The sequence below is a fragment of the Mixophyes fleayi genome, chromosome 2, assembly GCF_038048845.1.
Source record: "Mixophyes fleayi isolate aMixFle1 chromosome 2, aMixFle1.hap1, whole genome shotgun sequence".
NCBI lineage: Eukaryota > Metazoa > Chordata > Amphibia > Anura > Limnodynastidae > Mixophyes > Mixophyes fleayi.
In genome coordinates, this window is record NC_134403.1 from 35,394,349 (window position 1) to 35,464,774 (window position 70,426).

The 70,426-nt window shown below is 42.1% G+C and overlaps 2 protein-coding genes across 2 annotated transcripts; both read right to left on the bottom strand.

Annotated features, from left to right (window-relative positions):
* Positions 1-11,845: 11,845 nt before the first annotated feature.
* On the bottom strand, positions 11,846-48,248 carry LOC142140844 (stromelysin-1-like). The gene is made up of 10 exons (XM_075198793.1): positions 48,019-48,248; positions 44,386-44,615; positions 40,543-40,691; positions 40,337-40,462; positions 38,012-38,182; positions 27,329-27,689; positions 26,664-26,794; positions 16,526-16,685; positions 12,863-12,966; positions 11,846-12,054 (listed from the first exon to the last, which is right to left on the bottom strand). Exons 1-10 carry the CDS (start codon positions 48,175-48,177, stop codon positions 11,951-11,953), a joined length of 1,695 nt encoding a protein of 564 aa, XP_075054894.1. The 5' UTR covers positions 48,178-48,248; the 3' UTR covers positions 11,846-11,950.
* A 4,400-nt stretch (positions 48,249-52,648) lies between these two features.
* Positions 52,649-60,187, bottom strand: LOC142140845 (collagenase 3-like). Its single transcript, XM_075198794.1, has 5 exons — positions 60,031-60,187; positions 56,976-57,196; positions 55,202-55,350; positions 54,822-54,947; positions 52,649-53,382 (listed from the first exon to the last, which is right to left on the bottom strand). The coding sequence occupies exons 1-5, from the start codon at positions 60,154-60,156 to the stop codon at positions 53,204-53,206; spliced, it is 801 nt and encodes a 266-aa protein (XP_075054895.1). The 5' UTR covers positions 60,157-60,187; the 3' UTR covers positions 52,649-53,203.
* Positions 60,188-70,426: the final 10,239 nt, after the last annotated feature.

The window sequence follows — 70,426 nt, forward strand, 5'->3', positions numbered from 1 at the left end:
ATCACATATCACCTTTCATCTAGAATTGTCATGTATATGAGTTGTTTTATTTTTTTATATTATTCCTTTTTGTTGTTTTTTTTACTTTTTATCACATATTGGTTGATTGGTTATATTGCTTAAGCTGGGTACACACTACACTGTTTTCATCCAATAATAGGCTCAAACAGCCGACATACGACCGCTCGTTCAAAAGTCGGGTCAGTGTGTGCAGTGACACGATGGTCGAAAGTCTGCCTAAATGGACGATTATCGCCTCATTTGGTTGGTCGTACCGTTTAATATTTTCGTTCCAATCTCGTTTCCGCTGTGCAGTGTGTATAAACTTCCGACCGATCCACAACAGTGAGTTCAAAATTACTGTCATTGCTCACGACAAAAAGTCGCTAACGGGACGTCTGCTCTTCCCTTTCTCGTCCTCAACAAGGCGAGTGTGTATGCAGTCCATGGACCGAGCGATTGGACCATTGATCGCATGTTAAATTGCTCGGCATAAAAAGTTGGTGGAAATTTCTATAGTGTGTACCCAGCTTTAGAAACGCCCTATCGTAAAATATCTTTCATGTAAAAACATGTCACTTTTACACAAGTGTTACACTGTATAACAAACATATCTGACAATAAAGCAGGAAGGAGCTGGGGGCTGCAGGTGAAGGCTTGGGGGGCCACATTTGGCCCTAGTTTTGCCTATTACCCAACACTGGTAGTACTATATTATAATACATATGAAATATCTTACTAAACTTTTCATTTCACAGTCACTTTAATCCTTTTCATCTATAGTAAATTGTTCTTATCCATCTTCCACAGTTTTGTAATCTTTCATCTCCTTCAGTTTCACATTTTCTCTTTAAAGAAATACAAAATTCTAATTGCTTCCATTCTCCCTAATCATCAATCAATCTCTTTTATTATTATTACTATTGTTATTATTATTAGTTGTTGTTGTTGTAGTATTATACTTTATTATTATACTAATATGATTCCTGTAGTTTCCTTTCACATAATTGCAATTTTGTATCTATATTAATCAATATTTATTTATTTATTTTATTTTTGCTAATTTTATTGAATTTTACAAAACAACAAACGGAAAACATACCAAACAATATACATATGTTTACAAGCATTGAGGACTACTCATAATTGCAGAAGGAGAATAGTTATGTTATCATGACGGAATAAGAATGTTGTTTTTCTTGTTGTTTTGTTTCTTGAGGGGGGGAGACAAACATGGGGAGAGAAAGGTTGGGGGGGGGGGGGAGGAGGGACATAGGGGTTTGCTACTTATTAAACTGTGAATCAAATGAAGGAGACGAGGATAAATAATATGCATAGTTGTGAGAACATGGGTCTAGATCAGTGGTTCCCAAACTTTTGCAGTTCGCGGCACCCTTAGAGTCTCCAAATTGTTTCAAGGCACCCCTCCAAAATAATTATTGAGCAGTCCTGTTTTAGAAGTAGTTGGGTCAAAAAATTGTAATAAGTATTTAGGTCAGGACAGAAATACTTAATTAGTTGTATGCAAAAATGCCCCCTCTGCATCCAGACACTCTGTCCTCAGGCACTCTGCCCCCTCTGCATCCAGACACACTGCCCTCTCTCACACTGCCCCCTCTGCCCTCTGTCACGCTGTCCCCCCTCCTCTGCTCTCTGTCACGCTGTCCCCCCTCCACTGCCCCTCTCACGCTGTGTCCCCCTCCACTGCCCCTCTCACGCTGTGTCCCCCTCCACTGCCCCTCTCATGCTGTGTCCCCCTCCACTGCCCCTCTCACGCTGTGTCCCCCCTCCACTGCCCCTCTCACGCTGTGTCCCCCTCCACTGCCCCTCCTACTCTGTGTCCCCCTCCACTGCCCCTCTCACGCTGTGTCCCACTCCACTGCCCCTCTCATGCTGTGTCCCCCTCCACTGCCCCTCTCACGCTGTGTCCCCCTCCATTGCCCCTCTCACTCTGTGTCCCCCTCCACTGCCCCTCTCACGCTGTGTCCCCCTCCACTGCCCCTCTCACGCTGTGTCCCCCCTCCACTGCCCCTCTCACGCTGTGTCCCCCTCCACTGCCCCTCTCACGCTGTGTCCCCCTCCACTGCCCCTCTCACGCTGTGTCCCCCTCCACTGTCCCTCTCACTCTGTGTCCCCCTCCACTGTCCTTCTCACTCTGTGTCCCCCTCCACTTTCCCTCTCACGCTGTGTCCCCCTCCACTGCCCCTCTCACGCTGTGTCCCCCTCCACTGCCCCTCTCACGCTGTGTCCCCCTCCACTGCCCCTCTCACGCTGTGTCCCCCTCCACTGCCCCTCTCACGCTGTGTCCCCCTCCACTGTCCCTCTCACTCTGTGTCCCCCTCCACTGTCCTTCTCACTCTGTGTCCCCCTCCACTTTCCCTCTCACGCTGTGTCCCCCTCCACTGTCCCTCTCACTCTGTGTCCCCCTCCACTGTCCCAGCATTTCAGCTTGGTCTGCCCAGTGCTCCTCTGCAACAAACAACTAGGATTAATGTTGTCTCTCAACACTGCTCTCTGGTGACTGATTTTGGCATTTTCGTACTTTGGCCTTCACACGTGTGGTAATACTGATATAAAAGGTTGTTGTATTTTTATATATATATATATATATATATATATATATATATATATATATATATATATATATATATATAGTAGATACAAACATCTCCACTAATTTCAATCAGTTTCGAAGTGGACTATTGCAAAATTGTGAGATTTTTCATATGAAAAATATGGGAATGCTTTATATAAGGAGACACGTTACTTAAAACATATAAACTCCACACAGATATGGCCCAGGTCAAAATAGTCTGATAACCGCAACGCTGTGAGGCAGCCCAAGGTGTGAGATAGATATGAGAAGGTAGATATGAGATAAATACATGATAATCAGGATAATTATAAAAATAATATGTTAATGTTATCATAATTAGGAAAATAGAATGTCACTGTTTCCCAAAATATCTGTTTCTTGTCATGTTGTTCATCTGTTTGTTCCCCTGTGATCAGTTGGAGGAGCCTTCAAGTGTAGTTTACAACCTCTCGGACAGGGAAATAGCTTGGTCGAAAAAATGTTTTGTTTTGCGACTTTGGGTCAATCCAAGTTCATCATTTATGCCTTGTGGGAAGTATAATGGATCAGTGAGACCATGGGGTATATTTACTAAACTGCGGGTTTGAAAAAGTGGAGATGTTGCCTATAGCAACCAATGTTATGTGGTGGCCGAGTACTGATGGGATTTCCTTCCCCTAGCTTGTCCTCCAGACACGAGTCAGGGTCTTTTTTATTCGGACATCCGGTGGTCAGGAGATAAATACTTCAATGAAAGGGACAAGGATTGATCAAATAACTTGGGTTTATTAATAATTCGGTAAAGATAATTTTGGTAAGCAACCGCGCCACTGACCCCTTCAACTCAATGGTAATGACAAAATATTAATTTGATCAACATAGAGCACAATAGCATTTAACATATAATAACAATAAATCAATTTTCAGGTAAATCACATAACATTAACATCATCTAAAACATTTGGTGCACCAATATTATCCCTGGTAACGTTATTATATTTTACACTCAGTCCTGGGTTGAACTGTGCACAGGAATTTTATAGAAGTGCTGCTCGTGGTTGGGGCCCATAAATTACTTTTTCACGCCAAATAAACTGATGATCTTCTGTATTACACAGTCTCTCACACTGTTCTCAGTACATAGCTCAGTCTGTTTAGTGTGATGTCACAGATCTCTATACTGCTTATTTGTTTTCAGTACTTTCCTTTTTACTCACACCTCTCTTTGGCTCACTTCTTATCTTCTTCTCTTCTTACACTTACTTCACTTTTAATCTGCTTATATTTCACTTTGTCCGATTTTCATTCTGTCCCTATTTTTCTCTCTCAGTCTATGCAGACACAGGGATCTCTCTCCCTCAGAAGTCTAGAACTTTCCTCTTCCCACTGCCTTCTGGGAGTTCACAGTTATTACCAAACTCAGTGGACTTGTTGCTATGACACACACTCCTTCCTGTTACTCCCGGCAACCACCAACCACTCCCAACTGTCACTTCTTCCTAAAGAAAATATATATATATTTTTTTTAAATCTTTATAAACACTTTTAACAATTAACAAATTAAAAACATATAGATACACCCCAGGGTACTCAGATTTTGGGGCACCACATTCACCCCTGCTTTTTCAGGTGCGTGTCCTCACGCATTAAGACATAAAGGTGGTTGTTCTTTATCAACTCAAATCACACATCTACAACATTTATAATAGCAAACATTTTCAATGACAACAGTTTTAATATACATTATATACATTATATACAACAGTTTCAGTGAGAAAGATCTCTAATCCTGATACTGCCAATAGTAGCTCGAAAGGGTCGGTGGGCAGCTGAGGCAAAGTCCCTTTTCTATCATCTGGTTCTTCGTCCCAGTCATCCCTTGATGTTTCTTCTTGAGGACGATGCTTCCTTCTGACAGCCGATAGGCCTGCGCATCCCAGTTGTAGTCTTTCTGCTGCCGTTTGTAGAAGAACGGAGGAGGGCGTCTGCGCTGGACAGGTCTCTGCTGAGAGGACACTTCTTCTGCTCTCTCTCCCTCGCTCACTTGCTCTGTACTTACTTCCCCACCAAATTCTGCAGCATTCTCTCCTCTTGGCCGGTAGAAACGTCTGCGGAACCTTCGTCGGTAGGGTGCAAATCTGCTTCCTTTTACTGGTACACCACCAGGGCCAGTCACGTTTGCTGCCTCGGCACCCTTCTCTCCGTCCACAACATCAAATTCCACAGTCTCCCCGTCTCCAACACTGCACAGAAACGTCCGTGGGTTATTTCGCTTTATTGCTGTCTGGTGGACAAAGACATCTTCTTTGGTGTCATTTCTGTTGATGAAGCCATATCCATTCCGCACATTAAACCACTAGACAGTGCCCGAAACCTTTACATGGGAATCAGCGGACTTTTGGTAACCTTGTTGGAGCCGAACAGTATGTTGAAAGGCCTGATGACCGGGGGAGGCCGCTTGGGTTAATTTACCCTTCAAAGTCGCCACTAGCTCATCCGGGCATCTTTGCAGCACATTCATCCCCAGGATGATGGGGGCTAGGTTCCCTTTACAGGGGGCGGTGACAAGACAGCCTTGTCTTGGCAACAAGGTCGCTCCGATCTGGATGTCCGCTTCCCAATACCCTTCACACGCAATCTCGAGGCCGTTACTGGCGGTCAGCTGCAGCCAGGTTGGGGGTGGTGATAACAGCTACTCTTTGCCCCAATACTTGTGGAATGTAGGGAGCCGGATGGTCGTAGTCTGCGACCCCGTGTCAAGCATAGCCAGGGTCTCCACTCCATTAATTGTAACGGGTAACGTGGGACATTGTCCGATGAACTGGGGCCTCCAGTTTTCTGGATCCGGATCTATTCCCGGGGCTCGCCCCCAGATTCGGCCCTCAATCTCGGGGTGTCGGAGTTTAAATGTTCGTTTTGGTCGCAGTTTTGTTCTATGTGTCCTATCCCATGGCATCGGCGACATATCGGGCGCCCTTGACTATCGAATTGGTTGGGCGATCGCCGTACATACTCGCGAGGTGGTTCCCGCCTGCCTCGGGCTGGTCTTTGTCTTTCGGGCCTCCATTCTGGTTCCCCGTAGGTGGGTGCCGGTGGCCTCGCCATTTGGCGCATCTCTCGCTGGATTTCTGCCATTCCGACAGCCAGCTCCTCCATTTGCTCTTTGATCGTTTGCATTGGGTCTCCGGTGGGATACTGACCGCTCTGTATTACTGATTCTTGGGCCCGTGTTGATTTTCCTGTGCTGCTTGCAATGGCTCCCGTCGAGCTTGCGCTTTCTCTGAAGCCTACCAATTCTGGGTATTCTTCCTCCTTTCCCCGTTGGTTACCGACAATGGCGATGGCGGTATCTTTAAACTCTCGGAAGGTTTTGCCTGGCATCTGTGCTTTCATCAGTCGTAGCTGAATCTTAACGCTTTCTTGGGCGACTCCTTCTACGAACTGTACGGTTAGGGCTTCGTCCGCGTTTCGTACTTCCTCTTTGTCCACTGCCTGAATGGCTCTTAACATCTCTTGTAGGCTCAGGGCATAGTCCCGCAGTGTCTCGTTCGGTTGTTGCTTACGAGCATATAGTTTCATCTTCAACTCCGGAAGAGTTCTTGTCTCAAACGTTGTGGAAATTTTTTTTAAAACTTGTGCCGCTTCTTTCTTGTCGTCCATCGGCCATGAGATTACTCCTCTGAGCGCCGACCCTGTGAGTTGCCCTATTAAGATCTCCACTTTCTGCTGTTCATTCAACGGGTATAGTCGGAACATGGATTCTAATTTGTTCTCGAATTCTGTGAATGAAGTATTCTGTAGCTTGTCGTCGTCCCCGCTGTACTTCGGGAGCCATGGGGCCCCGAAATAGTATGTTAGGGTTATGGGCCCTGCCGGTTGCTGATCCATTTTTCACTGAGGGTATAACTCTCCTGATGCACTCGGATCCTGTTCAGTTTGACGCCAAAGTTATGTGGTGGTCGAGTACTGATGGGAATTCCTTCCCTTACCTTGTCCTCCAGACACGATTCAGGTTCTTTTTTATTCGGACATCCGGTGGTCAGGAGATAAATACTTCAATGAAAGGGACAAGGATTGGTCAAATAACTTGGGTTTATTAATAATTCGGTAAAGATAATTTTGGTAAGCAACCGTGCCACTGACCCCTTCAACTCAATGGTAATGACAAAATATTAATTTGATCAACATAGAGCACAATAGCATTTAACATATAATAACAATAAATCAATTTTCAGGTAAATCACATAACATTAACATCATCTAAAACATTTGGTGCACCAATAATATCTCTGGTAACGTTACCATATTTTACACTCAGTCCTGGGTTGAACTGTGCACAGGAATTTAGTAGAAGTGCTGCACGTGGTTGGGGCCCATAAATTACTTTTTCACGCCAAATAAACTGATGATCTTCTGTATTACACAGTCTCTCTATTTTCTCTCCTCTCACACTGTTCTCAGTACATAGCTCAGTCTGTTTAGTGTGATGTCACAGATCTCTATACTGCTTATTTGTTTTCAGTACTTTCCTTTTTACTCACACCTCTCTTTGGCTCACTTCTTATCTTCTTCTCTTCTTACACTTACTTCACTTTTAATCTGCTTATATATCACTTTGTCCGATTTTCATTCTGTCCCTATTTTTCTCTCTCAGTCTATGCAGACACAGGGATCTCTCTCCCTCAGAAGTCTAGAACTTTCCTCTTCCCACTGCCTTCTGGGAGTTCACAGTTATTACCAAACTCAGTGGACTTGTTGCTATGACACACACTCCTCCTTCCTGTTACTCCTGGCAACCACCAACCACTCCCAACTGTCACTTCTCCCTAAAGAAAATATATATATATTTTTTTTAAATCTTTATAAACACTTTTAACAATTAACAAATTAAAAACATATAGATACACCCCAGGGTACTCAGATTTTGGGGCACCACACATATTCTAGCTGTCATTTTGTAGAGTGCACTAAATAAATGATAGCTAGAATCTGATTGGTTACTATAGGCATCATCTCCACTTTTTCAAACTTGCAGTTTAGTAAATCTAGCCCCATGTGTTACTTTGTAATTAGATAATCTCGTCCAATCATAATGCAGCCATTCTTAACAGCCGGACAGCCTAGAAATATCAAGGCCATCAAAGTAAATTACACTGTATGTATGGTTTCCATTTAATCAGACCTAACATATTGATTCCATTTACAGATTATCTTATGTTCTGGTATGTTTTGGAGCTATGAATAGAAATTTTCTTAGAAAAAAAGGGCTATAAATTGTTTTTTTTAAAACAATTAGCATGTCAGCACACCTCTATTAGTGATATAATAGAGTAGCCAGGGGGCTGGGTCAGGGGGCATCTCTCTCCCAGGCCTGTCCCGTATTGGACCAGGTCAGTTACTTTTCATGAATGTTCCTAATAGCACGGTCACATCATTTGTGCGCTCTGGAACTTTGAACTCCCAACGTATTGTCCCCATTCCACTGAACAATGGCCTCCATCCTCCCTATTGTCATATAGAGGCAGTATGCGGCCAATCTTTTTACATAGGGGACGCTGCCTCTTCCTGTGCACACTCCCGCATCGCACCTTCACTCCTCCACCACTAGGTGTGCAGTTCCTGAGCAACTCTCCTCCTACCCCTGCTTCCTGCCTTGTCCTGCCTTCCTCCCCCCCATCCATGTGTTTGCCGATCGGAAGCAACATGGCTAAACGGAGGAACCATGTCCTGCGTTACTTAACTGTTGTAGCATGGCAGGTAAGCACAAACTTTTGATTTTATTGTTTTTTTCTGAGCTACTGAATAGTAACATTTTTGTAAATTATGTTTCCTATTTATCAAGCGCAAAACCCCATGAGCACATGCGCTAATGAATTTTGGAGACACTGCCCGCCAGGGATTCCTGAACGCATGAAGAGATTTATCAAACGGTGAAAAGCTCTGTTATCGTCGAAAACAATGTTTTTCTCCAGTAATAGGGATACATCAAAGATTTACCACCAGAAACAATTTTTTAAAAATAAACGTAATCTTTATTTTAACTATTTTAAAAAATGTTTCCACTTTAGTGGAACTGAAAGCCCACGGGCCTGATTCATTAAGGATCTTAACTTGAGAAACTTCTTATTTCAGTCTCCTGGACAAAACCATGTTACAATGCAAGGGGTGCAAATTAGCATTCTGTTTTGCACATAAGTTAAATACTGACTGTTTTTTCATGTAGCACACAAATATCAACTTTAAATTTCAGTGTACAAATAAGCTATCAAGTATTTGTGTGCTACATGAAAAAACAGTCAGTATTTAACTTATGTGCAAAATAAAAAAATAATTTGCACCCCTTGCATTGTAATATGGTTTTGTCCAGGAGACTGAAATAAGAAGCTTCTCAAGTTAAGATCCTTAATGAATCAGGCCCCAGGTTCTGACAAGCCGGCCCACACAGGCGCCCATCTGCAAAGACTGGCTTGCTGAAGCGGTAATTATGGCTTCCCGCTCCCAGGCAGTATCGCTGAGGCAGGTGAGTATCACTGAGCCGCCCGATGATATTGTTTCAATACATTTTGCGAATAAGGGATTTCTCTATCGCTGTAAAAAAAAAAAATAGATTGTTTTGGATTTTTTGCTTTTTCGCAAGTATTGGTAGCAGTTTGCTGAATTGCATTATTGCGTTCATTACCACTGACATGCGCTGACGGTGAAGTGTGAACACACTGACACTTTTTCTCTGATATACTTAATTTTTTGGGCTGTATTAATGACTGAAGTTTATGTGTTTCTTGGCAATACACAAGCATTAACTCCTATTCAAATGCAGCCACAAATGTGTCCTTTTTCTGTTTGTAGTTTGTTAACAAATACCTCAGTTGATATCACAATGAATTGTCTGGGTATTTGCACATAGCTAATGGCGCTAATGATAAGAACAGAAATAACAATGCGTTTTGTGCCAGACAGTGCATTTAACCAATACACCAGATAATAGGACAATGAGTCGTCTGTGCATTTTTATGTCTCGTTATGTAACGGCACTAATGACAAGTACAGAAAACATTTGTTGTTTACACTGGCCAGTGTGTTGTATTGATGGTTTAAACAAGAAATAAACAGGATAACATAAACAAGCAGGTAATGCCCCAGGACTGTTTACATAGCTATGTAGCATATGCAGTGTGCACACAATTGTACAATTGTCTGGGCTACTAATAGTCACAGTCACACAGAGCATCCGCATATGTTAAGAACAATTCAAGAAGAATGAGTGTTCCAATGGCTGTAAGCTCCATTTATAAGGCTTTAGACATGTGACATTGATGATGGTTTCTGATTGGCTCCTTAACATTCCATCCAATGTGTTTGGCCTGATTCTCCAGATGAATTGTTTTGCCCATCTTTTCATCCTACTTTATATATATATTCCACATCTGCTCTCTGTTTGTTAATTCTTAATTTACATCAGAATGTAATTCATGTGGGTTTAACAATTTCAATCCCTATAAAAGTCAAATTGTTAAGATTACTATTGTAATGCTTTGTAAATGCAATGATGGATTTTTATTTTCTTTTAAAATCCATTCAGCCTGCAGTATACTATTATAATGCTCGAAAAATCTTGCTTATAGCTAATAGTTTTATCAATATATTGTTCATTACAAGTGCACTGTAGCAAGTCAAAATGTACTCAGCTTCCTAATACCATTTTTATAATAAAAAAAAATAAGTGGGACAAAAATTGTGTTTCTTAAATGTGATGGTTTCATATGCACAATGGAAAGTTTATTTGGCATAAGCTGTTTAAGAATCGGATGATGGATTATATACTCCAGTGTTTTTCAGATCATTTATCTTTTTATATGTCAATTTAAATTTAGCTAAAAATAATACTGAATCCTTTTTTTAAACTTTTTCCTTACTCTTGTTTGATTTATATTTCAACAGATTTTTCCTTTCAATCCTCACTATCTTTTTTTTCTTTTGACTGCTCAGCTACTTCCAGAAACAAATTCTGTAAATCTAAGACACCCACTTGTTCAGAGACACTCTGGGCCTCAGTCATTAAGGAGAGCAAAGCATAAAAAGCAGTAACATTGGGCATGTTGCATTGTGCATTGGAGGGGGAGGTAAATTTAAAATGTGGGGACATAATTATAGTCGAGGTAGGACATGTCCTAGATCAACTTTAAATTTCAGTGTAAAAATAAAGCTATCAAGTATTTGTCTGTTAGATGTAAAAACAGCCAGTATTTAACTTATCTGCAAAATAATAAACTAATTTCCACCCCTTGCATTGTAACATGGTTTGTCCCAGCGAACATTTACTAAATGTTCCCTGGGACAAACCATGTTTCAATGCAAGGGGTGCAAATCAGTTTATTATTTTGCACATAAGTTAAATACTGGCTGTTTCTTCATGTAACAGACAAATACTTGGTAGCTTTATTTGTACACTGAAATTTAAAGCTGATCTACGACATGTCCTAACCCAACTATCAATCTGTCCCATTTTAGCTTTACATCCCCCTCCAATTAAAAATGGTTTTGCCAAGGTGCAAAGTTGCTTTCCTTAATGAATCAGGCCCATTTGTTTACTAGCATTTTTAATGGATGTATAATGAAAATGGAACCCATTGTTTCCAATGTCAGCATACCCACTTACATTTACATCGAGGTTACCCAAACACTTCTTGCTCCATTCAAGTCAGTGGCGGATCCAGGGGGGGGCGATTGCCCCCCCTAGCAGACACTTGCTGCCGATGGCTGCACAGTATGTGCAGGTCCGTCCAGCCATGACAGGCAGGGACAGTGTGCTGCCCGGCTGCTCTGACTGTGTTTAAAACACAATCAGAGCAGCCGGGCAGCACACTGTCCCTGCCTGTCATGGCTAGACGGACCTGCACATAGTGTGCAGCCGTCGGCAGCCTAAGATGTTAGAAAGGGGCGGAGCCTAAATGCCCCCCCCCCCTAAATCGCCCCGGGTACAGCATTTTTCTAGATCCGCCCCTGATTCAAGTGCAGTATCTTCCAATATGCTCCTGAATGTAGGTCAAAATGCCAGTTAACAACAGCATTTCAAATGTGTTTTAAAGTGCAAATCAAACACAAGTGGTTATAAGACCTTAGTCAACTCCCTTTAAAATGTCTTGTGCTTTTATATAGTCATAACTATCATTTACAGTAGGGGATACATACTATGTATATTGAAAGGATGGAACCCATGATTAGATAAAAACTACATTTGGTCCTATGCTGTATATCACACATATAAATGTATTTAATAAAATTGAAAATAGTTTTATTTTCTATTTACAAATATGTTTGATTATGTAATAAGCTGGAGTCGTATTCAATATGTCATAATGAATCAGCAGAGGCTCTTCAGACGCAGTTCAACCAGTGATAATTAGGGAGATTGCGAAGAGTTCGTTTCCTCCTGGGGTTATATTCAATCTGGTAGGCTCCATCAGAGAAGTACAGGTAGTCTGAGACATACACAGAGAATTAGAATAATTAATACGATCATTTATATTGCACAATGTTCTTTTAAACCTTGTTTATGATTGTCCCTTTAGCCATCAACAATTTGCTTTAAAATACAAGGACCAGGTAAAAAAATGCTGCGTGAACCTATGGTTGCAGCAAAATGCTTCATTCAAACTCCAACAATATGCTTTGTGGAGCACACAGGGATGTAACATAGTTAACAAGGACATTTCAACTGGCGAGGAGGAGGGACTATGATTGATTGGCTATGGTTCATGACCAATCAAATGTCTTTCTATTTGGCGCGAAGTGCCCCATTACTTCCAAGTGTCTCTCAATCAACCAATAAACACAAAAGACCAACCCTTTTAAAGTAGAACTTAACTGTTTTTATAGTTCTTCATCATCAGCAGCTATTTATATAGCGCCACTAATTCCGCAGCGCTGTATAGAGAACGCACTCACATCTGTCCCTGCCCCATAGGAGCTTACAGTCCAAATTCCCTAACATACTTATACACAGACCGCATGAGACTAAGGTCAATTTAATAGCAGCCAATTAGCCTACTAGTATGTTTTTTTTGCAGTGTGGGAGGAAACCGGAGCACCCGGAGGAAAGCCACGCAAACACGGGGAGAATATACAAACTCCACACAGATAAGACCATGGTCGGGAATTGAGTTTTAAAATAGTATGACCATTGCATGTAAATTATTCACAGTATATATAGATATATCTACAATATTGCATATATAAACCACTATTAGATATTTCCTTACGATTATTTCACAAGTCACACAAACTTACCATCATTCTGGAAAGCTGCCTCTACGTTCCTCCCAATTCCAGGAAAGCCCTTTGTTATCTTTTTTGGTGATTTGGGGTCCATTTTATAACGTACATGATCATTGCTGAATAAGAAATGTAGATATTAAAATATAACATTCTAAATAATTTACAATAGGTTATCAAGTGTGGATATAATCATTGTTTTATAATTTTAATTTTGCTTAGGAACACAAAAGATAGACATGCATGCGTTTATCATGTACAGATACTAAAGGGACCATAAAACATAGATGCCAACTCTCCTGGAATGACTGTAGAATCAGGGCGATACTCTCTTGGAATGACTGGAGAATCAGGGCAATACTCTCTTGGAATGACTGGAGAATCAGGGCGATACTCTCCTGGAATGACTGGAGAATCAGGGCGATACTCTCCTGGAATGACTGGAGAATCATGGCGATACTCTACTGGAATGACTGGAGAATCAGGGTGATACTCTCCTGGAATGACTGGAGAATCAGGGCGATACTCTCCTGGAATGACTGGAGAATCAGGGCAATACTCTCTTGGAATGACTGGAGAATCAGGCCGATACTCTACTGGAATGACTGGAGAATCAGGGCAATACTCTCCTGGAATGACTGGAGAATGATGGCAATACTCTCCTGGAATGACTGGAGAATCAGGGTGATACTCTCCTGGAATGACTGAAGAATCAGGGTGATACTCTCCTGGAATGACTGGAGAATCAGGGCTATACTCTCCTGGAATGACTGGAGAATCAGGGCGATACTCTCCTGGAATGACTGGAGAATCATGGCAATACTCTACTGGAATGACTGGAGAATCGGGGCGATACTCTCCTGGAATGACTGGAGAATCAGGGCGATACTCTCCTGGAATGACTGGAGAATCAGGGCGATACTCTCCTGGAATGACTGGAGAATCAGGGCGATACTCTCCTGGAAGGACTGGAGAATCAGGGCGATACTCTCCTGGAATGACTGGAGAATCAGGGCGATACTCTCATGGAATGACTGGAGAATCATGGCGATACTCTACTGGAATGACTGGAGAATCATAGCGATACTCTACTGGAATGACTGGAGAATCATGGCGATACTCTCCTGGAATGACTGGAGAATCAGGGCGATACTCTCCTGGAATGACTGGAGAATCAGGGCGATACTCTCCTGGAATGACTGGAGAATCAGGGCGATACTCTCCTGGAATGACTGGAGAATCAGGGCGATACTCTCCTGGAATGACTGGAGAATCATGGCGATACTCTCCTGGAATGACTGGCGAATCAGGGTGATACTCTACTGGAATGACTGGAGAATCATGGCGATACTCTCCTGGAGTGACTGGAGAATCATGGCGATACTCTCCTGGAATGACTGGCGAATCAGGGTGATACTCTACTGGAATGACTGGAGAATCATGGTGATACTCTCCTGGAATGACTGGAGAATCAGGGCGATACTCTACTGGAATGACTGGAGAATCAGGGCGATACTCTCCTGGAATGAATGGAGAATCAGGGCGATACTCTCCTGGAATGACTGGAGAATCATGGCGATACTCTACTGGAATGACTGGAGAATCAGGGTGATACTCTCCTCGAATGACTGGCGAATCAGGGTGATACTCTACTGGAATGACTGGAGAATCATGGCGATACTCTCCTGGAATGACTGGAGAATCAGGGCGATACTCTCCTGGAATAACTGGAGAGTCAGGGCGATACTCTACTGGAATGACTGGAGAATCAGGGCGATACTCTACTGGAATGACTGGAGAATCAGGGCGATACTCTACTGGAGTGACTGGAGAATCAGGGCGATACTCTCCTGGAATGACTGGAGAATCATGGCGATACTCTACTGGAATGACTGGAGAATCAGGGTGATACTCTCCTGGAATGACTGGAGAATCAGGGCGATACTCTACTGGAATGACTGGAGAATCAGGGAGATACTCTCCTGGAATGACTGGAGAATCATGGCGATACTCTCCTGGAATGACTGGAGAATCAGGGCGATACTCTCCTGGAATGACTGGAGAATCAGGGAGATACTCTCCTGGAATGACTGGAGAATCAGGGCGATACTCTACTGGAATGACTGGAGAATCATGGCGATACTCTCCTGGAATGACTGGAGAATCATGGCGATACTCTCTTGGAATGACTGGAGAATCATGGCGATACTCTCTTGGAATGACTGGAGAATCAGGGCGAAACTCTCCTGGAATGACTGGAGAATCAGGGCGATACTCTCCTGGAATGACTGGAGAATCAGGGTGATACTCTCCTGGAATGACTGTAGAATTAGGGCGAGACCTCCCAGACTGCTGAGAGATATCAGACATTTACCTGCTTGTGAAGGGGGGGGGGGGTTGCTGTGATTTCACAAATTGCATCTTCAGATCTTGCTCACCTCAGTGAACACCGATCGGCTAGGTGTGTGATAACAGAATTATCATCTCCAAGGGCCTTGTTCCTCCACTTGATTATGCAAATGATGTAATCAGGACATGCTCATCTCTTATTTTCATTTCTCCCCCTTGGAGTGGGGGTATGAAAAAGTAGGCAGGTATGCCATAACTTTATTATTATCTTTATTATTATTATTATTATTATTATTATTATTATTATTATTATTATTATTATTATTATTATTATCTTTATTATCTATTATTATATTTATTATCATTATCTTTATTATTATTATCTCATATTGGCATAAATATCCTTTAACTTAAGTGAATTCTCCTACACCGCTGTTTTTGTTATGCCTACGGTAGTTTGTATGCTCGGACCTCGTCATTCAGTTTCCGGAATTATTGTAAAAAGTTTATATTCAAACAGAGTGTATTATAAAAGACATTGTAATTTTTAACGGTACATTTTGCGGCACCCAATGTCCACTGTCCCAGACAGCCGTCACAGGTTGTGGACACACGTTTGCTGACCTCACTAATAACGGGATGCACAGCTTTCTGGGTTTGACTGGAAGTGTTCATGATGTAAAGAGTAAAAAGTTGCTTTAAAGTCCATCCTAGTACTACCTTATGATGATGATGATGATGATGATGATGATGTAGGGGTGCAAATTAGTTTTTTATTTTGCACATAAGTTAAATACTGTCAGTTTTCTCATGTAGCACACAAATACTTGAGAGCTTATTTGTACACTGAAATTAAAAGTTGATATTTGTGTGCTACATGAAAAAACAGCCAGTACATAACTTATGTGCAAAATAAAAAACTAATTTGCACCCCTTGCATTGTAACATGGTTTTGTCCAGGAGACTACTCAATTTTTTTTTACTTAACTTTCCTTAATGAATCAGGCCCATTAGCCTTATTTATGGTTTAAATGAATAATGAGAGTAAGAGGACTTTGGGGACATTTTGCACTGCTCCAGAAATCTAGGCACACGTGTGCCTACTCCCTAATTTGCAAGGAATGCCCTCACTCCTTACATCTCCTCCCGTTGACGGGTGCGCACTTCTTATCTTTCTCATCTGCCTTTTTTGCAATTCCAAAATGACCTCTTGTGGAGGCAACAGTTTTGTGAGTGATCTAGTATTGATGACAAAACCTATCAATACACAACAAATTAATGAAGTTGCAGAGACATTTTAAGATATTCTATTTGCATAAATCCACTGACCTCCAGTACTTGTCTTTCACAAAGAATATTGCTTTCTTTTCTTCTTTAAGATACACTGCAGCATCTATTTTATTAACAGAACTTGGAAATCCAAAACTGGAGATGTCTCTGGGATATCCCAGGAGCATGCTGAATCCTCTCGTAGCCCAGTACTGTCGGCCTGTACAAGACAAACACAAGCAAATCACAAATTAGTCAAAGGTGAACTCCACTTTCAGAAGAATTGTCTTCCAGGCAGATCTGTTTATTTTCTTTGGCTTTACGCTTATCGCAGCTACCGACCTAATATTACAGTGTGTATGGCCTGAAAATTATCCTGATGCCTGATTAAAATCGATCATTATTGGGCATTTTCATAAATGAAGTTGGAAGATAGTTGCACATAACACCTATTTGCCCTATACACTTGGGGCCTGATTCATTAAGGATCTTAACTTGAGAAATTTCTTATTTCAGTCTCCCCGACAAAACCATGTTACAATGCAAGGGGTGCAAATTAGTATCCTGTTTTGCACATAAGTTAAATACTGACTGTTTTTTCATGTAGCACACAAATATCAACTTTAAATTTCAGTGTACAAATAAACTATCAAGTATTTGTGTGATACATGAAAAAACAGTCAGTGTTTAACTTATGTGCAAAACAGAAAACTAATTTGCACCCCTTGCATTGTAACATGGTTTTGTCCAGGAGACTGAAATAAGAAGTTTCTCAAGTTAAGATCCTTAATGAATCAGGCCCTTGGTCATCTTCTTACTGCACAAACATGTGTGAAAGTGAAATAATTGGGTGAAGTAAATTAAATTAATTAACATTGTTTTACTGTGTGATTGCGATTAGTGCGCCATGTGTAATGACGCAATCGCACGGCTTAATACCACACACATTTACATTCCCACTTACACTTGTAAATAGTACACATTTATTACAATCACACTCCACATTTATTTATTAGTAAAATGTATTAGAGATTATTTATACATAGATAATACTATAGTAAAGGTATTTATGGTTCAGGTCCCCTAAAAGGTAAAGAGATAATGGTCTCATATTAAAGCTTATTTCACCAGCATTAACCCGGTTGGAACAGAGTAGCGATTGCATCTAGCGATCGCAAGTTATGAACAATATAAGATTGATACTCAAAAGTACTTTGTTTATGGTTCAGTTTGAACTGGTTATTCGGGAAGACATTGATATGGATAATCAATTCACAAAAAATGGAAGTTGAATTAAAGCTGTTTATAAAAATAATAGGGTGTGTAAGAGTTAAATAAGCTACAGTGCATATATATATATATATATATATATATATATATATATATATATATATTGACAAATTAAGTTGTTTTTCTGTTATTCACACAGTGTTGCTTAAGGTGTGTGGAGAAACTTGTCTAAAGTATAATGCATAGCGTAATGTTTTTAAAATGAAATGTGCCCTCCGTTGATAATATCAGGGAACAGGGAAGCTGTGGTACAGTAAGTTAACGCCTGATAAGATATGGCAAGGTCTACTTGGATTTATGCCTATATCTGGGGGATGGTGGGAGATGTTGAGAGACCCTGATATATGGAGTGATATTATTGGTCTAAAGTCTTATATGATGCTTTGACTACGTATTAGTTTTGCGCTTGCAAAAGTTATATGAAATGACCATTGTTCTCTTTGAATTGAATGGTCTGTATTGCGCATACATAATAAATTGAGAATATTCTGAAGAGACTTTGTTTTTGGATTATTTCTGAAATGTCCATAACAACATGTAGGCGACAGTTGCCCGCCACCCTTGGAAAAGATCAAATGAACTGATCTATGACCAGCAGACAACTGGAACATCGTTAACCCTGGACCAATAAATGTTAACTGAGTGTTATCTGTGTACATAGTGACATCATCAGTGTTTTTTTGTTAACTGAAACTGCATATAAGCTCCCTGGGCCTGTTAGTTTTTCCTCTCTTCCTGACAACAGATAACATGACTGTCACTCACCAGACTGTGAGTGCTTCTTCCCGTGTGTTTAGGAACTGTGGCCGTCCACCATCCTGAGGGTCTGCGCATGCGCAGCCCTTTCAAAACCTTCAGTACCTGTTCCTTTAACTTAATTGGCTGATCAGGCAACACTCCCTATTTAAAGCACCTGCTGTCCACTCCTCGTTGCCTGATCTTGGAGTCTCATTCCCCATGAGCCTCTGAAGGTGTTCCTGTGTTTCCTCGTGTATTCAGCGCTGCTGATTCCTGTGGTTTCCAGACCACTTCTACTCCTGTGGTTTCCAGACCACTTCAACTCTCCTGTGTTTCATCGTGACTGTTAGCTGATTCCTATCCGCTGCCTCCGTGCACTACAGTCTTCAGACCACTTCAACTCTGCTGTGTTTCATCGTGACTGTTAGCTGATTCCTATCCGCTGCCTCCGTGCACTACAGTCTTCAGACCACTTCAACTCTCCCGTGTTTCATCGTGACTGTTAGCTGATTCCTATCCGCTGCCTCCGTGCACTACAGTCCTCAGACCACTTCAACTCTCCCGTGTTTCATCGTGACTGTTTGGCTGATTCCTATCTGCTGCCCCTGTGCGCTACAGCCTTCAGCTCATCTCAACTCTCCCGTGTTTCCTCGAGACTGCTACTACTGATTCCTATCCGCTGCTCTCCGTGCTCAACAGTTCCAGCTCAGCTCTACTCTCCCGTGTTTCATCGTGGCTGCACCTGCTGGTTGCTATCCGCTACCTCCGTGTACCTGCAGAGTCCTGCTGGCTGCTACTCCTCAGTTCTACTCGTGTCTGCAGCAGCTGATCCGCTCTCCGTGCTTCTCAGTGTTCCTGCTGGTTTCTACTCGCCAGTCTGCATCGGATCTGCGCCTCACTGCTCTCATCTCATCTAGACCATCGCTACTCTTCAGGGTCCTCCAGGAGTCCAGTTCTACATACTACTGCTTCCTGAGTATTTGTTTCCCTGCTGGTCTACCTACCTGTGCGCTGCACCTACTTGATTACCGCTTCACCCTCCAAGGACTTCGCATCCTGCCGGCCTCCAGCCGTTCAGGTATCTCTGCACTCCTGTCTGACAGCCTGCTCCTGAACCACGGTATGCATACTTCTCATTGACTGTGCTGGTGTATTGCATATCTTGCTGGACTGAGTTGTTCTCCTCTGGAGCTTACTATCCGCTGAGACTTTTGCCATCATTGACTGTGTTATCTTTTGCCCGGATAGTTTCTATGACTTTGTATTATTGCAGTGTTGTTCAGTCATTACTATATTGTGCATGTCATTGTGGATCAAGTTCAAGGTGCCCGTGTATACTCTGTATTGCAGTCTCTCCCCGTGCTCCTCCTCACATATATATTCAGTGGTACAACTTGCTAGAGGCAGACCACTGATTCCTGTTTCCAGTGTCACCTGTTCCAGTGTCCTCTCACATAGCAGTGGTACAACTTGCTAACGCAGACCACTGACTTCCCGGATACCTTCACCTGGATCCCATTCCTTCACCTAGACAGCGGTACAACTTGCTAAACGCAGACCGCTGACTCTCATCACCTCCTCGTTTCTGTTGGACATTCCTCCTCACTATAGCAGTGGTACAACTTGCTACCGCAGACCACTGACTACCCTCACGTGTCCTTTGTCCATTCAGTTCCTCGTGTATTACTACATATATATTACCAGTGCTGCTAGTCATAGACTTTCCCGAGCATCTCTATCATCAGCTGTCTCCTGTTCCGTGATCACCCCGCTACCAGAGTACCATATTACCACCTATACTGCTCTGGTAAGCTTATCACCTGGTGATCCCTGGGTAAAGACTCCTAGTGCCCGTGACAGTAAGATCAGGCCATGACAGACCCAGATACGGAACCTACAGCCAAAGAGATGCTGCAGCATCTGGTCACCCGTGTGGAGCAACAGGATGCTCGCCAACAGCTGTTACTTCAATGTTACCAGTCGTTAGCCTCCCAAGGAACATCTGGACAGACCGTTACAGCTAATGTTGAAGCTCCTGTGCTTTCCTTCGTTTCCCCAGTGCCATCCCAGGTGTCTACGGCTTCCACGCTTCACCTGCCTACTCCGTCAAAGTACGATGGAGACCCCAAAACTTGTAGGGGTTTTCTCAACCAATGCTCAGTTCATTTTGAGCTCCAACCTCAAAATTTTTCTACCCATCGTTCCAGAGTGGCCTATCTTATCTCATTGTTTTCTGGACAAGCTCTGGCTTGGGCCTCCCCTCTGTGGGAGAGAAACGATCCTGTATTACAAGATAGTGCCAAATTCATTTCTATGTTCCGAAGAGTGTTCGATGAACCAGGTCGTGTGACCTCCGCTGCTTCCAGCATTCTTCGTTTACGTCAGGGTTCTCATACAGTAGGCCAGTACGTCATTCAATTTAGGATATTAGCCTCTGAACTTCAGATAAAATTAAAGATGCACTGACTACCCAAGAGCTTCCTACGTCATTAGAAGATTTGATCTCTCTTTGCCATCGTGTAGACATGAGGTTTCGTGAAAGAGAATCTGAGAAAACAACTTCAGTGAAAGCACCTCTTCGCTCAACCCCTCAATTTCGTCCAGCTTCACCTTCTGTGATTCCCATGGAGATAGGACGTTCCAAATTAACTTCAGAGGAGAGGAACCGAAGAGTAAAGAATAGACTTTGTATCTATTGTGCTGATTCCACACATATGCTCAGTTCTTGCCCTAAGAAATCGGGAAATGCCAGGCCCTAACTAGTTCTGGAGAGGTGAAGTTAGGGCCCCTGGAGTCCTCTCCATCTTCTACGAAATTAAAAGTCTGCGCTTTTGATGTTACGATTTCCTTTGCTACCAAATCCTTTGAGTCTCAAGCACTGATTGATTCTGGAGCAGCAGGAAATTTCATTTCTAAATCCCTAGTGAATCAATGGTCCCTACCAGTGATTACTTTGAAAACACCGATTACTGTGACTGCTATAGATGGATCACGTCTCATCAATGGTCTCATCACCCAGAGTACGTCTCCAGTAACGCTTCAGATTGGTGTGCTACACCATGAAGAGATTTCGTTTTTAATTCTTCCTGTTACGACAAGTCCGATTGTCTTAGGCCTTCCATGGCTTCAATGTCATTCTCCCCAGATTGACTGGCGCACTCCTCAAGTTACGTCTTGGGGAGCTGAATGTCATCATCGTTGTCTTTCTCAAGTCATTCCTCTTAAAATACAGCAATCTTCCATCTCATCTTCCTCACCGGGACTCCCTCCTCAGTATGCTTCATTTGCCGATGTTTTTGATAAAGCTCAGTCTGAACGTCTTCCTCCTCATCGTTCATGGGATTGTCCGATCGATCTTCTACCTGGCAAGACTCCTCCTAGGGGTCGGGTCTATCCACTTTCGTTACCTGAAACTCAAGCTACATCTGATTACATCCAGGAGAATCTCCAGCGAGGGTTTATTCGACCTTCCACCTCTCCCGCTGGAGCCGGGTTCTTCTTCGTAAAAAAGAAGGATGGATCACTACGCCCCTGCATAGATTTTCGTGGACTCAATGCCATTACTATTAAAAATCGGTATCCCATTCCGTTGATCACTGAGTTATTTGATCGCATCAAGGGAGCTCGGATCTTTACCAAGTTGGATCTTCGTGGTGCCTATAATTTAATTAGAATCCGGCCCGGTGACAAATGGAAGACAGCGTTCAACACCAGAGATGGGCATTATGAATATCTAGTAATGCCTTTCGGGTTGTGTAATGCCCCCGCTGTTTTCCAGGGCTTCGTTAATGAGATCTTTCGGGACTTGTTATATGTATGTGTCGTTGTCTACCTGGACGACATATTGATCTTTTCACAGGACCTGCCTTCTCATCACCAACATGTGGCAGAGGTCCTTTCCAGACTCCGGAAAAATTCATTATTCTGCAAACTAGAAAAATGTTCATTCGAGTTGCCCCAGATTCCATTTTTGGGGTATATTGTTTCCGGAGTTGGCCTGAAAATGGATCCAGGAAAGGTGAATGCTGTATTACATTGGCCCCAGCCAACTACTCTTCGTGCTATCCAGTGTTTTCTAGGTTTTGAAAATTACTATAGACACTTCATTCAAGACTTCTCGTCCATTGCATCTCCTATTGTGGCCCTGACTCGTAAAGGGGCCAATACTAAGCAATGGTCATCCGAGGCCCTCCAAGCCTTTCAATTTCTTAAAGAGTCCTTCTCCTCTGCTCCCATTCTTCGACAGCCTGATGTGACACTTCCCTTCTTCCTAGAAGTAGATGCCTCTAATGTGGGCTTAGGAGCCATTCTCTACCAAAGCTCGGAGCAACAAAAATTCCATCCTTGAGCCTTTTACTCTCGGGGTCTCCTGCCTGCGGAGAAAAATTACACTATCGGGGACAAGGAGTTGCTGGCTATCAAAGTTGCATTAGAGGAGTGGAGATACTTATTGGAGGGAGCTCGTCACCCTGTGACGATTTTCACGGATCATAAGAACTTGTCATACCTACAGTCTGCCCAATGCTTGAATCCTCGTCAAGCAAGATGGTCTCTTTTCTTTTCCCGTTTCGAATTAATCATAACCTTCAAACCAGCTGCCAAGAACAAGAAAGCTGACGCTCTATCTCGAGCTTTTGTGACGTCCTCTGACGTTGAAGAGGTTTCCAACCATTCTATACTAGACCCCAAATGTATCTCGCTGGCTGCTTCTTCCACTAAAGTGATACCATTTGGGAAGACCCTCGTGCCTCCTACTCTTAGGAGGAAAATCCTTTCGTGGTTCCATTCTTCTCGTTTTTCTGGACATGCTGGTGAACGCAAGACCTTTGAGATTCTCTCTCGAAGTTACTGGTGGCCCTCGATGAGGAGAGACGTCAAAGAGTTTGTTGCTTCTTGTGAATTGTGTTCTCAGTTTAAATCCTCCCGCAGAACTCCAGCGGGGTTGCTGCAACCACTACCCATTCCGTCCAAGCCCTGGACCCATATTAGTATGGACTTTGTTACTGATCTGCCATCTAGTAAAAATTGTAATACTATTTGGGTAGTGGTAGACAGATTTTCGAAGATGGCTCATTTTGTCCCTTTGTCTGGTTTGCCTTCCTCGTCTACTCTGGCTGAACATTTCGTTAAGGAAATCTTTCGTATTCATGGATGTCCGTCTGAGATTGTGTCAGATAGAGGAGTACAATTCGTTTCCAGATTCTGGCGGGCCCTTTGTAAATCCTTGGGCATACGATTAGCACTCTCATCTTCTTACCATCCGCAATCAAACGGACAAACGGAACGGGTCAATCAAGATCTCGAGACCTTTATAAGGATGTTCTCATCAGCCAATCAAGACAACTGGGTAGAATTGCTTCCTTGGGCTGAATTCGCTCATAACAACATGTACCATGAGTCATCGTCCAAAACTCCATTCTTTGTGGTTTACGGTCACCATCCGTCTTTTCCGGAATTTCCTGCCCTCCCTCCCACCCAAGTTCCTGCTGTAGAGACTGTTTGTCAGACCTTCAAAAATATTTGGTCTCAGGTCAAAACCTGTTTAAAGAAGACATCTGCCAAATATAAGTCTTTCGCAGATAAGAAGAGGCGGGCTATTCCACCACTGAAAATTGGAGATCGTGTGTGGTTATCTACCAAAAATATTCGTTTGAAGGTCCCATCTATGAAATTCGCTCCCCGTTTTATTGGTCCATATAGGATCATTCAAGTGATAAATCCAGTTTGTTTCAAACTTCTACTTCCTAAGAACCTTCGTATTTCCAATGCCTTCCATGTGTCCTTGCACAAACCTCTCATCATCAACCGTTTCTCGGCTCCTCCTTCAGCACCTCAGCCAGTTCAAGTTCATCAGGAGGAAGATTTCGAGATTACTCATGTATTGGATGCAAAAATTTCGTGTGGAGTTCTCCGTTTCCTCGTTCATTGGAAGGGTTTTGGTCCTGAGGAGCGTTCATGGATCAAAGCTGAAGATCTCAACGCCCCAGCTCTTCTTAAGAAGTTTTATTCCAAAAATCCGGACAAGCCCGGTTCCAGGCGTTCTGTGCCCACCTTTAAAAGGGGGGGTACTGTCACTCACCAGACTGTGAGTGCTTCTTCCCGTGTGTTTAGGAACCGTGGCTGTCCACCATCCTGAGGGTCTGCGCATGCGCAGCCCTTTCAAAACCTTCAGTACCTGTTCCTTTAACTTAATTGGCTGATCAGGCAACACTCCCTATTTAAAGCACCTGCTGTCCACTCCTCGTTGCCTGATCTTGGAGTCTCATTCCCCATGAGCCTCTGAAGGTGTTCCTGTGTTTCCTCGTGTATTCAGCGCTGCTGATTCCTGTGGTTTCCAGACCACTTCTACTCCTGTGGTTTCCAGACCACTTCAACTCTCCTGTGTTTCATCGTGACTGTTAGCTGATTCCTATCCGCTGCCTCCGTGCACTACAGTCTTCAGACCACTTCAACTCTGCTGTGTTTCATCGTGACTGTTAGCTGATTCCTATCCGCTGCCTCCGTGCACTACAGTCTTCAGACCACTTCAACTCTCCCGTGTTTCATCGTGACTGTTTGGCTGATTCCTATCTGCTGCCCCTGTGCGCTACAGCCTTCAGCTCATCTCAACTCTCCCGTGTTTCCTCGAGACTGCTACTACTGATTCCTATCCGCTGCTCTCCGTGCTCAACAGTTCCAGCTCAGCTCTACTCTCCCGTGTTTCATCGTGGCTGCACCTGCTGGTTGCTATCCGCTACCTCCGTGTACCTGCAGAGTCCTGCTGGCTGCTACTCCTCAGTTCTACTCGTGTCTGCAGCAGCTGATCCGCTCTCCGTGCTTCTCAGTGTTCCTGCTGGTTTCTACTCGCCAGTCTGCATCGGATCTGCGCCTCACTGCTCTCATCTCATCTAGACCATCGCTACTCTTCAGGGTCCTCCAGGAGTCCAGTTCTACATACTACTGCTTCCTGAGTATTTGTTTCCCTGCTGGTCTACCTACCTGTGCGCTGCACCTACTTGATTACCGCTTCACCCTCCAGGGACTTCGCATCCTGCCGGCCTCCAGCCGTTCAGGTATCTCTGCACTCCTGTCTGACAGCCTGCTCCTGAACCACGGTATGCATACTTCTCATTGACTGTGCTGGTGTATTGCATATCTTGCTGGACTGAGTTGTTCTCCTCTGGAGCTTACTATCCGCTGAGACTTTTGCCATCATTGACTGTGTTATCTTTTGCCCGGATAGTTTCTATGACTTTGTATTATTGCAGTGCTGTTCAGTCATTACTATATTGTGCATGTCATTGTGGATCAAGTTCAAGGTGCCCGTGTATCCTCTGTATTGCAGTCTCTCTCCGTGCTCCTCCTCACATATATATTCAGTGGTACAACTTGCTAGAGGCAGACCACTGATTCCTGTTTCCAGTGTCACCTGTTCCAGTGTCCTCTCACATAGCAGTGGTACAACTTGCTAACGCAGACCACTGACTTCCCGGATACCTTCACCTGGATCCCATTCCTTCACCTAGACAGTGGTACAACTTGCTAAACGCAGACCGCTGACTCTCATCACCTCCTCGTTTCTGTTGGACATTCCTCCTCACTATAGCAGTGGTACAACTTGCTACCGCAGACCACTGACTACCCTCACGTGTCCTTTGTCCATTCAGTTCCTCGTGTATTACTACATATATATTACCAGTGCTGCTAGTCATAGACTTTCCCGAGCATCTCTATCATCAGCTGTCTCCTGTTCCGTGATCACCCCGCTACCAGAGTACCATATTACCACCTATACTGCTCTGGTAAGCTTATCACCTGGTGATCCCTGGGTAAAGACTCCTAGTGCCCGTGACAATGACTGTATCTGAACCTGGGCCCAGGGGAAGTGCTGGCTTAATGTAATATATTCGGTTTATGCTTTTCTATTTAGGTAATAGTGCATGGGCTGTGTTATTCTCACGAGTAAATTCCCTCCATATACTAACATATCACAAAGCTTGAGAGCGTAACTTTGGTAAATTGCTCTGTTTACAACTCACTGTGAAGCCCACTTGCCCTTGCTTATCTCCCATACTCTTCATTACACTGTGGTACTTTACACTAAACACTAAGCACTACGACTGTCTTTGGCATTAAGCTGTTTATTAATGAACATGAAGTATCATGAAGTATAACATGAAGGACAACTCACCTTTGAACAGGTAGACGATGTCTCTTTCTGGGACTTCATAGGCAGCATCAATCCGTCCCAAGTTTGGCCATATGGCATCGATGGAGAAAGTCTCAATGCCACGTTTTGTTGAATTCTTTCTCCAAAAAATCCTTGGTAGAACACAAAGAAATATTTTTAACATGTCTTGCAACTGACTTTTATTAAGAATAAGTTAGTTTCTGTTCTAAATGTAATAAGCTGTATCTTATGGAGATATGTTTGGGGTTATCAGTTAACTTCTGAGGATTTGTGGAACTATGGATTAGTTGTTCTTGTACATAGACTGAGGTTTAGTTTTAAACAAATTGTACAGTACCCATCAGGGCTGGAGAATGGGTGGTCAACATTTTGTCAGTTGACCACAAGCATTTGGGTCTCTCTAATATTGCTACTACTGGCTGTAGCCATTGTATGGGGAGTCGATAGAGTCAAGAGAAGTTTAGTGTGACTTGGGTGCCAAGACTTCTTGCCCCCCCACTGGCACGTGTTCATTGACTAAAAAATAGCGATGACCTCTCTTTTCCTCTGCCTTCTAAGTATGCCTTAATTTTGTAGTGCTGCTTACTATTCTTGTATGAATAGGACGTTAAACTTACAATAAAAATATAGGCTACAACAAAAATGGTTTCCTGTAATAGAATTACCCATCCGTGAAGAACAGTAATTCTCCTCTCATGCTGGTGACTGCATCAAAGTTTAAAGCCGGGTCACATTTTTTTGGCACTGTTGGGTTTCTTGGGGCATCTGTTGGCTTAGGTTTCTTTGCAGGTGTTGGTTTTGGCTGAGGTTTTCTTGTTGGTTTCAGCTGAGGTTTTCTTGTTGGTTTCGGCTGAGGTTTTCTTGTTGGTTGCGGCTGAGGTTTTCTTGTTGGTTTCGGCTGAGGTTTTTTTGTTGGTTGCGGCTGAGGGTTCTTTGTTGGGTTTGGCTGAGGGTTCTTTGTTGGGTTTGCCTGAGGTTTCTTTGTTGGGTTTGGATTTGGTTTTGGCACGTTGGGTTTTCTTGCTCCTGTATTTGAAATAAAATATTGATATTAGATATGGGTATAGGCTTTTTTAGTTCCCCATTAAAGAGCTATGAGTATAAGATAGAATGTAATGAAGGTACAACACATTATGGTTGATAGTGGATTACCCTATCATAGGTTGCTCTGGAGAACATGAAAGCATGCATGTAGTTAACATACACACACTTGAATATGAAGCAATCTTAGGGTAGAGTCCATGTTTTGTTATGACGCTCAGAGACCTGATGATCTTGACTCCCGATTTAAGAACAAGAAGCCAGTGGCTCACTTGTCTTTTGTCTAATATTTTGTAGAGATGACATTGTCTGCAGTGCCTGGTCTACTGTCCAGTTTAGTTCTCGCATTGCTTATATGAATCAAGTATTGACATCAGACATTATGAACAATTCATTTGTGAGTCGGACCCTTGATGTTTATCCACCTTTTATCACCAAGTTGGGACGTCACTATTGAGACCTGCCCATAAATCCAGAATGGATTGCTTTGTGAGGTAATGAATAGATTGTTACCTAAGTGAGCCTTTTAGCATACTTGATCTGAAGTAAATATGGGAAGCCCTCAAAATGTTCCCAATAGTAAACCACAATATTCACAATAGTGGGATAAAGCTATCTTTTATTATTGTTTCAAATGTAAAAAGACATTTAAAAGATGTCTTAAAGGTGGCTCCTGGACCACGGGACACTGCACTATACAACAAGAGCTGATGCCAGCCCCGCTGACAGTACGGGGTCTCAAATAAGGTACAAGTTGTCTGCACCAATCTATATTGCCTGTCCGAGGGAGGTTGGTCCTCTACAGATAGCAGGGCTGTAATACAGATCTCCTACAGAAAGAAAGAATCACCTGCTAAATAACAGCATACTTGCCAACATTTTTTTTTCTTTTTCCGGGAGATGCCGGCTGGGACGTGGGCGTGTAGGGGGCGGGGCTGCGAAATCGCGTCATTTTGGCCCCGCCCCCGTGACGGAATGACGCAAATCGCGTCATTTTACAGTGGGGGCGGGGCTAAACGCTGCGATTCCGGGTGAATCGCGGCGTTTAAACTAAATTTTTCCCCCTTCCTATCAGGGAGATTGCCACACTCGTCCGGGAGACTCTCGCAAAATGCGGGAGTCTCCCGGACAATCCGGGAGAGTTGGCAAGTATGAATAACAGGCCTCATTCAGTGGAAACACTTCTGCTTAGATTCAACTTGTAATAGATTTGGATAGAGATCTCCTGGTGTAGCAACACTGACACCTGGTGGCGGTCTTTCGTTACTACAATATTCACCCTAAGTCTACAAGTATATAAATTCCTCAAGTATGTTCTGTGGAAGTTAGCTCTCTGGCCAGACAGGGGCGCACTGGACAAACTGTAATATTCCTTTAAACAGACCGCGGACTTCGCACCCCAGCCTCACAGTAAGTTCTGTCGGTAGGCTCTCCTGGAGTCATATTAGGGTCACCAGAACATCCAGAGAGAAAACTAACAGCGGGACACTAGGGTAGATACTACCCCTCTACTTAACTTTTCCACAACTTACTATGTCCACTTAATCCACATGGGTTTGTTCCCCGCCCGTCTGCCTCATACTCAACATTAGCAAACAGTTTCCCAGAAATTCTGCACTCAACATGAATAAATCTGCGGGTAGAGGCCGCAGAGGCGCACCAGGAGAGATAACTCAGCACTTCTCCCGTCAGGACAAAGCACATACTTCATCTTCTCCTAACTCACCCTCGGAGATCCAGAGCGACCAAGACCCTCCTACCACTGCTTCTCCCTCAACCAAGGCGGACTTTGCTGAATTACGAAATTTAATTGTGGAGCGCACTAACGCCTTTTCCGTTGATCTTCAGAAGGCTATAGGCGATCTCAAAGCAGAAATGGTTGCAATCTCTAAAAGAACCTCGGTTCTGGAAAACAAGATGGAGTCGTCACTTACATTCCAAAATGAAGCCTCAAAAGATATAGATTTTCTGCTAAAGGACAACGATTTCATGAGGGACAAGCTGGAGGATGTGGAGAACAGGGAACGTCGCAATAACCTCAGATTACGCAACATCCCTGAATCAGTGGAACCTAAGGATCTGGAGGACTATGTGCGTAGGTTCTTCTCTTCTCTGGACCCTGCCTTATCCAATCACCCAATGCAGATCGAACGGGTTCATAGGGCCTTGAGACCACGCCCAAAAGATACCAAACCCCCTTGTGATGTGATATTGAGATTACTATCCTTTAAGACCAAGGAACTTATTACCAAGAAGTTCGGAATTCTTCTTATACTCTATACGAAGGATCTCGTATTCAAGTTTTTCAAGATCTTGCCCCTTCAACGATAGCCAAGAGACGCGACCTCAGGGAGGTTACCAGCATCCTTAGAGAAAACGGATACAAATACCGCTGGGGTTTCCCTTTTCGTTTGATAATTGAAGTTGAGGGCCGTCAAGAGTCGATCCGAACACCGAACGAAGGAAAAGACTTACTCCGCAGGCTCCATCTCTTCTGTCTTGACAGGATCGTGGGTAGCGATGCCCAGAGCTCCTCGCTACAACCCCCTTGATTTGTAAATCTATGTCTCTGTTAGAGGAGATGTGAAGTAATATTGTGCCTTTACTTGCTCTGTTTGTATTTTCTTTTATTCTTGGTAGTCTATATTTTAAACGCACTCCCGACCTCTGTGCCTTGGTTCTGATAACTGAATAGGCAAACTTTGCCTTGTTTTTTAAGTTAATATAGCTTTTTAGGCACTGTCCTAGTAGGTCTCTCCTCTGCTATTGAGGCCTGAACCTACACCCTTGCCTTTCTTCTTTCATAACTCCTCTTTCCTTTACTCTTCTTTCCCCTCCCTTTCCACCCCCTGTTCCCCACCTCCCAACCCCTCCCCCCTGGTACTTCAGTTTGAGGGATAACATCTTTATTCTTTGTGTTTCTTCTAAGAATATCGATCATGACCCTTACAACACTCTCCCTTAAAGTTAAAGGGTTAAACACACCTCAAAAGCGCTCTATGTTATTCCATACGTTACGAAAACTTAATGGTGATATAATTTTTTTACAGGAGACTCATTTCAAGGCGGGTGGCCATCCCTCCCTGTCCTCAAGAAGATACCCTGATGCCTATTATTCCTCTCATTCTACAAAGAGGAATGGTGTTGCCATTCTTCTCCACAGTTCAGTTCCGTTTGTCGTGTCAGCAGTTAAGGACGACCCTGAGGGCCGGTTTCTCTTCCTGACGGAAAATATTGGTCATCTAGATATAACCTTTGCCAACGTTTATGCGCCAAATACAGGTCAGACAGCTTTTTTCACACACTTTTTCTCGGAACTACATAATTTCCGTAAGGGTCTGCTTTTACTCGGGGGTGACTTTAACACCGTTATGTCCCCCCTCTTAGACAGATCCGCTTCTAGGCACTCCTCCCCCCCATCTTCACATACAAAACATCTGCAAAAACAAGTGATTGAGGCTGGCCTATTTGATATCTGGCGAGCGTTATATCCCTCATCGAGGGATTACACATTTTACTCTTTTCCCCACCAAACCTATTCTCGGATTGATATGTTTATGGGTTGCTCAAACATCTTCCAACATATAACTAGGGCTGATATAGTTTCCAACACGTGGTCAGACCACTCTATATTATCGTTAACGGTTGATTTTTTTCAGAACCCTCGGGGTAGAACCTCCTGGAAATTGAACGAGACTCTTCTTAAACTCCCTGGGTTTAAAGATCTCATATCTGATTCTATCCCGAAATATTTTGAAATCAATTCAGACCCAGAGATTCAGATCTCCACTATATGGGAAGCCCACATAGCAGTCATACGGGGGGATATCATTCAGTTTGCCTCCCGCAGAAAAAAAGAACGTAATGAGACGCTTGATAAACTTACTCTTCAACTTAAAAATTTGGAAACAACACATAAGGAGTCTAGCTCCCATTCAGTGTTGAAGGAAATTCAAAAGACTAGAGGTGAAATTCAGTCAATTCTCGCAGAGAGAGCGGAACGCCAGCTTAGATGGCTTAATCAAACATTTTTTGAAAAAGGCAACAAGGCCGCTTCCCTTTTGGCCAGGAGATTGAGAGCCAAACGGGGCTCCCAAATAATTAATTCAATAAGAAACAAAAAAAGGGGACCTATCTTATGACCCTAGGACCATAAACGAAACATTCCACAAATATTATGAAAATCTGTATAATCTTCATAAGGACCAAACTTCACTTAAAGCCTCCCCTCAAGCCATCAATACCTACCTAGATAATTGTTCTCTTCCTTCACTATCCTCCCGCCAGGCTTCTACTCTTAACGAGGCTATCTCCAGTGAAGAAGTAATTCTGGCACTAAAGTCACAGAAGAACTCCAAAGCCCCCGGCCCTGATGGCTTTATGATGCTTTATTATAAAACATTCTCCAAATAACTGGTCCCCCATTTGACGCATCTGTTTAATTACATTACGACGGGGGGTAAATTTTATGCGGAATCCATGCGTTCCACTATAGTGGTGATTCCTAAACCTAACAAGGACCCAACCTGTTGCCCCGGCTATCGCCCTATTTCACTAATCAACGCTGACATTAAACTTTTCGCCAAAATTCTGGCGAATCGTTTAAATGCCCATTTACCAACACTGGTCTTCCCAGACCAGGTAGGTATTGTCCCCACCAGGCAGGCTTTAGACAACACTAGACGTACGATAGACATTATTGCCCATATTAATCAGAATAAGATCCCGTCAGTGGTTTTGGCATTAGACGCCGAAAAGGCCTTTGATAGACTCTCGTGGCCTTTCATGTTCAGCACGTTAAGTCATTTCGGTTTAAACGGGGCCTTTCTTTCGGCCATCCAGGCCCTATATTACCGCCCCACCTCATCGGTATTGACGAATGGGCTCCTATCCCAGGCTTTTTCACTAGGTAATGGCACTGGACAGGGGTGTCCCTTGTCCCCCCTCTTATACGCTTTATGCATAGAACCTTTAGCTGCCGCCATTAGAAGAAACCCGGACATATCAGGGATTCGAATTGGTCCTCGCCATTTTAAAATTTCCTTATTCGCTGATGACGTATTATTAACACTCGCAAACCCCCTTATTTCGCTCCCAAATCTTCTTAAAGAACTTAAAGAATATGGATCCTTATCAAACTATAAAATAAATAACTCCAAATCGGAAGCCCTTTCACTCCAAGTCCCTACTGTCACCAAAACTATTCTCGAATCTTCGTTCCATTTTCAATGGCACCCAAAGGTGCTACGATATTTAGGGGTTCAGATCACAAAAGAATACAAACAACTATTCCACGCCAACTACACCCCCTTATTTGATTCAATAAAAAGAGACCTGGCCAAATGGGATTCGCTTTTTGTCTCCTGGTTTGGTAGGATTAGTGTGATAAAAATGAACGTTCTGCCTAGAGTCTTATACCTTTTCCAGACCTTACCAATCCCAATCCCAGGTACTTTCCTAACGAACCTGCAATCTTCATGCGGTACATTTATCTGGCAAGGGAAAAAATCGAGACTCAAAAGGTCTTGCCTAGCTAAATCCACTCAGTCAGGGGGATCTTTGAGCGCTACTATCATGCAGTTAACCTTAGTCATATCATTTCCTGGCAGTCTGCTCCGGGGATCAAGAGATGGGTCGACCTAGAGAACTCACATACACCAGATCACAACCTGAATTCTCTCCCCTGGCTCCCCAGAGTTCAAAGGCCGGCCTCAGTGTATTCGCACCCCTCCATACAGTTCACACTCAACTTGTGGGACAAGCTCCATAGAAAGTGGGAGCTCACCTCATTTCCTTCTCCTCTTACACCATTGTGGCATCATCCGGATTTTCCGGCAGGAAATATGCGGTCATTCTCGCGCCCCTGGCAAGAGGCGGGTATCACTCAGTTTACTCACATTTTGGGAGATTTTGCTCCCCGGACTTTCCCGGATCTAAGAGAAAAAAAGGGCCTTCCTTCGTCCTTACATTTTGCTTACACTCAAATCCGAGGCTTTATTCAATCACTCTGTAGATCTTCTAAGCTACGTAGCCTTACTCCTTTTGAGAGGAGCTGTGTGTATAGGCCAGGAGCTCCAGGACTAATATCTTTGGTATACCATAATTTCCTAGAACCAAAAACTGACACTGCGGAATCGTTTGAGGCGGCATGGCTTCGGGATACTGGTAGAGTTCTGGATCAGGAGGGATGGTCCCGGCTAAGGGTGAGAATCTCCAAAATCTCCATTAACACCTCAATACGAGAAAACACATTTAAAGTATATACAAGATGGTATCTAGTGCCTTCAAAGCTTCATATAATATATCCTGGCACCTCAGACTCATGTTGGAGAGGGTGTGGGGAGGTGGGCTCATTCTACCACATATGGTGGACATGCCCTAGTGTTTCAAATTTGTGGTCCCAGGTGGCTGACCTAACGACAAGAATCTTAGACGTTGAGGTGTTACCTGACCCAATGGTTATGCTGCTATGCTCCCGGGTCAAAGGCCTAACTAAGCAGGCAGATAGACTTGTTCAACACATCTGTGCCGCTACTCGCCTCCAGATAGCGAAGGAATGGAAGTCCCTCCATTCACCCAGCCTCCAAAGTGTAGTCTCTCGTGTGTGGTACATGGCCTCTATGGAATACATCACCAGCCTTCTCCATGACAAAATTATAAATTTCAATAAGGTGTGGAACTTTTGGTACTCCTTTCATCAAGCAAATATGCCCGCTGCTTAAAAGGCTCTTTTATTCAGAAGCTCTTACCAGGTCCTCTCCCCCCATCCCCCCTCCCCTCCCTCCTCTTTCTCTCCTCTATTTCTCTCTCTAAAAAATAAAAAATAAAAACAGCATCGACATAGAGTTCCAGGGCAGTTGAGTCTTCCAACATTCTTGGCTGGGTCAGCCTATCTCCTTTCCATGGGTTAACTTACTGCTTTTTTTTTCGTTTCTCAATTGACATGTTTTGGCCCTTATGTTCAAATGTTTTTCTTTTTTTATTATCTGCTATGTGGAACTTCTGTTTTTTGCATAAATATTAAAAATGGAGAGGCTTATAATTTAAAACTGATAATTTTGGTGCCATTTTCTTATTGTTAATGTAATTAGTATTTTTTTAGGATGGTGTTTAGGATTATTCTGAATCCTACACTCCAGCAAAATCCAACAAATTTCAAATCATAACAAATTGTTTTTCTTGCTCCTACTCATTATTTGACTACATAATACTACATCATTCCTATCCCCACTACCTGCACCTTTAATGCTAAATGCCAATGGAGGAAATAACGCTCCAAGGGGCATATTCAATTGTTGGCATTACTGGCAAAAGTAACGCGACGAGTCCTTACGATAATAGTGCCCGTAAATACCGTTATTACGGTACTTTTCACGCTGGATTTCAGCTTGCGGCTCAGTGAGCTGCGAGCTGAAATTTGGCTTAGTATTACTGTAATAACGGTAATACTTTTAACGCCGCAGGGAAATTAAACAATTGAATATGCCCCTTACAATACTGTCCTGGCACTTGCCAAGCAAACTTACTTTCTCAAATAGAACCCTTGGTGCCTTTTTGTCACCTTCAACTCGATTCTCTGCCCACCTGCACCACCTCCCCTACAACCCATGATTTTGTCACCTACTCCAAAGACAAAATCGACATTGTTCAGAAGGATATCTCCTTGTGCCAGATCCCGCCTACCCACAATGAGGAAGACGTCTCTGAGCTCATCTCATAGTCTCACCCCACAGCCTCCTCCATGACCCTGTTCATTCTTGGCTCCCTCTCCTCCACTGGATGCCCGTCTCTAGCGGCCACAATGTGACTGATCTTCTTCTCTCACTGCTCCATTCTGCAAATTCATGCACTGGCTCCTCATATCCTCCAGAATCCACTTCAAATTACTCACCCTCACCTACAGATCCTGCAGTAACACTACCCTTTCTTACATCTCAAATCTCATCTCAAAATACTCTTCCTCATGCCCTCTTAGATCTGACTGAGTTGGTGACAAGCAGCTGCCGGGACCAGGTGTTCAGGCACTAAACTTTTGCAACACCTTTTCTAGTTGTCCATTTCTACCTTCAAGGCTCAGACCATCAGAGGACAAAAATGGTCTTTTTACCGAGATATCTGAAGTTACATGGCCCACGTTGGCGGATGATACTGGGTGTGTGCCTATTCTGGAAGATGGCAGTGAAAAAGTTTCCTCTCTGATAGCCAACTCTCACTCCCATTACAAGACTTCTCCTGTGGCGCTACTAGGCCTAATCAGGGACTGATGTGAGTGAGTTCTCTGTACAGCACTGCGGTATTAGTGGTGCTATATAAATAAATGGTGATGATGATGATGATGATACTCTCCCAACCTTCAAATCTTTAAACGCTCTGTAAAAACCCACCCCTTTATTAAAGTCTACCCTGCTCCCATCTACACTACTCACACTGGTTCACCCTTTCTGCTGTCCCAAGGGTGGTGCCCACTCACCCCTCTTGTCTCAGCTGTGCCCTGTTCTCACTGAAAGATCTTACAAGCAGGGCTCTCTCTACGTTTTGTTTTCATAAATGCCTCTATTATGCCTACCTTTCATGTCTCTATTTTATGAATGCTCTATTTTCCCCACTGTCCAGTGCCGTGGAGCACTGTGATGCCTTTAAAATCATTGACAATATTATTAAATAATAATAATGATGATAAGTGTTTTCTATGTATGTATATGGGCTCTAATAATCAGTTGAAAATTTGGAAGTTATTGTTTACAGATGCACCCTGCAAGAAAACAACATTGACTTCCCCAAGTGGATGCACAAAGCCAGCACAGGGGTCCACATGGTAATGCATACACGTAAGTCTGTCAAAAAAACTGCAGATGGCGCTAAAAGCTGAAGGCATGGAAGACCTCAGCGCTTAATAATGAAGAAACTTATATTTTTAGGTTTTTAAACGTGTACAGGAGAGTGGGAGTGCGGCAGCATAACTGAAATGCTATAAAAGCTGTAGTTGTGAGAATGTTGGGTATACCTTTTGATGTTTGACGTATGTGCAAAATAATAAACTAATTTGCCCCTCTTGCATTGTAGCATGGTTTGTCCCGGAGAACATTTACTCCTATTTTGCCTTACTTTCCTTAATGACCCATTGTGGTTAAGTTGATGAAAGATTGAAGTTCGTGAAAGATTTGTATTCATATTCATATAGTGAATGGCACATAATGGCAGATATACTAAGAGGCTTTACTAATTCACTTGGCAGATTTACTAAGTGTTTTATGTTACCTAGGTGGATGGGCTTGGTTGAAAACAGTAGACACAGGAGACCCTATCACAGGCTTCTCATTAGGACACATTATGCGCATCAGTGGAGACTCCGGGCCTGAGTCAGGAGAGCTAAGCATAAAATAGGAGTAACATTTGCACCTGGGCAAAACCATGTTGCATTGGAGGGGGAGGTAAATTTAAAATGTGGGGACAGATTTATATTTGGGGTAGGGCATGTCCTAGATCAACTTTAAATTTCAGTGTAATAATAAAGCTATTAGGTATTTGTGTGCTAGATGAAAAAACAGCCAGTATTTAACTTATGTGCAGTGGCGGATCCAGGGGGGGGGGGGGGGGGGGGGGCGATCGCCCCCCCTAGCAGGGGCTTGCTGCCGGCTACTCTGATTGTGTTTTAAACACAATCAGAGCAGCGGGACAGCACATTATCACTGCCGAACGGACCTGCACATACAGTGCAGCCGCCGGCAGCCTTAGAAGTTAGAAAAGGGGCGGGGTCTAAATCCCCCCCCCTATATCGCCCGGGGTAGAAAAAAATTCTAGATCCGCCCCTGCTTATGTGCAAAATAATACATTTTTGCACCTCTTGCATTGCACATTGGTTTGTCCCAGAGAACATTTACTCCTTTTTTGCCTTAAGGACTCAGGCCCTCCCCTGTCTATGTATTGTTGTCATACAAGACGATGGCTAGGAAGGTTCCATAGAAAGACACCTCCTAGAATATCTGTATTGTATAGCCATAGTCTGCTTATGCGATGTGACTTAAAATAGTGAAACTTATACTTTTTCCCAATAATTAATGAGTATATTAGTCATTAATAATAAGCCTCCCAGGAAGATTTTGTAAAGGCAACACTGAATTATAGAAGCCAACCAAGAAAACTGTCTTGGCTGCATGTCAGCTACAAAACATACTGGTTGGAATTGCAGCTTTCACTTACTATGAGTCATAATTTTCCAGCTAGGCCAATCAGCATGGAATAGTGAATGTTAATGCACATTGCTTATTACAATCTGAAATATAAAATATTTAAAATATATACTATACCATACAGAGCTTGGATTCCTGTAACATCATCTGCAAATAGTTTAAAGTTGGCCGGGACCACAAATGAATTATCTTGAAGAGTTGGATACATTATCGCTTGCTTATCTCTTGAATGTTCCAGACCCAACGCGTGGCCCAATTCATGAACAGCAACTAGGAAAAAGTTGGTACCTAAGAAAACGAGATTTTTGTTAGAGTTAATAGGTGTGATTTTAGCACTTTCAGGGGAGGACCTTCTAATAAATACTCTACCAGGTCTGAACGTGCTTAAAGGGGATCCACCCTCAATAACTATTTACCAGCACAGCAAAACTTCAAACACGGGTGTTTTGATCAGAGATTGGCCTTCTCTCTATTTACAAAGCCTCAAAGTCAGTAATAGCCATCGCCAGGTATTTCCAGGGATTGCCTTTGCCGGCTGCCTCTTGCCATAGCTTCCCCATGCAAAGCATCTCAGGATGGAAATTGCAGCAGTCATAGAGGGAAAAATGCTTTATTTAACTAAATAAAGCATTTTTTTTCCATTTTAAATTATTTTAAAGTTGTTATATATTATTTTCTATTTATTTTTTTACTTTATTTTATTTATTTTTATTTATTTTGTTTAATGTTTTTTCAAATTTTCTTTGAATCTGCAACTGGAAGCCAGAGACCGGGCTTCCAATGCTGTGCAGATGTGTGACCTGGGGATGCCGAGTCAGGCATGTGCAGATGGGATACAGACGGGCCGGTGAAGAGGTAAGTCTCTACTTACCGCTGCCAGTCAGCCTCTCCGGGGAGCTGAGCATTGCTCAGCTGACCTTTTAATGGTAAAGAGCAGTGATAGAAAATCTCTACTATCACTGATTTTTGTTAAATAGCCCCCTTAAAAAAATGCATAAAAAAATTGTGCATGGTCTATTTGTATAACTTCCCAGGAAAGACTAAAGAGTCTAAACATGTTTAGAGTGGAGTAGAGAAGGGAGAGGGAGAATATATTAGAAGCTTTCAAATTTATCAAGGGTTTTAACAAGGTACAGGAGGGAAGTGTTCTTCAGAGGCAGACAAGTGTTATAACAAAGGACATGATCTTAAACTGGAGAATAGTAAGTTTAGGGGAAATTTGAGGGAAAAATATTTAACTGAAAGGGTAAGGGACTGGTGGAATAGGCTCCCAATAGTGGTGGTAGAGGCTAAAACAGTAATGGAACGTTAGGGAATTTAAAGATGTGTGGACTAGATATAAGGCTAACATGCAATCATGGCCAAAAGTTTTGAGAATGACACAAATATTATTTTTCCCAAAGTCTGCTGCCTGAGTTTTTATGATGACAATTTGCATGTACTCCAGAATGTCATGAAAAGTGATCAGATGAATTGAAAGTAATCTCAAAGTGCCTCTTTGCCATGACAGTTAACTTTCTAATTTAAAAACAACATTTCCACTGCATTTTAGCCCTGCCACAAAAGGACCAACTGACATCAGGTCAGTGATTCTCTCGTTAACACAGGTGAGTGCGTCGACGAGGACAAGGTTGGAGATCACTCCGTCATGGGAGGCCATCAATCAGTATGTGGTCCAGAAGTTGATTGACAGCATGCCAGGGCGAATTGCAGAGGTCTTAAAAAAGAAGGGTCAACACTGCAAATATTTATTGTTTGCATAAACTTAATGTAATTGTCAATAAAAGCCTTTGACACTTCTGAAATGCTTACTTCAGTATACCATAGCAACATCTGACAAAAAGGTCTAAAAACACTTAAGCAGCAAACTTTGTGAAAACCAATATTTGTGTCATTCTCAAAGAGCAGAGAGAGTTAGGGAGAGAGTCCTGCCCGGCTGCTTTGGTTGTGTCAATCAGAGCAGTTGGGCAGGACTCTCTCCCTAACTCTCTCTGCTGAACGGATCTGCACATAGTGTGCAGCCGCCGGCAGCAAGCCCCTGCTAGGGGGGGGCGATCGCCCCGATCGCCCCCCCCTGGATCCGCCACTGATGGCGGCCAATTAACCTACCAGTATGTTTTTGGAGTGTGGGAGGAAACCGGAGCACCCAGATAATGGTCCTGATCATAGATTCATAAATGGAACTGATGATTGCCCTGATATATGTCTACTCTGAAAGATCCTGCACTCCATCAGTTTATAAGTTTTGTTCTCTCTCTGTCCAAAAATAAAATAACAATTCTCACAAAACATAATTGTTTATGTGGCATCATATTTTAGACCTATTTTATGGATCCAGTCTGCAGCTTTATCAGCCCACTTTTTAATTTACCGCTGGGGGTTTCATTACTAGTAGGGTCATTTCTTGATATATCTGTGTATTAGTTGAAATATTACCCTTACCTTGCCTCCCCAGTGTCCATGTCTCAGCCTCATCAAAATGAGCATCTCCTCCAATACCCTGGCTTGGTGCATATGCATGGGCCAAAATTCCAAGCGGACCATCAAATGGATAGAAATCACCATGGTCTGCACAAAAGAGTAAAGTCATTTTTTAAATAAATTATTTATTCCAATTCTCCAAATCCCATAGTTTATCACATCCTCACCTTTATAACTAAAAGAGATCATAATATCAGCTACACCACTATGGGCCCGAAAAAAATTCAAGGGGGTGACCTCACTCCAGAGCCTGAGGGCCTGAGCAATGGCGTAATCCACCTCCGAGTTAGGGATGTCCGGGGTATAGTTTACAATTCTGTGAAGAGGGAAAGAAGCTATGTATTATACATACAGATTATAACCAGAATATAACAGGCTCCCCCACCAATAAATTCCCCCAGCATAAAACATCAACAAGGCGTGAGGGTGAATGGTTTGGGTGACTTAACAGATTATTGGGAAGCTGCAAGCAGAGAACTTACAGCATTCCTATTGGTCCATACAGCCACACCCACTAGAGAGATGAGGCTGCGTGGAGCAATCGCTATTGCTCTACAAGGCCCATGATGTGAGCCAGGAAAAATTCTGTGCCCACACCAGTCAATGGCCCTTGGGCCCCCACAAACCTTTGTCCAGCCTTGTATAGTTACAAGGATTTATTTTGTCTCCTTTTAGCTTACGTTAACTTAATCTTAATGGTTTCTCTGTATGGGCACTCATGCAAGCACTGATGGGAAACGCATTGTAAAAGCTTTGGGAAACGCATTGTATCTGATGAGTGGAGGAAAAGTATTTTATCCTTATATATTTTACTATGATTATTTTCAAAGAACTTTTATTATTTTCTTTTTTTATTACTGCAATTTTGCTTATTTTCCTGGTTAAAAAATAACAGCACCTATTCATATGTATATGAGAGGATTTTAGTTCTGAGAGTATTCCACTAAGAAAGACTCAAAGCTAATGACAGACATTGGTCTAATGAATGTCCAAAGTGCATAGACCACCAACAATAGGTGAGTGCAGCTTTAACATGTGAAGAAAATAGATGAATCACACAGATTATACTGTTGTATATCTTTTTGTTGTTTTCGGTTTAATATTGGAGTTCTAAGGATCTACACATGCTGCAGCAATTTTTCCACATATTAGATGATCCATAGAAGCAAGGGTGTTGGCTTCTCTGTCTCCTGGCTGCGATCTCCTGATCCTGAGATTTTGCCCTCTTTTGGCGCTAATCAACATTCTTCAACATTCTTCTAAAATTTGCTATATAAATAACTGTTATTATATGAGGATTGCAATATAACTTGGTTAATAGTAGAGATGCTCACTGACCCCCGTGTTTTGGTTTTGGTTTTGGATCTGGATTACCGTCGTGTTTTGGTTTTGGTTTTGGTTTTGCCAAACCGTCATTGCGTGTTTTGGTTTTGGTTTTGTTTGATTTTGTTTTGCTATTTTGTTTAAAAATCAATGTTTTTGGGCCTAAAATAACCAAATTTAGTGCTCCACCTGTTTCTTGGATAAATAATGTAATTGTTAAGCTAATAAATTATCCAAAATACAGTTTAATTCCTGGTAGGCCTTCATTAATTCGACACACAAACCAGATTGTCTTCCTCTCCATCTATGAATATTGGCAATGCAGCCATCGTCTTTGGATGTATATTACACCCTACACTTATAGTTAAATATGTAAAGAAATGGACAAAGGCAGTTTGGTTTCTGTCTCTATAGGCCCCCCTCCACTTGTATAAAATACCAAAAAATTCAGCCGTTATAGACTGTACAATATTAATTGAAATGGAGAAAGCCAGTTTGGTTTCTGTCTCCCGATTTCCTGATAGGTGTCCCAGACTCCTGAAAGAGCAGACCTTTCTTCTGCATCATGTTGGCCCCGTCCACCACGGCAAAATGACGCGTCCGCGTCATTGCATGGCGGAGGCGGGACCAAACTTACGCGATATACCACGCCCTGCCCCTTCTGTTCTCAAACCACTTCCTCTCCGGAGTTGGCAAGTGCATATATCGGTCACTATAATGCTCTGTGTGTTTTGTAGAGGTAACTGTAACACTCTTTGTATTGTACAGAGATCACTAGAATAGAATCTGACTTTTAGGTGATTATAGCACTGACATAAAATAGTTTTGTATAATTTATTGGCTATATAACCAAACCCACTTTAGATAGACCAGCCAGCCAGCCTAGTCAGAATTTTAAAGCTATATAAGCTGTGAGCACAAGCAATTAACATAAAAAAACTCTAATACCTTCTTTCCTTTTGAGACATTAATTAACAAATCCTATAAAATATTATTTTCTTGCAGTAATTGTCATTTAAGGTACTGTATGTACAGACATTCAACTCACTCCTTACATGCAGGGCCGCCATCAGGGGGTTACAGGGGGGACTGTTGTACCGGGCCCGGGCTCACCAGGGGGCCCGGTACAACAGCGCAACACAAACTTACCTGGGGGCCCGCTGTTTTGCAGTCCGCTGGTCTCCGCTATTCTGCGCTGATGTCTTCAGCCTGGCTGTCACAGGCAGATCACATGATCGCAGGGGGAATGATTCATCCACCCCTGCGATCGCATTCTGGTGCCTGGCTGTCAAGGTCAGGGGCGCACAGAGGATTGTCGGGTGGGTTTCTCCCCGGCGCACCGAAAAAAACCCAAACAAAAACACGAGAGAGAGCTGCTGCGCATGCGCCCGCGCATGCGCAGCAGCTCCGTTTCGCCAGCGCTGTCCTATACAGCAGCCGCGGCGCTGTCTAAGAAGCGTCTGCAGCGGTGCTGTATACAATACAGCACCGCTGTATACAATACAGCACCGTATTGTTAGCGCAGGGGGGGGGTTACTAGAGACTCAGAAACCCCCCCTGCGTGCGCCACTGAAGGTGGCAGCCAGGCTGAAGACATCAGCGCAGAGCAGCGGAGACCAGCAGACTGCAAGACAGCGGGCCCCCAGGTAAGTTTGTGTTGCGCTGTTGCTCATAGTGGGGGGGGGGGCGCTCATCTGGGGGGGGGAGGGACATGAAATATGTGCTTTTTCAGGTTTTTGTGGCTTACTTTTTGCTATTTTCAGTAGGGTGCAAGGTCTGATTTTAAACATAAAATAAGCTTTTTAGTTCATTGCAAAATGCGTACGTCGTCCATATTACAGTTTCTGCGCACCCTGACATGGGCGGGGGAGGGAAGAGACACGTACGCCCGGGTACAGTAAAGGCATGTTCATCTTATTGCTCTCTACTTAGCGGTGCAACAGCCGCATATATACACCTGTCGTACCTGTTGCTCTGTTACGACTTCTCTACGCCTGGAGCAAAGATCTATACACAGAACTGCGCAGTATTAGAAAACGGTTTAAATAAAGCTTTAAAAAAAAAAAAAAAAAAAGCCATGTTTCCCCCCCTCAAAAAAAGAGATTCAAGCAGTAGTGCGCATAGCCTGGGCTGGTTGCGCAATTGCGGATAGACAACCATTACCACACTGGGCTGGTCACATTACAACAGGGAAATAGGCAGGGAGAGGGACCACATTAGTACTGTCTTGATTATATGTGTCACTTTTGTGTTTGTTTTATTGTATTTTTTACATTGGTCGAAAAGCACCTACAAATGATCTTTTCCATATTAAGTCCCCAGAAAGGTGCAATAGCAGAGGATGAGTCCTAATCACCGGAACGCCCTGAGTTCGCATGAAATTCAGGTTCTCCACCCAGTTGGAATAATATTGTTCCTCAAAACCAAGTGTGGGTGCATAATTAGGCGAATTCATGTGCCTAGCGGCTAGGCACATTAATTCGCCTAATTATGGGCCCTAGCCCATACAAAGTAAGGAATCCTTCATTTCCCCAACACCCCCCCCCATTAGATCATACAGAATTTTGCCCACAAATGCATGCACTTCCCTGTAAAACCATTTGCGCAAAAGTAGGTGTGTGACATCACATTTGTGTAGAGCCTTTAGTGTCTTGCAACTAGTACACGTCTTATCTTATCCAATCTACCTGTAAGTTAGTGATGTCTTCTCCCATTTAGGATTCCCAGGAAAATGACTGAACCTTTGGACGTCAGGGACTCCGCATCTGGGTTTCAGCATAACTTGCAAAGTTTCAGCGTTTATTTTTCCGGTGATGTTAAGACCAAAAAAAGTTTGCATGTCCTTGATTTTTTCTTTGTTTGGTTTGGATCTTGTTCTGCCCTTGGCAACTCCACTGTAGAAGTGATTTATGTATTCCTGTTAAAATAAATGATTTTATGTTTGAGTTTGGTAGAATGACATTTAAATCTGCTTCTACATTTAAAACTATTTTCTCTGAATGAAATTGGATTTACACATAGGCCATTCATTGGACAGATGTTAGTAAACCAAAACGGATGCATTTGTGTTGTCTGTGGAACACAGTAGTCAGACGAGATGATTTCAGATATCCTATCAGGAGTCAGTTCTAAAGCCTCTGTTCAATTAGCCGTGTAGTGTCTCGCGGACATTCCGGAGACACTGTCAAAATCTCCGCTCATTGGTTCCCACTCTACTGCTGATGGCCTGTCCTGGCCCTACATGATGTGTTTTGGTTTGGACAGTACCAACTATAAAAACACAATGTATATTTTCCAAATTATCCACTGTGAATTAATGTATATTAATTTTGATAGATTCATTTAATTTATGATTTTAATTTTGTTTACAAGCAAGTGTTGATGTATGAGTTTTAGTTATGGTAACAAATAAACATTCTGCGATAAATCGAAACTAGATTCTGTAGATATTAAACTACAAATATAATTTTAATTGTTGTAATTGTTATATTTTTCAGCAGGACCCTCTTGAGATATGTTGAGGTCAATATTCAGGAGATCATGTGCAGTGCCATTTTCTTTCCATAAAAACACTTGAATTTGGAAAACTGAACAAAATTGTGATTCATCAATTCAGACCAGCCAACTGGAGCGAATTGGGTGGGGTTACTGAATTTGCAGGGTGAGCTATGCTGCTCATTTTTAATTTATTTCTATCAATTATAGATTTTTTTTAAAAATTTGCAATTTGTGACATTTGCAATGAATTTATATCCATACTTGCGTAACCTGTAATACAGTAAATACAGGTTACGCAAGTAGCGTAGCGCATGCGCTACGTTACTTGCGTAAGCGCTAAATACAGTATTATGTGATTTCCCCACTAGCGTGGGAAAATACCATAATACAGTAGTTAGCTCTTACGCAAACAGCGTAAGAGCATTGCGGAACGGACCTCCTACTAGGTAGGAGGTGTTTGCGGCGGCTCCTGGGTTTTTTATTTTTATCTTCAATCAAGCCTAAAGAGTCGGGGTGTACAAATATGGGCCCCTTCTGGGCGAAGAGTTCCTGTTGGAAAAGATTTCCTTATGGAGGTACAAATGGCTGGGACTGGGGCAAGCCGGCAAGATGGATTTACAAATAATAAGTGACATTGGAGCAAGAAAGAATACATCATTAGTAAGTATTTGTTTTTTTTTATTTTTAATAAATACTTGTGGTTTAAAAGAGGGTGGTTAGTGTCTTTATTGTGGGTTTTATTGTTTTTAATAAATGTATGTGGTTTATAAGAGGGTGTTGTGGCTTTGTAAACTTTTTCCTTTGTGGAACTACAGGGCCCAGCAAGCCAGGGATGTCAGGGCATGTTGGCACTTGTGGTTCTCCAAGTGCCAACATGCCCTGGCTGCCGTGGGTATGCTGGTGCTTGTAGTTATACAAGCACCAGCATGGCCACACTGTTTTTGGCAACCTGGCTGGCTGGGACTTGTAGTTCCACAAACAAAATTGGTGTCAGTTTGTTTTTTTTACTACTTTCCGCCGTATTACCCTACTACACACAGCCCAGGGGTGGTAGGAAGAGCCCTAGTGCTATCAGCACTGGGCTGGTTCTTTCTAGGGGGGGGGCGCGCGTTTTTTTCAACGGACCCCACTCCCTAGGGAATCCAGCCCAGCGCTGAACAGTCTAGGGTTGGTTAGTCATTATGGCAGGGGGACCCCTGCCGCGCGTCTCCCTGCTATAGTGCCGCCAACCCTGGCTGGTTTGCCTAGTGCTGGTAAAGTGAAAATCGGGGGAACCCCACGCAAAATTTTTCCCCGATTTTCACGGGACCAGCACTAGTCAGGCAGCACTAGGGTTAAGCATTAATAGTGGGGGGACCTCACGCTTTTTTTATGACAGGTCAGTGTAACAGTGATGTGTTTACAACTCACTGTTACAACACAGGAGAGTTTGCCAAACACAGGAGAGTTAGCTAAACTCGGGAGTGTTTACATCGCTCAAAATCGCCAGAGATGACCAGCGATTTTGAACATGAGTGTCAAAATCGCAGCTTGATACATTTCCATTTTTTTTAAAAAAAATCGCGGGTAAACACCCGCGATTTGCCGCGATTTAAACACGCTGGCAAACTCGCACTTTGATACATTTACCCCCAGGTGTCTAATGTGCCATTTATATGAAACAGTGATCAAACATCAAACTTGTTGGTCCATAAAGTGTTTTCTTTCCCTTCAGTTTCCAGATGTTTAATATAGAAACATTCAGAATAATTATTATCATGAAAATATTTCTGTTCATGCACCAGGGGTGTAAATTATATTTTGTTGCCATCAATATGTATACAATACTAAGCTGTCACAGATATTACAGTTATTATGTTTTGAAATGGGGGTTTAAATCAGGCCTGTCCAACCTGCGGCCCTCCATGTGTTGTGAAACTACAAGCCCCAGCATGCTTTGCCAGTAGACAAGAGTTGATAGCTGGAAGGGCATGCTGGGACTTGTAGTTTCACAACACCTGGAGGGCCGCAGGTTGGACAGGCCTGGTTTAAATTAAAGTACCAGCACAAACGTGTATTCACACAAAGTGCTAACAGAAATCATTACACATCCGAAATATAAGTGAGAAATTTACTGGTGTACGATGGTTCAAATCCAAGTGTCAGCTACTTTACTACTACTTTATCTCCTTCTAAGGTCAAATGTAGAATAAAGCCATTCTTGACTCTTAGGGCTAGATTTATTAAGCTGCGGGTTTGAAAAAGTTGGGGTGTTGCCTATAGTAACCAATCAGATTCTAGCTGTCATTTTGTAGAAGGTATTAATAAATGAAAGCTAGAATCTGATTGGTTGCTATAGGCAACATCCCCACTTTTTCAAACCCGCAGCTTAGTAAATCTAGCCCTTAGATGTGAATTGCTGGGTAACAAACACCAGTGCCCCAAAAATATTATTCCAGTTAAATAGTACCAACAGATCATCATCATCTCCATTTATTTATATAGCGCCACTGATTCCGCATCGCTGTACAGAGAACCCACTCACATCAGTCCCTGCCCCATTGGAGCTTACAGTCTAAATTCCCTAACATACACAGACAGACTAGGGTCGATAGCAGCCAATTAACCTACTAGTATGATTTTGGAGTGTGGGAGGAAACCGGAGCACCCGGAGGAAACCCACGCAAACACGGGAAGAACATACAAACTCCACACAGATAAGGCCATGGTCGGGAATTGAACTCATTATCCCAGTGCTGTGAGGCAGAAGTGCTAACCACTTAGCCACCGTGCTGCCCCATAAGCAGATCATAAGCCTGTAGTACATCAAACCCTATGCTTACCTGAGCCTTTGTCAAGTCTTCATTTGTTAAGCCTTCGGAATCTGTAGACACGTTTTCAGCTTTTGGTTTTTCCCAGTTACTAGGTCTATCTTTCATTGAAGCAAAGTCAGCTACACAGACTAATAGAAGACTATGCACGAGGAGCCACAAGAGAACCATCCTTCCTTCTCACAATCCCTGCTTATCTCAACTGTTACCAGAGCATTTATTTCCAACATACAGTATAGTGTGTCAGAGTTTTATACAAACTGTGGACTTCCCCCTGGCTTTTTGTGTCATGGTTTTCTTGTGAAATACATTTGTTGACGATTAGAACGACAACAAACCCCCAGGCTAACATTCTTTAACTTTTGTTCCCAAATTGCAGAGGCCTCCAAGGGTAACATTCTTCCCGGGAATTAATTCACAACAACATTCAGGTTAATTACAGGCCATGGATAAAAGAGGGAAACTACAAACATTTCTGCCGGCATGAATCTACTTGTGTTCAGCAGTTGAAAGATAAGCAATGATGAATCTGTTTGAACAAAAGTGTTCCTGTAAATCTCAGCTGAAGGGAAAGGGAATATTGCTGGTAGAGATGATTAATGACATTGATTTAGGACACACATCTACATAGATTGTTCAGGTTTTAGAAAATCACAACATATTATCTAAGGGTAGTTTGTAAGGAGTTGTCACAAGGACAATAGATTTGGATTCCACAATTATACTAATATCTGGCTATAAACCGCCAAATATTAGTATGACTGAGGAAGCCCAACTTCTACAGAAAATTGAAAAAGCTACATAACTAGGTCAAGTTTTAATTATGAGGGATTCTAATTATCCGGACATTGATTGGAGTACTGAGACTTACGGTACAGCAAGGGGAAATAGGTTTCTGAGCACGCTAAAAGATCATTACATGTCCCAATTAGTAGAGGAACCAACTAGGAACTGGACTATACTGGACCTAGTAATAACATGTAATGTAGACGTAATATCAAATATTCAAGTAGGAACACTTGGGAAACAGTGATCATAATATGGTCTCATTTGAAATTAGTTTCCAGAAGCAACAGTATAAGGGATCAACTAGGACTTTAGAAAGGCAAATTGCAATATGCTGCATAGACTGGGATAAAGTTTTTGAAAGAAAAAAATACGGAAGAAAAGTCTTTAAAATGTTGTTGGAAACATACACGTATAAGTTTGATCCTCTGGGAAATAAATGTAAAAGAATTAAGTCTATACCAATGTGGCTAAATAAAAAGGTAATGGAAGAAATGCAAAGGAAGAAGCGTGTACTTAAATTGTTTAAGTCTGAAGGGTCTGAGGAGTCCTTCCGTAGGTACAAGGAATGTAATAAAACATGAAAAAAGGAAATTAGATTGGCTAAATTAGAAAATGAAAAACAAGTTGCAAAAGAAAGTAAGATAAACTCCAAAAAGTTTTTTTTAAGTATATAAATGGCAAAAGGATTGAAAAAGATAATATAGGACCACTGAGAAGTGAGATGGGTGCATTGATAAATGATACTAAGAAAAAGTCAGAGGTATTAAACACTTTCTTTTCTTCAGTATTTACTAGAGAGGAAGAAATGGTAGGAATAATACATAAAAACAGAAATGAAATCGTACCATTAAGTTCAAAGGTGACTGAAGAATATTAATATAAATAAAGCTCCAGGTCCAGATGGTATACACCCAAGGGTTCTTATGGAGCTAAACTTAGAAATAGCTAGACCACTATTCATAATTTGTATAGATTCAATATCATCAGGCTCAGTACCAAGGGACTGGCGAATAGCAGATGTGGTGCTGTTGTTTAAAAAGGGGATGAGATCACAACCAGTGAATTTTAGACCTGTAAACCTGACATCAATAGTGGGGAAACTACTGGAAGGTATATTAAGGGATAGTATTCAGGATTACTTGGTACGCAATAAGATTATCAGTGGGAATCAGAATGGATTTGTGAGGAATAGGTCATGTCAAACTAATCTAATTAGTTTCTACAAGGAAGTTAGTGGGAACTTAGACCAGGGCAGCACAGTAGATGTGGTCTATTTAGATTTTGCAAAGGCCTTTGATACAGTGCCACACAAGAGGTTGGTTTACAAAATAAGAGAGCTGAGTCTAGGAAACAACATTTGTACTTGGATCGAAAACTGGTTAAAGAATAGGGAACAGAGAGTTGTGATAAATGGAACATTTTCTAACTGGTCAAAAGTTTTAAGTGGAGTACCACAAGGTTCCGTGCTGGGGACACTCCTTTTTAATATATTTATTAATGACTTTGGTGATGTTTTATAGAGTAAAGTTTCCATTTTTGCAGATGACACTAAACTCTGTAAGGTTATGCATTTAAGGATAAAAAACAAGCAAACAATCTATAAATTAAATGGGATTAATTTAGGGGAATCTATAATGGAAAAGGATTTGGGAGTGCTCGTAGACATTAGACTTAGCAATAGTGCTCAATGTCAAGCAGCAGCTGCAAGGGCAAAGAAAGTATTGGCATGCATAAAAAGGAGCATAGATGCAAGGGAAGATAGTGTAATTTTGCCCATGTATAAATCGTTGGTAAGACCTCATCTTGAATATGGAGTGCAGTTCTGGGCACCACTCTATAAAAAAGATGTTTTGGAACTAGAAAGGGTTCAGCAAAGGGCGACAAAACTGATAAAGGGTAGTGAGTCATTAAGTTATGAGAAAAGATTAGGCATGTTTACTTTAGAAAAGAGGTGTCGAAGAGGGAATATGATTACTATGTACAAATACATAAAGGGTCATTACAGAGAACTGTCATGCAAACTTTTTACCCCAAGGACTATACACAGGACACGCAGTCACCCCCTTAGGTTAGAGGAGAGGAAATTTCACAACCAGCAAAGGAAGGGGTTCTTTACAGTAAGGGCAGTCAAGATATGGAATTCACTGCCAGGGAAGGTTGTGATGGCAGATTCAATAGATATGTTTAAGAAAGGGTTAGACAAATTTTTAGCAGAAAACTATATCCAGGGATCTGATCGTTAATTAAATTGAAGTATTGTAGTGAATATAGGGAAAACAGAGCACTGCAATATTGGATCTGGATTGATTTTTCCCGATTGAAACAGATTGGCGGTTGCTTAATCTGGATCAATTTCAAAAATAAGTCAGGGATCGCAGGAGATCCAAAATAGATTGAACTTGATGGACTGGTGTCTTTTTTCAACCTCATCAACTATGTTACTAGGTTACATCAACATTATTATTTGGCAGTGCTTTTAAATATAGGTTACTGCCTATTGATGCAAAAGGGCATAAGTCTGTGGGACAAGAAGGCAACACTTGCTGTAAAGATTACAGATGCAGACGTGAGGTGTTAGGGTGTTCCTTATGGAGTAGGTACAGTCATACACCTAGTTTTGTGGAGCAGTGCAGAAACAAGAAGGGGGAGGGAGCACAATTTTTAAGGGGCATTTTTGACTGTGTGGATTATTTGTCCATGGTGTAGGCCATGTAGAAACTTCCGCTGTATTTGTACTGCTACCACGTTACCATGATGAATGACTACAACCCTTTAAAATGGTTACAACACACCTCATTGGAGAATGACAGATTGTTGCGGTGGAGTCTTATTCTTCCATATTTATAACATGCATAGTGTGCATAATCAAGTAAAGGCCCACAGTAATGCAAGTGGACTGTCCTGAAAGATGAGCCGGGCTCTTCTGTATAAATCACAGTAACTGTGAAAACTGCAGGACAAGAAGCAAGATTGTGGCTATATGGCCTGCAGGAAATGCTTTCTTGTATTTAATATATGTGTGGCCACTGTAAATGTGTATGTGTGTGCAGAAATATAAAATATATATATTTATAGACACACAAATATGTGACATGTATAACATCTTCCAATGGAAACAAAAGCACAGCAATATTGACGATCCCCCCAATCCTGCTGGTCCAGAGTGGTGGGTCTCTGTTCATCCATGGGAGTGCCAAACTGTGGTTTGCTGCTGCGGTCCAGTCCTGGAGTCCAGAGTACAGCGGCACCAGAGGACCTTACAGTAGTGCCATGAAGGTTCTGCTCAACCTGGAAGGTGACCTCCCGGAACACAATGTACTGCAGCCGAGATCCTAGGTCCTAGCTGCTGGATTTGCAGAACAGGACATGCTTTGCTGTCCATTCTTTACACCTAGCCCAAATACACCACAGAACAGAATGAATTGACCGCTGTCATCTCAGTTCTAGTTATAAACAATAAAGTGCTCAAAATGCGAGTTCTGTAATTTAGTGCAGAATAGTCATACTCCAAAGCAAAGCAGAACTCGTAAATTGTATCACTAGAACTTTGCATTTCTGCAAAAACTGAATCCTCCCGTCTCATGCTCTTATTACTAGCTCACGACTGTTAATGGAGACATTATTATGCTTAATTCTTTTCACATCACTTTTATTATCTGTCAATATATTTATTCTGTTTATGTTTGTTACATCTGTAAGATGATTGGTGCTGTGGAAGGTACAACCCCTTATAATTAAACAATGATGACAAAGGATCTAGTAGTGATCTGGGAGCTCACTTTGATTGGCGGATTGGCCGGACCTTGCCGACAGTAATTAAGCAGACAGAGGAGAATCTCAGAAATACAATTAGTTGTGATTTTGACATAACAACGTACTTTATTATAAGCACACATAACGATTGTAACGTTGTACTAAGCAACTATTATAGATAGTAAAGACCAATGACATTGCAAGAATCTCTGTCCTTGAACAAGTTTTTTTCATATTTCCGTGCATGGTTACAATACTTTTATGTCCGAAAAACCGAGAGAGTAGATAGTTAAACATATTACTTTTTATCCCCCTGTTTCAGTCTGTGCAATAATCTTGGTTGAAAGTAACCTCAATGAAAGGTATTATGAGGGGTGGCTGAGTGGCACAAACTGAGAAACATCCAGGAGATCTACGCTGAAATTATAGAATGACTTATTGTTCTCATGAACGCTACACTGTCTACCATGACCGGGGCACCAAGATATAGATTGCTAGCTCATCAGGTCATAAGTGTTAGCTATGCTATATATGTTTAAAATTATTTTAAACTTTCTGTTTGTAAATATTACGTTCATAGCAAGCTTTAGCCAGGATATACACAATAAACAATCATTGATAGAAGGTCATGCGGCCGCTGTCACTTCCTGAGGTGCTACTTGCGTCTTCTGCCGTACAGCGACTGTATCCCGTTGACGTCGTCCTGTGACAAGCGGAAGTTGTCGGTGTTTACATAACGATAGGTGGGGAACATGAGAGCCGCGGGATCGTTAGAGTGATCTAGCCCCAAGGAATGACCAAATTCATGTGCAGCCACTAGAAATAAATTAAAACCTGGGGGGGAGAAATGTATAGGGTTACCGACACATAGTAATATATATCATGCATATTTATACATGCCGCAGACGTATATCAATGTGCAGAGGATTCTATCAAGATAGATGCATAGGTTAACGCGGAGGTGGAACTAGTGAGCTGTGGGCCCCGTTGCAGGGAAGCGGGGAGGAAGGAAGCGGGGACACAGCTTGCTAGTCGCCCCGTGCATAGGGCCCCATTATCGCCATGGGCCCCAGTTTACCATTCCTGCTGCACCAGAGTTCCGCCACTGGGTTATTGCAAGGACATAGTTCGCCACAAGGAACTAGGAAAGCAAGGCTGTACATTTTATTCTTTGTGGAAAGTTTTTTTATTGTGATTTCCTTTTGTAGTCTTTATGATTTTCATTTTTTAATCTATTTTAAAAATTACTTTGTAGTTATATGTGTAATAAAAGTCTGCATTACAACACTTATATTGCATTATTAGCTCTAGGTTACCCATAGTGCTTTCATTTGAGAGTAACTTTCCCCATATAGTTTAAGTGAATTGCAGTCAGTATTTGGTAATGCCATCTGTTGTACATCTTGTGATATATAACCTCATCTGGTTCTAGTGCTGGAGGCTGGACAGACAGGAAGAATCTGCATTTCTGTGTTTGGTAAATGAGTATTAGGGGGGGAATTCAATTGGGCGAATTACTGTAAAAAGTAGTGCAATCTGCGCACTATTACTGATATTACGGTAATAGTGCCCATAATTACCGTTAATACGGTAATTTCAACGCCGGCAGAAATCTGTGTTAAAATTACCGTATTACCAGTAATACACTTAGCGAGGTGCTATTCTGGGGGAATTGAATTTCCCCCCTTAGTGTGTACTGACAGAGCGTTTTCAAGAGAAATCAATATTATAGAAGATTCTAGCTATGTGCACCATGCAGAATGAATGTCACCACTTACATTTTTTTTAGTGTGTGCGTATGCTTCTAAATCCAAATTTTACCTAGTCCAGTGTTGGCTAATCTGTGACACTCCAGGTGTTGTGAAACTACAAGTCCCAGAATACCCTTTCAGCAATAAGCTGCTATATAGTGGCAAAGCATGCTGGGACTTGTAGTTTCACAACACCTGGAGTGTGACAGGTTAGCCAACACTGACCTAGTCTGTAGTGACTGTACTGAGTGTATTGGACATATTGCCGTCAAGAGGAATGTTGGGCCAGGTACAGCAACTACTTGGAGCTCGTTGCATAGCCAATGGGGTGTGTCCACACAAAGCTGTTGGCCTCTCCCATTCCACAGACAGGCCAGGGCTCAGCACTTTGTACCTACTCCCCCCCACCTCCTATAACCCCTGACTAGACATGTTTTACTATATTTAGCCTCTTATTAGCACCAATGATTAAAATTATTTTAATGAAACATAAAAAAGTATGTATACATAGAAACAACGTACCTGCTCTGTTATTGGTCCATCTCTCATCTTCATCGAAATGCGCGTCACCCCCTATTCCAGTACTTGGGCCGTAAGCATGTGCCAGCACACCATTGGGTCCATCAAATGGTGACCGATCACCGTGAGCTGTAAAACAGTTATTGTTTCATTTTACATTTCTATTGCTTTTTTATGTCAATGCTTTTAGATCAATATTATAATAAGCAATATAATATAAATATTTGAATTACACACTGTATAGTGTTGTAGTCCATTCTATCTGTACTTAGTATTTCTTTATAATATCAATTAACAGCTGTAACATCTCAGAAGGCTAATAATCAGGGTAAATTGATTACATTGTTTTAGAATAACATATATATTTTTTAAAATGGACTTACATCGTGGGGAAAATTGTATGACAATATCCGCTGCTCCGCTGGTGAGTTTACTGAATCTTAGGGGAGTCACTTGGCTCCATACATTGAGTGCTCTCTGTATTGCGTCTTCGACCACAGCGCGAGGTAGATCCGGAGTGAAATTTACAATTCTGGTCAACAGGGATAAACAGAATAATACAAGTTATATTTTATAATTTACCTCAGGTCGTTCATTTTTTTTTTTAGGAAATGTGTATGTTTTTGGGATACTAAATGCAATTTGTGAACCAGAAAAAAAATATGTGGGCCTCCATCGACCTTCATGGAAGCACATGGATTTGTGGGACAAGATGACGTTGACTGTGGAGATACTGGGCCTGATTCATTAAGGAAAGCAAAGCATAAAAAATGAGTAACTTTGCACCTGGGAAATACTATGTAGCATTGGAGGGGGAGGTACATTTAAAATGTGGGGACAGATTTATAGTTAGGATAGAGCATGTACTGAATCAACTTTAAATTTCAGTGTAAAAATAAAGCTATCTGGGGGTAAATGTATCAAGCTGAGAGTTTTTCGGCTGGTTTTAAAAACCAATCAGATTCTAGCTATCATTTATTTAGTACATTCTACAAAATGATAGCTAGAATCTGATTGGTTGCTATAGGCAACATCGTCACTTTTCGAACTCGCTGGAAAACTCTAAGCTTGATACATTTACCCCCTAGTATTTGTGTGCTACACGAATAGGCAGCCAGTATTTAACTTATGTACAAAGTAATAAACTAATTTGCACCCCTTGCATTGTACAATGGTTTGTGCAGGTGAAAATGTACTCCTTTTTTTGCCTTACTTTCCTTAATGAATCAGGCCCCCTATATCTGTACATCTTCTGAAGACTGTGTGTATCTGGGAGCTCCTTGCTGAATTTTGGGTGACAGACTACATTTCAGTGGCTGATCTTCAACCTTTCTCTATACTTTAAATGTAATGCCTATTTTACAATCCAGGTGCACTGTATATGGGAAAGGGCATTTATGGTTGGAATTCTACAAATGTCATAAAACAGCTGTGCGGAATATATAGTCTCAATGTTCCCTCTCTCTGTCATGATATCAAGTTAGGACATAAGTGAGACTCAGGCAGTATTTAAGGGAAAGATGCAATAATTAAAATTAATGAATTACTTTGAAGTGACATTTTTGGGATTTTCTAGGGCAGTTCCAAAAATCTGAATGTGGGCATTCCCTCATATGTTTGTTGGGTAAATAGATGCAGTAAAGCATAATGAAATGTAGTACGGGACAAAACTTTGTAGTAAATTGCCCTAATGATCCAACAGTGTTGACAATAGATATATATATTGCAGAAACAGGCCATGGACCATTGCAGCATTGTTGTCATTATGAGATACTCTCATATGTTGATATTTAAAACATGAACTATACACTCTGAAATATCACTTAATTGCAGTGAGGACCCCTGGACTAAAATTTGCCCTACTACCAGGTTTTATTTAACTAGTGTCTAAATTAACCCTGGATGTTGAGGCACCCAGACTGGGTTCTGTTTGGACATCCTTATTTCCAAACCAACCCCCGTTTTGCAGCCCTAGTGTAAGTTCAATGTTGCTTTGAGTGCTGCATGGTCACTGTTATTGTTATCTGACTATAATTGATAATTTTATGAGTTGTCTTTCCTGACAATGAAAGATCCTGATGAATGCTGGGACCCCCTACCTATTATTTTGCCTTGGGCACTCTCATCACTAACTCTGGCCCTGCTGTGTAGACCCACCTGTAGGTCAGGGAGTTTTGTGGCCATTTGGGTCTTCCAGGAAATGCTCGGAACTCCGCCACATCTGGCATTCCGCATCTTGGGGTTTTCATCATAGTCATTGTTTCTCTGTTCAATGACCCCGTTATCTTCATTCCAAAGAATTTTTGCATTTCTTTAATCCTGTCAACAAATGTGTTCTTTGCTTTGTTGGTGGTTGTATAGAAATTGTTTAGGTAGTCCTTAAAGAAAAAAAATATGCAACTGTATTAGGCTGTAGGACAACATGGAGTAATATGATTTATGGAACTCATATGTGTTATTAGTGTTACAGACATTAAAACAATTTATGCTGTCTATAGAAGTTTATGGCTATCAAGGGCTAGACACATACTCTAGCAATACCTCTTGGTAACAGTACTTGATGAACCAATAATTCAACTGCCATAAAAAGTGGGGCGTGTGCACCACTTGATGTAGAACAGATACAAACCTGTATTTATTTATAAAATGAAGAAACAGCCCCCATGAAGCTCTGTATTGGTTCACTACAACTCCTACACTGCAGAAACCTTTCTTTTATCTATACAGTATGTTGCTGTGATGGAGTCTGAACTAATAACCAGCAGTTTTTGAATGCATAGTAGGCCAAAATGGACATATCAGGAATTATGTGTAAGTCTACTCTAGACTACTTATTCGTTTTACTTTTGTTGGTCATGTGAGGCAATACTGATTTATAGCCAGTGTGGCCAACTGGAGGACCAAAGATTCAGATGGACCCTTACTCTTACCCACCAGAACTTTGATAGCCAATTAAGAGGAAGTACAGAGCAGAGGACTCTCTATAGCTCCATTCTACTATTGTCACTGATGCAGATGGTGTGTTGAGAAGCCGTCATAAGTGCTAGATAACCCTGGCAGAAAAAGGTGTTGGCATTGTGGAGGAGCATGTGTTTCCACCGGCTGATAGGATGAGTTGGGCAGAGAGAGGGTGTTCCTTGCTAAGTACAGAGTAGATGGACCGCTGCATCTAATTTTACAAAGCAGTGCAAAAACAAGTGAAAAAAAGAATCTGAGAGGGTGAATATTAACAGACACTCCTAGCTTTGTGGAAGGCCATTCTTACTCAGCAAAATCTGTTGAAGTTATGCTATTTCTTTTTAATAGATTGTTCTTGCATCTTCTGCTTGTACTGCAGGGGATGCACATTTAAAGGCACACTTTGCCTTATGTTAAACAAATCTTTAGAGACACAATTGTTACTGGTAATATAGATCCAGATGTCCCTTCACTCGTGATAAACGTAAGCCATACAGTAAATGAGGCCAGGCGCGGGCTGGCAGGTTTCAGCCCGGGGGGCGCACAGACGGCCGCATCACTTGACACGCGATGTGGCCGCGTCATAACATCGCGTGTCATGCGATGTGGCCGCCTGTGCGAGCTGCCGCGTCATAACACCGCGTGACACGCGATGCAGCCGCCAGTAATATTAAGAAATTACAGCATCCACGGGGGTGGACAGGGGGAGGCGGCCGGCCTGAACAGCCGTTAGACTGAGCGGCCCGGGTGCCCGCTGCCCCCCTGCCCCCCCCCGATCCAGCCCGCCCCTGAATGAGGAGAAAGAAGATTTCACTAAAGTGGTAGAAGGTTGGAGTTTGATGTAACATTTACACTTTTGCACAGTTTTTCCCTTTGGAAATGTATGCTGGGTGTGTGTATGTGGGCACTGCTGGGATACATCCAGTGAGTGTGTGTGCAATGCCCGGCATGTGTATGTGCATGCCCGGCATGTGTATGTGGGCACTGCTTGGATACATCCAGTGAGTGTGTGTGCAATGCCCGGCATGTGTATGTGCATGCCCGGCATGTGTATGTGGGCACTGCTTGCATACATCCAGTGAATGTGTGGGCATTGCTGGGCACAGTATGTATGTGGGCACTGCTGGACAGATACATCCAGTGAGTGTGTGGGCACTGCCTGACAGATACATCCAGTGAGTAAGTGAGCACTGCTGGGCACATTATGTATGTGGGCACTGCTGGACAGATACATCCAGTGAGTAAGTGAGCACTGCTGGGCACAGTATGTATGTGGGCACTGCTGGACAGACACATCCAGTGAGTGTATGGGCACTGCTGGGCACAGTATGTATGTGGGCACTGCTGGACAGATACATCCAGTGAGTGTGTGGGCAATGCTGGGTTGCTGGGTACAGTGGGTATCTAGGCAATATAATTTAATGGTTACTACTGGGCACAATATGTATGTAATAACTGTTGCTCTATGGCTGCATGCAGAATCATAATTGGGGATGTTTTAGGTGAAATACAAAACTAAGACATGAACTATTCCCAACACTTTTTTTAAAAAAACTCTAGAATGGGTTTTCACGCTAGTGGTCTCTAATTACCACAGCCCCACACTGTTTATATCAGTTGCATTTCTGTTTTAAAGCTTTTACTATACTGTTCTTGAAACAATGAAACTATGACATGATAATTATTTTATTATGTAGACGTCTCTTCCTTCTATTTATTTAAGAAGTAAATATGCCCTTTTAATCTATCCTGCAGCAATTGTTATATGCTCCACTTTTTTATGCCCCCAAAATGCAAATATTGTAATAGGCATTAGCCAAGAGAGTTAGGATAAGACGAACATGAAGTTGTAAAATAAATTCTTTCTCTTGCCCTAATTGATGAATCAATTATTTTAAATAATCCTCATTTATAAGATTCATTAATTCAAGTGCATACATTTTAGTCCAAACTATTTAATAAGCTTGTAGGAATAGCATTTCATAGAATATTATAGTTCTAGACAAAGAAATATGTAGCAAGGAATGTAAAATATAGACAGTTTATATATCCATTCATTCTGGATACGTGTCCCATGTTTAAGATATGACAGTTAGTAATCTCACCTATTTTTAGGATTTATATACATTCAAAAGTCTTTCTGGCAAAGTCTATTATGGATATAAAGTACTTCACCTATAAATTATTTTAGTCTCTATACTATGTTTTTACTTTTTTCCTCAATTGTGATTATTTTCCCCACCATGAGACTTACCTCTGCATACTTCTGGTCCATAGAAGACATTTTATCTTTGTTTTCTAGTCTTGGCATCCCAAGCACGCCATAGGACAATAAAATAGGGATAAAACTATAAAGGTGCAGCATTGTGGCAACCAGCATTTAGAGCCTGCAATGTGTTGTGCCGTTCAAAGCCCCATCTTTTATAGAGGAGGGTAAGTGTTGCAATGCGGTGATTCATTTCACAATTCACGTAGGTCTATTGACCATTAATATTTCTTTAAGCAGTCATGTACTAATTGTCATTGTGTACCAGACTCTATCGACCTACACAATTTGTCTGCGGGAAACCCACAGGATTAAAATAGATACAAACTTCCTTGTTTTGGTTGTAAAATACTCTTGCCTGAAATCCTTCATTTCCCTATTTTAGGTTATTGCTGTTACTTTTAAAAGTTATGGCATAATTGGTAAAAATTGATGTCCAAAAAGAAAATTATTTCCTAATATTTGTATTTTTTTTACAATATCAGCTTTGGACACAGAAAGGTGGCAATTGTTCCTGGTTTAGATAACCAACAGCGCTAGACACCAAGGACAGCACTAACATCAAGTCATAGTCAGATACTATGGGGGTATATGTCTTAAACCAAAACTAGGCACATTCATGGGCACAAAATTTGCACCAAATGTATCAAACTACAATATCCAATGACTTTTATGGAACACTTTTTTTTATTTAATAAACTATATACTGAAGGATGTTTATAAAGTCGATCACTCCCTATTCCAAGCAGATGATGATGTCATGGGGCTGTACTTGGGTGGGTGATGGTGTGATGGGGTTGGGGCTTAGTGGTGTCACTACCCCTTCATACATCTCAAATCTCATATCAAAATACTCTCCCTCCCGACCTCTTAGATCTACCTCTGACCTGCGCTTTGTCTGATCTTGGTAACCACCTCTCACTCGTGCCTAAAAGACTTCTCCTGTGCTGCTCCCCACTTATGGGATTCCCTACCGCGCCCAATCAGACTTTCCCATCTTTAGACGTTCTCTGAAAAGCCACCTCTTTTTAAATGCTTACCTTATCCTTGATGATACTATTCACACAAATACAACCTCACAGCTGTCCCAATCTCCACTATAAGCCACACTCGCTTCTCTTGTTTCAGCTGTACCCTCTTCTACTTAGAATGTAAGCTCTCTAATGAGCAGGGTCCTCCATACCCTATGTTTTCAGGTCTGCGATTATTTTGTCTGCCTTGTATGTCCTTGTTTTATGTATGTCCTGTTTTCCCTTCTGTACGGCGCTGCGGTGGTCTGTGGTGCCTTACAAATCTACGATAATAATAATAATATTGAGCTGGATGATCACGTGGTGGGCTTAGCACAGCATTTCGCAAAAATAAAAATCAGGTCATGCACCTTTACTTTTAACAGGTCTGACCTTTCATAGAGTGACATTTTAAGTTAAGTTTGATTTGGATCTGAGCACATATTGTATTCACCTTTTATCTCAGCAGGAAGGCATTCAGGCCTGGGGCTACCATTAGGCAGCTTTAGGAAGCTGCTTAGGGTGCTGGGCTCTGGGGGGCGCCACTGGTGTCTGGCACTGTTGTGTAGCTTAACTTCCACAGCCCCCGGCCGCAGCACAGCTTCTGATCCACGGGGGTAGGGGGAGGGATTGCGCCCCCTTCACCCCCTTCACCCAACACACACTCTCTCCTCTCACCTCCATTCTCCCTCCTCGCCCTTTCCCTCTCCCCTCACTGCCTGTGGGGTGTGATGTCATCATCACGTCCCGACAATGTCAGTGAGGATCCTGCAGAGTGAAGCAGCTGCCTGAAGAAAAGTCCAGGTAAGAAAAGAATAGTGTGCAGTATAAAGCAGGAGAGGAGGACAGTGTGATACAGGGGAAATGGGTGTAGTACGTATTAATGGTGCTGTAAAGACCGACAGTGTTTACAGCCACAATAAGAATCCGAAACATAACACACTGACCTGTTAAAAACACAGACTTAAGGATACACAGACACAACACAGTTCCGATCTGAGGAGAGGCCAACTCTTGAAAATGACGTCACTTGTAATCACAACTTTCATATTTAAAGCGGCAATGCAACGGACCCGGCGTAGGAACATGTAACATGATCCTACGGTGGGTTTGCTGCATTGCCGCTTTAAATGTGCAAGTCGCGAATACAAGTGACATCATTTTCAAGAGTCGGCGGCTCCTCGGGTCAGAGCCGTGATGTGTCTCTGTATACTTAAGTCTGTGTTTTGAACAGGTTGGTGTGTTATGTTTTTCGGATTCCTATTGTCGCAGTAAACACTGTTGGTGTTTACAGCACCATTAAACTGACTGCCACCGAATGACACCGTGTGATGCAAGGGAAGCAATGTGTGAAGGTCAAATAATTGGATGAAGTAAACCAAATTATTTAATATTGTTTTACCGTGCGATTGCGATTAATACGCCACATGTTATGACGCAATCGCACGGATTCATAACACACACATTTATATTCACACTTACACTTGTAAATAATACACATTTATTTAGGTTCCAATTCACATTTATTTATTAGTAAAATGTATTAGAGATTGTTTATACATATATGATAATATATTAAAAGTATCTAAGGCTCAGGATATAGTAAATGTATCATGTTTAGTGTCATTTTGACCTGCACATTACCATCTCGAATCCACTACTTTCGGCTTTGCGATGGCTTCCTGCGATCAATAGTTATGAAAGATGAAAGATTAATGATCAAAATGACATTGTTTGGAATCTGGTTTGGGTCAGTTTTCTTAAGCATCAAATCACATGCCACACCTTATCAGAAGAAACCTTTGAATTAACCTATGGCCAGCAGGAAACTGGAACATCATTAACCCTGAGCCAATGAAGACCCCTAGAAGTGATGCTTGTGTACATAGTGACATCATCAGTGTTTTTTTTCTATACTGAAAGTGAATATTATCAAGCTGCTTCCCCCAACTAGCGCTCTTATCCTGACTACAGACGAAATGAGTGTATACCCTGAGGCTGGGTGAAGCACTAGAAAAAAAATGTAATGTATTCAGTGTTTTTATACTGCTTTATTGTAATATCTTGTATGCGTAATAATGGCTTAGTGTAAATCCTGCTATATTTTTAAATTAAATATCTTTGTGCTTTGGAACCACAATAATCACATTGGACAATGTTTATTTGGTAAGCGATAACATTAACTTAATAAGTGTGACACAGAAGGGACAATGTAATGCAGGGGGGACAGTGTGATACAGGTGGGGACAGTGTGATGCAGGGGGGGCAGTGTGAAACAGGAGGATATTGTGATGGAGGGGTCACATTGTGATGGAGGGAGAGCAGTGTGATACAGGAGGCAGTGGGATGCAGGGGGCAACAGGGTGATGCAGGGGGAGCATTGTGATACAAGGGGGGCACTGTGATGATGAGGTAGCAGTGTGATGCATGGTGGACAATGTGATGCAGAGGAAGCAGCCTGATTCAGGGCAGCAGTGTGATGAAGGGGGAGCTGTGTGATGCAGAGGGGAGCAGTGTGATGCAGGGCAGACAGTGTGATGCTGGGGGAATAGTTGGATGTAGGGGCAGCAGTGTGAGGCAGGGACAGCAGTACATGCAGGGTGGACAGCGTGATGCTGGGGGAATAGTTAGATGTAGGGGCATCAGTGTGAGGCAGGGGCAGCAGTATGATGCAGGGTGGACAGCGTGATGCTGGGGGAATAGTTAGATGTAGGGGCATCAGTGTGAGGCAGGGGCAGCAGTATGATGCAGGGTGGACAGCGTGATGATGGGGGAACAGTCTGATGCATGGGCAGCAGTGTGAAGAAGGGGGGCAGTATAATGAAGGGGCAGCAGTGTGAGGCAGGGGCAGCAGTACATGCAGGGTGGACATCGTGATGCTGGGGGAATAGTTAGATGTAGGGGCATCAGTGTGAGGCAGGGGCAGCAGTATGATGCAGGGTGGACAGCGTGATGATGGGGGAACAGTCTGATGCATGGGCAGCAGTGTGAAGAAGGGGGGGCAGTATAATGAAGGGGGAACAGTGTGATGAAGGGACATGTTAGGGCAATCTATTCGGATTACTTGTCATTTCCATTTCGACCAATAAATAAAATGCCCATTGCTTTTAACAAGTACATAATACATTGGCAAGGAATCAAATCATCACAAAAATAGTCTGTTGTCGACTTATTGTGTCATGTTATTTGCTTCCAAATCTGATACGTGGATACCTCCCTTTTAGAAATCCTGTTTTTGCCCCTGGCTATCCGTGGAGTCTGGACAGCGTTCTGCATCAAACATCACTGCATCTGGACTGCTGGTGGAGGGAGGGTTTATCATTTTTATTTTTACAGAAGTGAAGTGTGTGAGGGTCTGGGAATTGGGTAATTGGTGTGTGGGTCCGGGGGTGGGGTGGGAGGGGGTTGGGCAGTAGTTTGAAACTTTGCCAAGGTTGGACGGGAGCCAAGAAACCTTGCACCGGCCCTGAAGGCATTGATTTTATATAAGGAGTTACTTTAGGCAGTGACCTAGAAAGCACAAAAATTTGTATTGCCTTTTTCAAGGTGTGTTTGACTGGGGTTAGAGCATCTTTTGTTATCCCTCTTTCTCTACTGCACTCCTATGAGTCCTCAGTTTGTAAGTGAGCGGATAAATCTTTAGTCCATCAGATCATCTTAATGTTCACAGCCACACAAAGCATTTCAAGAGATGAGAGTGCTGATGTTGTGTGTGGCAATGAACTGTCCATGCTTGTGGTTATACAGGTAAGTATAAAGCAGGGGCAGTGTCATGATGAAAGAAGGAAAGGGGAAGCAAGCCGGCTGAGAGTAAGGTAGAGATGTCAGGCTCCTGCAGGAAGATTGTGATATATATATATATATGTATATATATATGTATACACACGGGGCAGCACGGTGACTAAATGGTTAGCACTTCTACCTCACAGCGCTGGGGTCATAAGTTCAATTCCCGATCATGGCGTTATCTGTGTTTGTATGTTCTTCCCGTGGTTGTGTGGGTTTCCTCCGGGTGCTCTGGTTTCCTCCCACACTCCAAAACCACACTGGTAGGTTAATTGGCTGCTATCAAAATTGACCATAGTCTCTCTATCTCTCTCTCTGTCTATGTGTATGGTGATGATGATGATGATGATATATATATATATATATATATATATATATATATATATATATATATATATATCATGTGTGTGTAAATTCCTAACCCATGACAGAAGTTAGAACAGGTGATATTGTATTCACATTGCTATGCAGATAAATGCTAACGGCTACAATTTCCTGCAGAGCATGGCTAAAAGTGGCTGACTACAGTCTCCTTCAGTGGGATTACTGACAGGTTGTTTGCAGTGTGTAGGTAAATATATCTCCCCACTATCATAACCTTGTCTCACACATCCTCAGTTCCGGTAAGCTCCTAGAAATTGTACATATATATTTGTAAATGTTATTAGTAGCTCTTTTATATCAATCATCTTGTGTTTTAGATTTATGTTGGAAACTCTCAAATGTTAATTATCATTACCTCCTGGTAAGTATCCATAGTTACATAAGCATGTATAGTTATTAAGACCTACCACTTGGGTACCAAGAAGTGCGGGTAACTGCCGAAATAATTTAAAACTTCAATCATTTGGGGATACAAGGTATGTGAAAATATTTCTCCATATGTGCAGTTCCTGAGTTAATGAAGCAATCTCATCATACCAAGAATCATGTATAAAAATGCTGGGAAGGAACAGTTGCCCAATATTTGGATACCATGGCGAGCCAAAGTGACGCTTGTTTCTTAGAAGGATGAGTGTTGTGTTACATTTTGCAGAAGTTTTAGTGGTGTAAGTTGGTCTCGACTAGTTCGTTTTTTGTAACCAGTCCTATAAACACCGACAATTAATTTTCCAAGGGTGCTTTAAATGTTTTGTAATCTGGGAATGATTGACTCTCCTATACTTGTAGAGCAGACTCTTATGCTAACAACCAACCTTTGTGGGTACATACTTTTATAGAGAAAGCCAACCTCAAAAGCCCTTCCAGCTTCCATCTCATTAAAGGTAACATCTGAGTCTTTAATAGACAATAAACACGTGTGTTAATAATGTTATGTTCTTTCCTGTGTGTACATATTTTTTTAAGGGTTAAAGGCTGACCATCTATTACCCAATGATTGCGTTTGTTCACCATGGATTCCGTAAGAGGCCTTGGTTTATGTTATTTCAGCAAAGAAGTATTTTGACATTCAGCATGTGTTCACTTATACATCCTGTAAGCATAGAGTCTTTCAGAGCGGATCCTGATAAGGTAAACACATTTAATTCACAAGCCCTAGTGGAATTTCTTGTAAAACTGTGAAGTACCACATACAGATACACATTGTACTGGATAAATGTATTGACTATGCACATTTAAAAAAAAAATAATAATAATTGTGACATGAGAAAGGCAGTAATGGTAAATGAAGCATCTGTCAGGCATTTAATAAAATATATTCAGTGCAAATATGAGGCAAACTTGCTAATAATGAAAATACTCTCAGTGATTAGTTTTGCATGAATGCAAATGTTTGCTTCTCAAGTTTTTTAGACATTTTCAGAACAACTTATACAAAACCATCTTAAGGTGGCCACACACAGTTAAATCCTGCTGCTGGATCTGTGAGCTGAATGAGAGGATCGTCATTTAATTTGGGTTTGTGGGTCACCAAATCACATGAGATTCAGCTATGTGGCTGGATCACTTCTGGCTTAGCGTGAGTGGGAAATGGCTGCGCTCATCTTCCTAGACATTCACCAATGGTCAGGCATCGCAGTAGTTTTGATGGCACCTGTGGTGACATATCTGGCAGATAGCTTGATATTGTGGCGTGTGTGTCCTGTTTCAAAGTACATATACACTGGAGGCAGCTATCTGATGGGCTAATGTTACCATGAGAATTTAGAATATCAATTTACTAGAAACCACTGAAATTACTAATACATTATAATATGTATGAAGTGCAATTTATTGAATATTCCTTAAACCAGTGGTTCCCAAACTGTGTGACTAGAGGTGCCTCGGCGATCTCACAAGGGTGCCTCGGCCAGGGCCAGTGGTAAGCAAGGCGGGGGACTAATTGGTAATTATTTTGGCTTAGAGGTGCCTTGAAAAAATTATGGAGGCCCTAAGGGTGAAAAAGTTTGGAATACACTTCCTTAAACACATGTTTATTAATAGTTAATAAACAATAGCATGCCAAAATAGTATTAATTATAAATATGTTTTCTCTATTTGTATCTATTACTCTGTATTTAGTTTTTCTATATATATATATCCATATCTCCCAACTGTCACAATTTAGGGACATTCCTGACTTGAGGGGACTGTCCTGCTCTCCTGATAGGCCCAGACTTGTGTTGTGTCTTCCGGAACTGTGGAGGAGTGTGTTTCCGCTCACTGGCATGAGCTGGTGCCATGCACACCTACCACTGGTGTATGTGGCAATGCAGGGTTATCTTTAGGGCAGTGGAGTGGAGGAGGATTGGAAGAGGCCTAGTGCTCCATAAGTAAAAGTGCTTTCCACGTTCATACATACCATAAGCCAGCTGCATACATATACAAGTATCTATTAAATAAATTAAGTCGCACATATGAGGCACCCACATCGTCAGTTATACTTCAAATAAAATTATGGAAACTTATTGAAGCAACTTGTTTTCAAGTAAAATTGAGCAACACAGTTCAACAAATTTTAAATATGTAATAATCTCAGTGTTTCGTTATTGGCGGATCAGAAACACAAAAGAAAACCCTAAAAACAAAAACTATACGAAGGTCCTTCTCTAGGAGGTAAACTCTCATGAGCAGGGCCCACTTCCTTCATGTTTTCCTTTTACCATTGCTCCTTCTCCCCTCTCCTCTGCTCCTCTAGGCCTGTGTCCTCAGACATTTTCTAGAACCCATTCTACTGGGCACAAGTCTACTTCACAGTAGTTTCCTCGTATCACTTATTCTCACTGTTTAGTCATTAGCTTGATCTGCTAATGACGTTTGTCTTTTAGCTCAATCAGACATTTTCATGCAGTAGGTGTTGTTATAGATTATATAGTATATATCTCTTCACTATAGCTTATCCTACCCCCCACCTGATAGTATTCCCTCTGCAAATTCTGCCATCTCTAGTCCCATGTCCAAGTTGCACTCCTACTGTCTCTGCATTGCACTCTCCCTGTGAGCTCGCACGATCAGGGTCCTCTCAACCCCTTTTCTCACATCTGCACTTCCTTTTGTCAACCTTGCCTATTTTTATGTGTGATTGCATTTTATATGATCTGTAAAGTTGTGTGACGACACGGGGTCCCAATGGACTGAGGACTTTTTATTCACAGTTAAATGTACTTTTTAGTCCTTGGCCCAGGTATATACACCAGAGCATTGGAATATTATGTGTATTTCATGTTATTAGGTACATTTTGCCCTTGCTATTACCTGCAATATTGTATGTATTAGAAATACAAAGACTGTTGCCATATTGTGTGAAAATAGCAGGACAGCAGAAGTCATTTTGCTTGTGTTAGCTAAGGTAATTACCATTTGTCTCAAATGCCCATTGTAATGAGGTGTGGCTTAGATCTGGGTTGTTATTAATGTAATCAGAACAATGTCTGAGTGACTGTTAACATAGCTAGCTGGCAGCCCAAGGTAATTATCTAGGTCAACAGGTAATCTAAGAGATAATTATATTAGAACTTCCAGATAATGTGCAGCACGGTACTATAATGGCAGAAATAACATTGGGAAATGTATTAATATATATCAATATAAATGTTATTGTATCAAAATGTATCTCAGACTTAGATTGCGTAATGCTGAGGATACAATGTGTCAAATGTCTTAATGTTTCACGCAATCATGAAGTATCATTCTCTGATGTAATATTGTAACCATTTGTTAAGTGTAAATATCCAAATAGCTACTTTAGTCAAGCCATTCCATTGTATAATCAAGGTAACAAAGACGGTATAGTAAATAATTTAAGCATCCACTGATAGACCCCTGCTGAAAGGGGAGGATTGGAACATCTTGACCCTACTCCCTGTGTAAACAGCCAGGAATATAAGGAGAGCAGTATGTCAATGGAGTCATTCTATCTTGGAGGATCCTGGTGTACAAGACATCAGCACGAACCCGTAGGGTCAGGCATCACGGTGCTGACAGAGGAAACCTTACCAGGATAGGGTCTGTGTGAGCCAGTAGCCCAGGCTGGGGGACACAGAACTGTCTAGCTAAACAGTAGCAGTAATACTGCGAGAGGATAAGACTCTGAAGGACACTGAGATTGTTATTTTGGGGTGTTGACTGCAAGAGGCTGCTGGAGAATACATGCTACCATTTACCCTGTACCTTGTGAACGTATTATGGTGTTGTGTTGTTGTAATAAAGCCTTATTTTGGATATATTCCGGTATGCCCGAGTGAGTTGAATCCCACGGAGGGTAACCACTATCCCAGCTAAGGCAGGTTTTCTCACATGTAGACTTTCTATCAGTGCAGAATTTTGTGGCTCCTCAAAAATAGACAACTATAATAGTATTACGCTTTTTCCTGGTCCTATAAATACTTGTTTTACTGAATTAACTATTGCAATACGGTTTTGTTCCAGATTATTGGAATGTACTTTGTCCTTACCGAGCCCAAGGTAATTATCTAGGTCAACAGGTAATCTGAGAGATAATTAGATTAGAACTTTCAGATAATGTGCAGCACGGTACTATAATGGCAGAAATAACATTGGGAAATGTATTAATATATATCAATATAAATGTTATTGTATCAAAATGTATCTCAGACTTAGATTGCATAATGTTGAGGATACAATGTGTCAAATGTCTTAATGTTTCACGCAAGCATGAAGTATCATTCTCTGATGTAATATTGTAACCATTTGTTAAGTGTAAATATCCAAATAGCTACTTTAGTCAAGCCATTCCATTGTATAATCAAGGTAACAAAGACGGTATAGTAAATAATTTAAGCGTCCACTGATAGACCCCTGCTGAAAGGGGAGGATTGGAACATCTTGACCCTACTCCCTCTGTAAACAGCCAGGAATATAAGGAGAGCAGTATGTCAATGGAGTCATTCTATCTTGGAGGATCCTGGTGTACAAGACATCAGCACGAACCCGTAGGGTCAGGCATCACGGTGCCGACAGAGGAAACCTTACCAGGATAGGGTCTGTGTGAGCCAGTAGCCCAGGCTGGGGGACACAGAACTGTCTAGCTAAACAGTAGCAGTAATACTGCAAGAGGATAAGACTCTGAAGGACACTGAGATTGTTATTTTGGGGTGTTGACTGCAATAGGCTGCTGGAGAATACATGCTACCATTTACCCTGTACCT

Bases quoted from the DNA above. Each gene is read 5' to 3' on its own strand.
- LOC142140844 (XM_075198793.1), bottom strand. From the start codon at position 48,177: ATGGTTCTCTTGTGGCTCCTCGTGCATAGTCTTCTATTAGTCTGTGTA. The intron at 44,616-48,018 runs GTAAGCATAGGG...TTATTTTAACAG, and splicing joins AAGACTTGACAAAGGCTCAG to GAATACATAAATCACTTCTA. The intron at 16,686-26,663 runs GTGAGTTGTCCT...TGTCTTGTACAG, and splicing joins CATCGTCTACCTGTTCAAAG to GCCGACAGTACTGGGCTACG.
- LOC142140845 (XM_075198794.1), bottom strand. From the start codon at position 60,156: ATGCTGGTTGCCACAATGCTGCACCTTTATAGTTTTATCCCTATTTTA. The intron at 57,197-60,030 runs GTAAGTCTCATG...TTTTTCTTTAAG, and splicing joins TGGACCAGAAGTATGCAGAG to GACTACCTAAACAATTTCTA. The intron at 55,351-56,975 runs GTGGGTCTACAC...CCTGTTGACCAG, and splicing joins CAAAACTCCCTGACCTACAG to AATTGTAAATTTCACTCCGG.